This window comes from Zea mays, chromosome 2, assembly GCF_902167145.1.
Source record: "Zea mays cultivar B73 chromosome 2, Zm-B73-REFERENCE-NAM-5.0, whole genome shotgun sequence".
NCBI lineage: Eukaryota > Viridiplantae > Streptophyta > Magnoliopsida > Poales > Poaceae > Zea > Zea mays.
In genome coordinates this window covers 221,254,213-221,325,451 of record NC_050097.1, presented here as the reverse complement: position 1 = coordinate 221,325,451, position 71,239 = coordinate 221,254,213, and the positions used below count along the sequence as shown (strand labels likewise).

Here is a 71,239-nt window from a genome sequence, read left to right as displayed (position 1 = left end):
CACTCAGAATGTCGAACAAGTGCGCAAGAATGAAGTGTGAGTGATCAACAATGCTCAAGGAATGCTTGGTGTTCTCCTCCATGCGCCTAGGGGTCCCTTTTATAGCCCCAAGGCAGCTAGGAGCCGTTGAGAGCATTCTAGGAAGGCAATTCTTGCCTTCTGACGCCTGGCGCACTGGACAGTCCGGTGCACCACCGGACACTGTCCGGTGCGGATCTCTTTCCTTATTTAGCGAAGCCGACCGTTGCGTATCCGAGTCGTTGGCGCACCGGACACTGTCCGGTGCACACTGGACAATCCGGTGCCCCCTTCTGATCGTTGGCTCTGCCACGCGTCGCGCACGGATTCCGCGGCCGACCGTTGGCCCGGTCGACTGTTGGCTCACCGGACAGTCCGGTGCACCACCGAACAGTCCGGTGATTTATAGACGTACGCCATCAATTGCTTCCCGAGAGCAGCCAGTTGACAGACACCGGCCTGGCGCACCGGTGCACCCAGACCGAGCTGTCTTTGGCTGAACAAAACCATCTCTTTTCCAACTTGATTTCTCCTGTTTCCAGCACTTAGACACAATACATTAGTCTCCAAAATAATGTACTAAGTCTTAGAAACATACCTTTTTACTTGATTTGCACTTTGTCCACCACTTTGCCTAGATTAACATAAGTCCACTTGTGTTGGCACTCAATCACCAAAATACTTAGAAATGGCCCAAGGGCACATTTCCCTTTCAATCTCCCCCTTTTTGGTGATTTATGCCAACATAATAAAAGGCAACTAAAGGAAGTGCAGCATCAATACAAATGAGAACTCAAAATTGTTTTGATTCAAATTTTGGCATATATGGATCATTCTTTGCCACCACTTGATTTGTTTTTGCAAATGAAACTCAATTTTCTAAGTCAAACACACTCGTTGAAACATAAATAGAGATATTTCAAGAGAAATTGATCAAAGATTTCAAAAACTCCCCCTATTTCCCATAATCAAATATTCTCCCCACAAGAGATCAACTTATGACAAAAAGAGACATTTAGAATTTTGACAAATCAAGTCCTAACTCTACTACTCAAGTGGTAGCTGATCCATTTCTTGCTTTGGCCTTATTTTCTCCCCCTTTGGCATCAAGCACCAAAACAGGATCAATTTTGGCCCTTTTAACCCCATTGCCTCACCAAAATCTTCAACTAAGAGTAAAAAGGCAATAAGAGTGCAAAGATGAACTTGGAATCAGTTACTCTTTCATCGGAGTGCAGTGGAAGTCTTGCATGGTCCAAGTCCACCTTTTCCCTTTCAAACCTCCTTTGAGACTAAATTAAGCAAACTCAAGCACACAGTTAGTCTCAAAGGGTCAAGTTGTAGCACATCTCCCCCTAAATATGTGCATTACTTGCAAATGGACTTGTAAGGTCCGGGGAGTGCTTGTACAACTTGAGCACCATAAATAAACAACAAAATGCATTAAGGAACATGATCAAGGCATAAAACGCATGTATGCTATAAATCAATCCAGGTTCCGCGAATCTAAGACATTTAGCTCACTACGTAGCTTGCAAAAGGTCGACTCATCTAGAGGCTTGGTAAAGATATCGGCTAGCTGGTTCTCGGTGCTAACATGAAACACTTCGATATCTCCCTTTTGTTGGTGGTCTCTCAAAAAGTGATGTCGGATGTCAATGTGCTTTGTGCGGCTGTGTCCAACAGGATTATCCGCCTTGCGGATAGCACTCTCATTATCACATAGGAGTGGGACTTTGCTCAGATTGTAGCCAAAGTCCCTGAGGGTTTGCCTCATCCAAAATAGTTGCGCGCAACACTGTCCTGCGGCAACATACTCGGCCTCAACGGTGGATAGGGCAACGAAAGTTTGTCTCTTAGAACTCCACGACACCAGGGACCTTCCTAAGAATTGGCACGTCCCCGATGTACTTTTCCTATGGACCTTACATCCAGCATAGTCGGAGTCTGAATATCCAATTAAGTCAAAGGTAGACCCCTTTGGATACCAGATCCCGAAGCAAGGCGTAGCGACTAAATATCTAAGAATTCGCTTCACTGCCACTAAGTGACACTCCCTTGGATCGGATTGAAATCTAGCACACATGCAAACACTAAGCATAATATCCGGTCTACTAGCACATAAATAAAGTAAAGACCCTATCATTGACCGGTATGCCTTTTGATCAACGGACTTACCTCCTTTGTTGAGGTCGGTGTGTCCGTCGGTTCCCATTGGAGTCTTTGCGGGCTTGGCGTCCTTCATTCCAAACCGCTTGATCAAGTCTTGTGTGTACTTCGTTTGGGAGATGAAGGTCCCATCCTTGAGTTGCTTCACTTGGAACCCAAGGAAATAGCTTAACTCGCCCATCATCGACATCTCGAATTTTTGAGTCATCACCCTGCTAAACTCTTCACAAGACTTTTGTTCAGTAGAACCAAATATTATGTCATCGACATAAATTTGGCACACAAAAAGATCACCATCACATGTCTTAGTGAAAAGAGTTGGATCGGCTTTCCCAACCTTGAAAGCATTAGCAATTAAAAAGTCTCTAAGGCATTCATACCATGCTCTTGGGGCTTGCTTAAGTCCATAGAGCGCCTTAGAGAGCTTACACACGTGGTCAGGGTACTGTTCATCCTCGAAGCCAGGGGTTGCTCCACGTACACCTCCTCCTTGATTGGCCCGTTGAGGAAAGCGCTCTTCACATCCATTTGGAACAACCTGAAAGAATGGTGAGTAGCATAGGCTAACAGTATGTGAATTGACTCTAGCCTAGCCACAGGAGCAAAGGTCTCCTCAAAGTCCAAACCTGCGACTTGGGCATAACCTTTTGCCACAAGTCATGCCTTGTTCCTTGTCACCACTCCGTGCTCGTCTTGTTTGTTGCGGAACACCCACTTGGTTCCCACAACATTTTGCTTGGGATGAGGCACCAGTGTCCAAACTTCATTTCTCTTGAAGTTGTTGAGCTCCTCTTGCATAGCCAACACCCAGTCCGGATCTAGCAAGGCCTCTTCTACCCTGAAAGGCTCAATAGAAGAGACAAGAGTAATGCTCACAAAAATTAACTAATCTAGAACGAGTAGTTACTCCCTTGCTTATGTCACCCAATATTTGGTCGACAGGATGATTCCTTTGAATCGTCGCTTGAACTTGGGTTGGAGGTGTCGGTTGTGCTTCTTCCTCCATTAAATGATCATCTTGTGCTCCCCCTTGATCACATGCCTCTTCTTGATGAACCTGTTCATCTTTTTGAGTCGGGGGATGCACCGTTGTTGAGGAGGAAGGTTGATCTTGTTCCAGTGGCCTCACATCTCCAATCGCCATTGTGCGCATTGTGGCCGTTGGTGAAAGGGAAATGTGCCCTTGGGCCATTTCTAAGTGTTTTGGTGATTTAGTGTTCAACAAGAGTGCCTAAGTGTAAAAAGATGGACAAAGTACAAATCAAGAATTAAGGTATGTTTCTCAGACTTAGTACATTGTTTTATGGACTAATGTATTGTGTCTAAGTGCTGGAAACAGGAAAAATCCAATTGGAAATGTCTTGGCTCGAGCAGCCAAGAATCTGCTGAGTCTGGGTGCACCGGACAGTGTCCGGTGGTGCACCGGACAGTGTCCGGTGCGCCAGGCTGGCTCGGGCGAAGTGGTCGCTCTCGGGAATTCACCGGCGACGTACGGCTAAAATTCACCGGACTGTCCGGTGTGCACCGGACTGTCCGGTGAGCCAACGGTCGGCCGGGCCAACGGTCGGGCGCGCAATCTGCGCGAGACACGTGGCTGAGCCAACGGCTAGAAGATGGCACCGGACATGTCCGGTGCGCCAACGGCTCCAAGTCTGCCAACGGTCGTCTTCGCTATTTAAGGAAGGAAATCGGGCACCGGACAGTGTCCGGTGTGCACCGGACTGTCCGGTGCCCCCGATGACAGAAGGCAAGAATGGCTTTCCAAATTTGTGTTCAACGGCTCCTAGCTGCCTTGGGGCTATAAAAGGGACCCCTAGGCGCATGGAGGAGAACACCAAGCATCCCTTGAGCATCATTGATCACTCAAACTTCATTCTTGCGCACCTGTTCAACATTCTAGTGATTTGAGCTCTGTTCTAGTGTGCTAGTCTCTTGAGCTCAAGTCTGGGTTTTTGCGTGTGCGTATTCGCTGTGATCTTTGTGTTGTGTGTGAGTTGCTAATTGATAGTCGCCTAGAGGGGGGTGAATAGGGCGAAACTGAAATTTACAAATATGAACACAACTACAAGCCGGGTTAGCGTTAGAAATGTAAACGAGTCCGCGAGAGAGGGCGCAAAACAAATCGCAAGCAAATGAAGAGTGTGACACGCGGATTTGTTTTACCGAGGTTCGGTTCTCGCAAACCTACTCCCCGTTGAGGAGGCCACAAAGGCCAAGTCTCTTTCAACCCTTCCCTCTCTCAAACGGTCCCTCGGACCGAGTGAGCTTCTCTTCTCAAATCAAAGCCGGGAATAAAACTTCCCCGCAAGGGCCACCACACAATTGGTGCCTCTTGCCTTGATTACAATTGAGTGTTAATCACAAGAGCAAGTGAGAAAGAAAAGAAGCAATCCAAGTGCAAGAGCTCAAAAGAACACGACAAATCTCTCTCGCTAATTACTAAAGCCTTTTGTGGAATTGGAGAGGATTTGATCTCTTTGGTGTGTCTAGAATTGAATGCCTAGCTCTTGTAAGTGGTTGAGAAGTGGAAAACTTGGATGCAATGAATGTGGGGGTGGTTGGGGTATTTATAGCCCCAACCACCAAACTTGACCGTTGGTGGAGGTTGTCTGTTCGATGGCGCACCGGACAGTCCGGTGCACATCGGACATGTCCGGTGCCCACGCCACGTCATCACTGCCGTTGGATTCTGACCGTTGGAGCTCCTGACTTGTGGGCCCGCCTGGATGTCCGGTGCACACCGTACATCTCCTGTTCATTGTCCGGTGCGCCAGTATGGGCGCCTGCCTTCTGCGCGCGCTGCGCGCGCATTTAATGCGTTGCAGGTAGCCGTTGGCGCCGAAATAGCCGTTGCTCCGCTGGTACACCGGACAGTCCGGTGCACACCGGACATGTCCGGTGAATTATAGCGGAGCGGCTGCTGCGCGTTCCCGAGGCTGGCGAGTTCCGGAGGCCGCGCTTCCTTGGAGCACCGGACACTGTCCGGTGTACACCGGACAGTCCGGTGAATTATAGCGCGCCGGCCTGAGAAATTCCCAAAGGTAGCGAGTTCGAGTTGGAGTCCTCTGGTGCACCGGACAGTCCGGTGCCCCCAGACCAGAGGTGCCTTCGGTTGCCTCTTTGCTCCTTTGTTGAATCCAAAACTTGATCTTTTTATTGGCTGAGTGTGAACCTTTTACACCTGTATAATCTATACACTTGAGCAAACTAGTTAGTCCAATTATTTGTGTTGGGCAATTCAACCACCAAAATTAATTAGGGACTAGGTGTAAGCCTAATTCCCTTTCAATCTCCCCCTTTTTGGTGATTGATGCCAACACAAACCAAAGCAAATATAGAAGTGCATAACTGAACTAGTTTGCATAATGTAAGTGTAAATGTTGCTTGGAATTGAGCCAATCTAAATACTTACAAGATATGCATGGATCGTTTCTTTCTTATTTAACATTTTGGACCACGCTTGCACCACATGTTTTGTTTCTGCAAACTCTTTTGTAAATCCTTTTCAAAGTTCTTTTGCAAATAGTCAAAGGCAAATGAATAAGATTTTGAGAAGCATTTTCAAGATTTGAAATTTTCTCCCCCTGTTTCAAATGCTTTTCCTTTGACTAAACAAAACTCCCCCTAAATGAGATCCTCCTCTTAGTGTTCAAGAGGGTTTTGATATATCATTTTTGAAATACTACTTTCTCCTCCTTTTGAACACAATAGGAAACCAATTGATAATATTTTTGGAAAACACGAAGTTTTTGAAATTGGTGGTGGTGCAGTCCTTTTGCTTTGGGCCCTTACTTTCTCCCCCTTTGGCATGAATCGCCAAAAGCGGAATCATTAGAGCCCACGAAGTGCTATCTTCCCCTTTGGTCATAAATAAATGAGTTAAGATTATACCAAAGACGAAGTCCTTTTGCTCTCTCTCCCCCAAAGATGGAGAGTCTCTTGGAGCGACGGCGAAGGATGAGTTACGGAGTGGAAGCCTTTGTCTTCGCCGAAGACTCCAATTCCCTTTCAATACACCTATGACTTGGTTTGAAATAGACTTGAAAAACACATTAGTCATAGCATATGAAAGAGACATGATCAAAGGTATATAGAAGAGCAATGTGTGCAATTTAACAAAAGAAGTTCCTAGAATCAAGAATATTGAGCTCATGCCTAAGTTTGTTAAAAGATTGTTCATCAAGAGGCTTGGTAAAGATATCGGCTAATTGATCTTTAGTATTAATGTATGAAATCTCGATATCTCCCTTTTGTTGGTGATCCCTAAGAAAATGATACCGAATGGCTATGTGTTTAGTGCGACTATGCTCGACGGGATTATCCGCCATCTTGATTGCACTCTCATTATCACATAGCAAAGGGACTTTGGTTAGTTTGTAACCGTAGTCCCGCAGGGTTTGCCTCATCCAAAGCAATTGCGCGCAACAATGGCCTGCGGCAATATACTCGGCTTCGGCGGTGGAAAGAGCGACCGAATTTTGCTTCTTTGAAGCCCAAGACACCAAGGATCTTCCCAAGACCTGGCAAGTCCCCGATGTGCTCTTTCTATTAATCTTGCACCCCGCCCAATCGGCATCCGAATAACCAATTAAATCAAAAGTGGATCCCCGAGGGTACCAAAGCCCAAACTTAGGAGTATAAGCTAAATATCTCAAGATTCGTTTTACGGCCGTAAGATGAGCTTCCTTAGGGTCGGCTTGGAATCTTGCACACATGCATACGGAAAGCATAATATCAGGTCGAGATGCACATAAATAGAGTAAAGAACCTATCATCGACCGGTATACCTTTTGATCCACGGACTTACCTCCCGTGTCGAGGTCGAGATGCCCATTGGTTCCCATGGGTGTCTTGATGGGCTTAGCATCTTTCATCCCAAACTTGTTTAGAATGTCTTGAGTGTACTTCGTTTGGCTAATGAAGGTGCCCTCTTGGAGTTGTTTCACTTGGAATCCTAAGAAATACTTCAACTCCCCCATCATAGACATCTCGAATTTCTGTGTCATAATCTTACTAAACTCTTCACATGTAGACTCGTTAGTAGATCCAAATATAATATCATCAACATAAATTTGGCATACAAACAAGTCATTTTCAAGAGTTTTAGTAAAGAGTGTAGGATCGGCCTTTCCGACTTTGAAGCCATTAGCAATAAGAAAATCTCTAAGGCATTCATACCATGCTCTTGGGGCTTGCTTGAGCCCATAAAGCGCCTTAGAGAGCCTATAAACATGGTTAGGATACTCACTGTCTTCAAAGCCGGGAGGTTGCTCAACGTAGACCTCTTCCTTGATTGGTCCATTGAGGAAGGCACTTTTCACGTCCATTTGATAAAGCTTAAAGCCATGGTAAGTAGCATAGGCTAATAATATGCGAATTGACTCAAGCCTAGCTACGGGTGCATAGGTTTCACCGAAATCCAAACCTTCGACTTGGGAGTATCCCTTGGCCACAAGTCGAGCTTTGTTCCTTGTCACCACACCATGCTCATCTTGCTTGTTGCGGAAGACCCATTTGGTTCCTACAACATTTTGATTAGGACGTGGAACCAAATGCCATACCTCATTCCTAGTGAAGTTGTTGAGCTCCTCTTGCATTGCCACTACCCAATCCGAATCTTGTAGTGCTTCCTCTACCCTGTGTGGCTCAATAGAGGAAACAAAAGAGTAATGTTCACAAAAATGTGCAATACGAGATCTAGTAGTTACCCCCTTATGAATGTCGCCGAGGATGGTGTCGACGGGGTGATCTCGTTGGATTGCTTGGTGGACTCTTGGGTGTGGCGGTCTTTGCTCTTCATCCTCCTTGTCTTGATCATTTGCATCTCCCCCTTGATTATTGCCGTCATCTTGAGGTGGCTCATTTGCTTGATCTTCTACTTCATCAACTTGAGCCTCATCCTCATTTTGAGTTGGTGGAGATGCTTGCATGGAGGAGGACGGTTGATCTTGTGCATTTGGAGGCTCTTCGGATTCCTTAGGACATACATCCCCAATGGACATGTTCCTTAGCGCGATGCACGGAGCCTCTTCAATACCTATCTCATCAAGATCAACTTGCTCTACTTGAGAGCCGTTAGTCTCATCAAACACAACGTCACAAGAAACTTCAACAAGTCCTGAGGACTTGTTAAAGACTCTATATGCCCTTGTGTTTGAGTCATATCCTAGTAAAAAGCCTTCTACAGTTTTAGGAGCAAATTTTGATTTTCTACCTCTTTTAACAAGAATAAAGCATTTGCTACCAAAAACTCTAAAATATGAAATATTTAGCTTTTTACCAGTTAGGAGTTCATAGGATGTCTTCTTGAGGATTCGGTGTAGATATAACCGGTTGATGGCGTAGCAGGCGGTGTTGACTGCCTCGGCCCAAAACCGATCCGGTGTCTTGTACTCATCAAGCAAGGTTCTTGCCATGTCCAATAGAGTTCGATTCTTCCTCTCCACTACACCATTTTGTTGTGGAGTGTAGGGAGAAGAGAACTCATGCTTGATGCCCTCCTCCTCAAGGAAACCTTCTATTTGTGAGTTCTTGAACTCCGTTCCGTTGTCGCTTCTAATTTTCTTGATTCTTAAGCCGAACTCATTTTGAGCCCGTCTCAAGAATCCCTTTAAGGTCTCTTGGGTATGAGATTTTTCCTGCAAAAAGAACACCCAAGTGAAGCGAGAATAATCATCCACAATAACTAGACAGTACTTACTCCCGCCGATGCTTATGTAAGCAATCGGGCCGAATAAATCCATGTGTAGGAGCTCCAGTGGCCTGTCACTAGTCATGATGTTCTTGTGTGGATGATGAGTGCCAACTTGCTTCCCGGCTTGGCATGCGCTACAAATCCTGTCTTTCTCAAAATGAACATTGGTTAGTCCTAAAATGTGTTCTCCCTTTAGAAGCTTGTGAAGATTTTTCATTCCAACATGGGCTAGTCGGCGGTGCCAGAGCCAACCCAAGTTAGTCTTAGCAACCAAGCAAGTGTCGAGTTCAGCTCTATCAAAATCTACCAAGTATAGCTGACCCTCTAACACTCCCTTAAATGCTATTGAATCATCACTTCTTCTAAAGACAGTAACACCTACATCAGTAAATAGACAGTTGTAGCCCATTTGACATAATTGGGATACGGAAAGCAAATTGTAATCTAATGAATCAACAAGAAAAACATTGGAAATAGTATGGTCAGGTGATATAGCAATTTTACCCAATCCTTTGACCAAACCTTGATTTCCATCCCCGAATGTGATTGCTCGTTGGGGATCTTGGTTTTTCTCATATGAGGAGAACATCTTCTTCTCCCCTGTCATGTGGTTTGTGCACCCGCTGTCGAGTATCCAACTTGAGCCCCCGGATGCATAAACCTACAAAACAATTTTAGTTCTTGACTTTAGGTACCCAAACGGTTTTGGGTCCTTTGGCATTAGAAACAAGAACTTTGGGTACCCAAACACAAGTCTTTGAGCCCTTGTGTTTGCCCCCAACAAACTTGGCAACTACTTTGCCGGATTTGTTAGTAAGCACATATGATGCATCAAAAGTTTTGAATGAAATAGCATGATCATTTGGTGCATTAGGAGTTTTCTTCTTAGGCAACTTAGCGCGGGTTGGTTGCCTAGAGCTAGATGTCTCACCCTTATACATGAAAGCATGATTAGGGCCAGAGTGAGACTTCCTAGAGTGAATTTTCCTAATTTTGCTCTCGGGATAATCGGCAGGGTACAAAATGTAACCCTCGTTATCCTGAGGCATGGGAGCCTTGCCCTTAACAAAGTTAGACAAATTTTTAGGAGGGGCATTAAGTTCGACATTGTCTCCCCTTTGGAAGCCAATGCCATCTTTGATGCCCGGGCGTCTCCCATTATAGAGCATACTTCTAGCAAATTTAAACTTTTCATTTTCCAAGTTATGCTCGGCAATTTTAGCATCTAGTTTTGCTATATGATCATTTTGTTGTTTAATTAAAGACATGTGATCATGAATAGCATTAACATCAATATCTCTACATCTAGTGCAAATAGAAGTGTGCTCAATAATAGATGTAGAGGGTTTGCAAGATTTCAATTCTACAACCTTAGCATGTAACAAATCATTTTTAGTTCTAAGGTCGGAAACAGTAGCTTTGCAAACATCAAAATCCTTAGCCTTAGCAAGCAATTTTTCATTCTCAATCTTAAGGCTAGCAACATAAATGTTTAATTCTTCAATCCTAGCAGGCAAATCATCATCATTATTTCTAGGATTGGGAATTGAAACATCACAAACATGAGAATCAACCTTAGCGATTAAATTAGCATTTTCATTTCTAAGGTTGGCAATAGTGTCATGGCAAGTGCTTAGCTCACTAGATAGTTTTTGACATTTCTCTACTTCTAGAGCATAAGCATTTTTAACCTTAACATGTTTCTTGTTTTCTTTAATTAGAAAATCTTCTTGGGAATCCAAAAGGTCATCCTTTTCATGAATAGCACTAATCAATTCATTTAATTTTTCCTTTTGTTCCATGTTAAGATTGGCAAAAAGGGTGAGCAAGTTATCCTCCTCATCACTAGCATTATCATCACTAGAGGATTCATACTTTGTGGAGGATTTAGATTTAACCTTCTTCCTTTTGCTGTCCTTAGCCATGAGGCACTTGTGGCCGACGTTGGGGAAGAGAAGTCCCTTGGTGACGGCGATGTTGGCGGCGTCCTCGTCGGAGGAGGACTCGGTGGAGCTCTCGTCGGAGTCCCACTCGCGGCACATGTGAGCATCGCCGCCCCTCTTCTTGTGGTACCTCTTCTTTTCTCTTCTCTTGCCTTTCTTGTCGTTGTCCCTGTCACTGTCACTTGATAATGGACATTTAGCTATAAAGTGACCGGGCTTACCACACTTGTAGCAAACCTTCTTGGAACGGGATTTGTAGTCTTTCCCCTTTCGTTGCTTGAGGATTTGGCGAAAGCTTTTGATGATTAAAGCCATCTCCTCATTGTCGAGCTTGGAGGCGTCAATTGGTTGTCTATTTGGTGTAGACTCCTCCTTCTTCTCCTCCGTCGCCTTAAATGCCACCGGTTGTGCTTCGGACGTGGAGGGATCATCAAGCTCGTTGATCTTCCTTGAGCCCTTGATCATACATTCAAAGCTCACAAAATTCCCGATAACTTCCTCGGGGGTCATTTGAGTATATCTAGGATTACCACGAATTAATTGAACTTGAGTGGGGTTAAGGAAAATAAGTGATCTCAAAATAACCTTAACCACCTCGTGGTCATCCCACTTCTTGCTCCCGAGGTTGCGCACTTGGTTCACCAAGGTTTTGAGCCGATTGTACATATCCTGTGGCTCCTCCCCTTGGCGAAGACGGAAGCGACCGAGCTCCCCCTCGATCGTTTCCCGCTTGGTGATCTTGGTGAGTTCATCACCCTCGTGCGCGGTCTTGAGTAGGTCCCAAATTTCCTTTGCATTCTTCAATCCTTGCACCTTGTTGTATTCCTCTCTATTTAGAGAGGCCAAGAGTATGGTTGTGGCTTGGGAGTTGAAGTGCTCGATTTGGGCCACCTCGTCCTCATCATAATCCTCATCCCCTACAGAAGGTACCTGTGCTCCAAACTCAACAACATTCCATATACTTTTGTGGAGTGAGGTTAGATGAAATTTCATTAAATCACTCCACCTAGCATAATCTTCACCGTCAAAGGTTGGTGGTTTGCCTAATGGAACGGAAAGTAATGGAGTATGTCTAGATGTACGAGGATAGTGTAAGGGGATCTTACTAAACTTCTTACGCCCTTGGCGTTTAGAAGTTATGGAGGGCGCATCGGAGCCGGAGGTCGATGTTGATGAGGTGTCGGTCTCGTAGTAGACCACTTTCCTCATCCTCTTGTGCTTGTCCCCACTCCGATGCGGCTTGTGAGAGGAAGATCTCTCCTTCTTCTCTTTGTGGTGAGAAGAAGATTTCTTCTCCTTCCCTTTGTTGGAGGAGCTCTTCTTCTTCTCCTTCCTCTTGGTGCGGGACTCTTCCGATGAAGTGCTCCCGTGGCTTGTAGTGGGCTTTTCGCCGGTCTCCATCTCCTTCTTGGCGTGATCTCCCGACATCACTTCGAGCGGTTAGGCTCTAATGAAGAACCTGGCTCTGATACCAATTGATAGTCGCCTAGAGGGGGGTGAATAGGGCGAAACTGAAATTTACAAATATGAACACAACTACAAGCCGGGTTAGCGTTAGAAATGTAAACGAGTCCGCGAGAGAGGGCGCAAAACAAATCGCAAGCAGATGAAGAGTGTGACACGCGGATTTGTTTTACCGAGGTTCGGTTCTCGCAAACCTACTCCCCGTTGAGGAGGCCACAAAGGCCGGGTCTCTTTCAACCCTTCCCTCTCTCAAACGGTCCCTCGGACCGAGTGAGCTTCTCTTCTCAAATCAAAGCCGGGAATAAAACTTCCCCGCAAGGGCCACCACACAATTGGTGCCTCTTGCCTTGATTACAATTGAGTGTTAATCACAAGAGCAAGTGAGAAAGAAAAGAAGCAATCCAAGTGCAAGAGCTCAAAAGAACACGGCAAATCTCTCTCGCTAATTACTAAAGCCTTTTGTGGAATTGGAGAGGATTTGATCTCTTTGGTGTGTCTAGAATTGAATGCCTAGCTCTTGTAAGTGGTTGAGAAGTGGAAAACTTGGATGCAATGAATGTGGGGGTGGTTGGGGTATTTATAGCCCCAACCACCAAACTTGACCGTTGGTGGAGGCTGTCTGTTCGATGGCGCACCGGACAGTCCGGTGCACACCGGACATGTCCGGTGCCCCCGCCACGTCATCACTGCCGTTGGATTCTGACCGTTGGAGCTCCTGACTTGTGGGCCCGCCTGGATGTCCGGTGCACACCGGACATCTCCTGTTCATTGTCCGGTGCGCCAGTATGGGCGCGCCTGCCTTCTGCGCGCGCTGCGCGCGCATTTAATGCGTTGCAGGTAGCCGTTGGCGCCGAAATAGCCGTTGCTCCGCTAGTACACCGGACAGTCCGGTGTACACCGGACATGTCCGGTGAATTATAGCGGAGCGGCTGCTGCGCGTTCCCGAGGCTGGCGAGTTCCGGAGGCCGCGCTTCCTTGGAGCACCGGACACTGTCCGGTGTACACCGGACAGTCCGGTGAATTATAGCGCGCCGGCCTGAGAAATTCCCGAAGGTAGCGAGTTCGAGTTGGAGTCCTCTGGTGCACCGGACACTGTCCGGTGGTGCACCGGACACTGTCCGGTGCCCCCAGACCAGAGGTGCCTTCGGTTGCCTCTTTGCTCCTTTGTTGAATCCAAAACTTGATCTTTTTATTGGTTGAGTGTGAACCTTTTACACCTGTATAATCTATACACTTGAGCAAACTAGTTAGTCCAATTATTTGTGTTGGGCAATTCAACCACCAAAATTAATTAGGGACTAGGTGTAAGCCTAATTCCCTTTCACTAATCCCTCCCTTGCTCTGTGATTCTTCGTGAACATCTTGTGTAAGGGCGAGAGGCTCCAAGCTGTGGAGATTCCTCGCAAACAGGATTAAGAGAAGCAAAGCAACACCGTGGTATTCAAGCTGGTCTTTGGACCGCTTGAGAGGGGTTGACTGCAACCCTCGTCCGTTGGGACGCCACAACGTGGAATAGGCAAGCGTTGATCTTGGCCGAACCACGGGATAACCACTGTGCCATCTCTGTGATTGATATCTCTTGGTTATTGTGTTGTGTTGAGATCCTTCTCTAGCCACTTGGCAAATTACTGTGCTAACAATTAACCAAGTTTTGTGGCTTAAGTTTTTGAAGTTCTACAGGATCACCTATTCACCCCCCCTCTAGGTGCTCTCAATTGGTATCAGAGCCGTTCTCTTCAAGAAAGGGACTAACCGCCCGAAGAGATGGATCCTAAGGGCAAGGGGATTGTGATCAACGACAAGAAGAAGGAGACCTTCATCAACGAGCCCAAAGATGACAGGCCCACCGACTCAGGCTCGGGCCACAAAAGAAAAGACGGGAGGAAGAAGAAGACAAGGCGCATCAAGGAAATTGTCTACTACGACAGCGACGAATCTTCCTCCTCCCAAAAGGACGACGACGACTACGATAGACGAAAGACGGTTAACTCAAACTTTTCTTTCGATTATTCGCGCATCCCGCATAGTTCAAATGCTCAATTGCTCCCCATTCCACTTGGCAAGGCCCCTCACTTTGATGGAGAGGACTACGGATTTTGGAGCCACAAAATGCGTACTCACCTGTTTTCTCTCCATCCAAGCATTTGGGAGATTGTGGAAAGTGGAATGAAATTTGATAGCTCGGATAGCCCTGTGTTTATTAATGAACAGATTCATAAAAATGCACAAGCTACTACTGTGTTGCTAGCCTCTTTGTGCAGGGACGAGTATCACAAGGTGAGCGGCTTGGACAATGCCAAGCAGATCTGGGACACCCTCAAGATCTCTCATGAGGGAAACAACGTCACCTTGCTCACCAAAATGGAGTTGGTGGAGGGCGAGCTTGGACGGTTCGCGATGATAAGGGGCGAGGAGCCGACACAAACATACAACAGGCTCAAGACCCTTATCAACAAAATAAGGAGCTACGGGAGCACGCGATGGACGGACCACGACGTCGTCCGCCTAATGCTAAGGTCATTTACCGTTCTTGATCCTCATTTGGTGAACAATATTCGTGAAAATCCCAGGTACACCAAGATGTCGCCCGAAGAAGTTCTTGGGAAATTCGTTAGCGGGCGAATGATGATCAAGGAGGCAAGGTACGTGGACGACGCCTTGAATGGCCCGATCAACGAGCCGCAACCCCTTGCTCTCAAGGCAACACGAAGCAAGGAGGCGCTACCTAGCAAGGTGGCACAGATTGAGGCGGCCGGACTTAATGATGAAGAGATGGCTCTCATCATCAAAAGATTCAAGACGGTGCTTAAAGGTCGCAAGGGACAGCCAAGCAAGACCAAAGCCAAGGGGAAGCGCTCATGCTTCAAATGCGGTAAGCTTGGTCATTTTATTGCTAACTGTCCCGACAATGATAGTGATCAGGATCAAGGGAACAAGAGGGAGAAAAAGAAGAACTATAAGAAGGCAAAGGGCGAGGCTCATCTTGGCAAGGAGTGGGATTCAGACTGCTCTTCGTCCGACTCCGACAATGAAGGACTCGCCGCCACTGCCTTCAACAAGTCATCCCTCTTCCCCAACGAACGTCACACTTGCCTCATGGCAAGGGAGAAGAAAGTAAGCACTCATAATACTAGTACTTATGCTTCTTCAAGTGAGGATGAGTCTAGTGATGATGATGAGATAGATTACTCATGCTTATTCAAGGGATTAGATAGAACCAAGGTAGACAAAATTAATGAATTAATTGATGCCTTGAATGATAGGAATATACTTCTAGAAAAGCAAGAGGATTTGTTGTATGAAGAGCATGATAAATTTGTAGAAGCTGAGAAATCTCTTGCTCTAGAAATTAAAAGGAATGAAATGCTCTCTAGTGAATTATCTTCTTGTCATGAAACTATTGCTAAGTTAAAAAGTTTTAATGATGATTTAAATGCTAAGTTAGAAATAGCTAGTAAATCAACATCTTGTGTAGAAATTGTTGAAACTTGTAATAGGTGTAAAGATTTTGACATTGATGCTTGCAGTGAACACCTAGTTTCAATTTCCAAACTTAATGATGAATTGGCTAGTCTTAATGCTCAACTTAAGACTAGCAAGAGTAATTTTGATAAGCTAAAATTTGCAAGGGATGCCTACACAATTGGTAGACACCCCTCAATTAAGGATGGACTTGGCTACAAGAGGGAAGCCAAGGACTTGACAAGCCATAAGGCTCCTATCTCCGCCAAGGAGAAAGGGAAGACTCCTATGGCTAGTAGTGCTAAAAAGAACCATGCTTTTATGTACCATGATAGGAGACAAACTAGAAATGCTTATAGGAGTTATAATGCTTATGATGATTTTGATACTCATGCCATGTTTGCTTCTAGTTCTTCCTATATGCATGGTAGAAATATGTCTAGGAGAAATGCTATTCATCAAGTGCCTAGAAAGAATATTATTCATGCTCCTAGGAAAGTAATGAATGAACCTTCTACAATTTATCGTGCGTTAAATGCTTCCTTTGCTATTTGTAGAAAGGATAGGAAAGTAGTTGCTAGGAAGTTAGGGGCAAAATGCAAGGGAGACAAAACTTGCATTTGGGTCCCTAAGGATATTTGCACTAACCTTGTAGGACCCAACATGAGTTGGGTACCTAAGACCCAAGCCTAAATTTGCCTTGCAGGTTTATGCATCCGGAGGTTCAAGCTGGATTATCGACAGCGGATGCACAAACCATATGACGGGGGAGAAGAAGATGTTCACCTCCTACGTCAAAAACAAAGATTCCCAAGATTCAATAATATTCGGTGATGGGAATCAAGGCAAGGTAAAAGGGTTAGGTAAAATTGCAATCTCAAATGAGCACTCTATCTCTAATGTGTTTTTAGTAGAGTCTCTTGGATATAATTTGCTATCTGTTAGTCAATTATGCAATATGGGATATAACTGTCTATTTACAAATGTAGATGTGACTGTCTTTAGAAGAAGTGATGGTTCACTAGCTTTTAAGGGTGTATTAGACGACAAACTTTACTTAGTTGATTTTGCAAAAGAGGAGGCCGGTCTAGATGCATGCTTAATAGCTAAGACCAGCATGGGCTGGCTGTGGCATCGCCGCTTAGCACATGTGGGGATGAAGAACCTCCACAAGCTTCTAAAGGGAGAACACGTGATAGGTCTAACCAATGTACATTTCGAAAAAGATAGACCTTGTGCAGCTTGTCAAGCAGGTAAACAGGTGGGAGGAGCTCATCACAGCAAGAATGTGATGACCACTTCAAGACCTCTGGAGCTGATGCATATGGACCTCTTCGGACCCGTCGCCTATCTGAGCATAGGAGGAAGTAAGTATGGTCTAGTTATTGTTGATGACTTTTCCCGCTTCACTTGGGTGTTCTTTATGCAGGATAAGTCTGAAACCCAAGGGACCCTCAAGCGCTTCCTCAGGAGAGCTCAAAATGAGTTTGAGCTCAAGGTGAAGAAGATAAGGAGCGACAACGGGTCCGAATTCAAGAACCTTCAAGTGGAGGAGTTTCTTGAGGAGGAGGGGATCAAGCACGAGTTCTCCGCTCCCTACACACCTCAGCAAAATGGTGTGGTAGAGAGGAAGAACAGGACGCTCATAGATATGGCGAGGACTATGCTTGGAGAATTCAAGACCCCCGAGTGCTTTTGGTCGGAAGCCGTGAACACGGCTTGCCACGCCATCAACAGGGTCTACCTTCACCGCCTCCTCAAGAAGACGTCGTATGAGCTGCTAACCGGTAACAAACCTAATGTATCGTATTTTCGTGTTTTTGGGAGTAAATGCTACATTCTAGTGAAGAAGGGTAGGAATTCCAAATTTGCTCCCAAAGCCGTAGAAGGGTTTTTATTAGGTTATGATTCAAATACAAAGGCGTATAGGGTCTTCAACAAATCATCTGGTTTGGTTGAAGTCTCTAGCGACGTTGTATTTGATGAGACTAATGGCTCTCCAAGAGAGCAAGCTGTTGATCTTGATGATGTAGATGAAGAAGACGTTCCAACGGCCGCGATACGCACCATGGCGATTGGAGATGTACGGCCTCAGGAACATTTGGAGCAAGATCAACCCTCTTCCTCAACAATGGTGCATCCCCCAACCCAAGGTGACGAACAGGTACCTCAAGTGGAGGCGAATGATCAAGGGGGAGCACAGGATGTTCAAGTTGAAGAGGAAGAAGCACCTCAGGCACCTCCAACCCAAGTTCGAGCGACGATTCAAAGGGATCATCCCGTCGACCAGATATTGGGTGATATTAGCAAGGGAGTAACTACTCGCTCGAGATTAGTTAATTTTTGTGAGCATTACTCTTTTGTCTCTTCTATTGAGCCTTTCAGGGTAGAAGAGGCCTTGCTAGATCCGGACTGGGTGTTGGCCATGCAGGAGGAACTTAACAACTTCAAGCGCAATGAAGTTTGGACACTGGTGCCTCGTCCCAAGCAAAATGTTGTGGGAACCAAGTGGGTGTTCCGCAACAAACAGGACGAGCACGGGGTGGTGACGAGGAACAAGGCTCGACTTGTGGCAAAAGGTTATGCCCAAGTCGCAGGTTTGGACTTTGAGGAGACTTTTGCTCATGTGGCTAGGCTAGAGTCAATTCGCATCTTGCTAGCATATGCCGCTCACCATTCTTTCAGGTTGTACCAAATGGATGTGAAGAGCGCTTTCCTCAACGGGCCGATCAAGGAGGAGGTGTACGTGGAGCAACCCCCTGGCTTCGAGGATGAACGGTACCCCGACCATGTGTGTAAGCTCTCTAAGGCGCTCTATGGACTTAAGCAAGCCCCAAGAGCATGGTATGAATGCCTTAGAGACTTTTTAATTGCTAATGCTTTCAAGGTTGGGAAAGCCGATCCAACTCTTTTTACTAAGACTTGCGATGGTGATCTTTTTGTGTGCCAAATTTATGTCGACGACATAATATTTGGTTCTACTAACCAAAAGTCTTGTGAAGAGTTTAGCAGGGTGATGACGCAGAAATTCGAGATGTCGATGATGGGCGAGTTGACTTACTTCCTTGGGTTCCAAGTGAAGCAACTCAAGGACGGCACCTTCATCTCCCAAATGAAGTACACACAAGATTTGCTAAAGAGGTTTGGGATGAAGGACGCCAAGCCCGCAAAGACTCCGATGGGAACCGACGGACACACCGACCTCAACAAAGGAGGTAAGTCCGTTGATCAAAAAGCATACCGGTCCATGATAGGTTCTTTGCTTTATTTATGTGCTAGTAGACCGGATATTATGCTTAGCGTATGCATGTGTGCTAGATTTCAATCCGATCCGAAGGAGTGTCACTTAGTGGCTGTGAAGCGAATTCTTCGATATTTAGTCGCTACGCCTTGCTTCGGGATCTGGTATCCAAAGGGGTCCAACTTTGACTTGATTGGGTACTCAGATTCCGACTATGCTGGATGTAAGGTCGATAGGAAGAGTACATCGGGGACGTGCCAATTCTTAGGAAGGTCCCTGGTGTCATGGAACTCTAAGAAACAAACCTCCGTTGCCCTATCCACCGCTGAGGCCGAGTACGTTGCCGCAGGACAGTGTTGCGCGCAACTACTTTGGATGAGGCAAACCCTCAGGGACTTTGGCTACAATCTGAGCAAAGTCCCACTCCTATGTGATAATGAGAGTGCTATCCGAATAGCGGAAAATCCTGTTGAGCACAGCCGCACAAAGCACATTGACATCCGGCATCACTTTTTGAGAGACCACCAGCAAAAGGGGGATATCGAAGTGTTTCATGTTAGCACCGAGAACCAGCTAGCCGATAACTTTACCAAGCCTCTAGATGAGAAGACCTTTTGCAGGCTGCGTAGTGAGCTCAATATCTTAGATTCGCGGAACTTGGATTGAAATGTAGCATACATGTGTTTATGCTTTTGGTCATGTTCATTCTGCATTTTGTTGCTTATTGTGGTGCTCAAGTTGTACAAACACTCCCTGGACCTCACAAGTCCTGTTTGCAAGTGATGCACATATTTAGGGGGAGCTGTGCTACAACTTGACCCTTTGAGACTAACCATGTACTTGAGTTTGGTTGTTTTAGTCTCCAAGGAGAATTGAAAGGGAAAAAGGTGGACTTGGACCATGCAAGACTTCCACTGCACTCCGATGAAAAGAGTAACTCTTCCAAGTTCATCTTTATACTCTCATTGCCTATTTGCTCTTAGTTGAAGATTTTGGTGAGGCAATGGGGTTAAAGGGCCAAGATAGATCCCGTTTTGGTGCTTGATGCCAAAGGGGGAGAAAATAAAGGCCAAAGCGATAAATGGATCAGCTACCACTTGAGAGATTTTGAAAACAGTAGAAGAGAGCTTTTGGTTTGTTAAAACTCTTTTGTTGTCTCTCTTGTCAAAAGTTGGCTTCTTGTGGGGAGAAGTATTGATTATGGAAAAAGGGGGAGTTTTCGAAATCTTGGATCAATTTCTCTTGGAATGACTCTCTTTATGTCTTAACATGTGTGTTTGACTTAGAGATAGAAATTTGAGTTGGATTTGCAAAAACAAACCAAGTGGTGGCATAGAGTGATCCATATATGTCAAATTGAAACAAAACAATATTGAGTTCTTATTTGATTTGATTTTGTACTTGTTCTACTTGCTTTATGTTGTGTTGGCATAAATCACCAAAAAGGGGGAGATTGAAAGGGAAATGTGCCCTTGGGCCATTTCTAAGTGTTTTGGTGATTTAGTGTTCAACAAGAGTGCCTAAGTGTAAAAAGATGGACAAAGTACAAATCAAGAATTAAGGAATGTTTCTCAGACTTAGTACACTGTTTTATGGACTAATGTATTGTGTCTAAGTGCTGGAAACAGGAAAAATCCAATTGGAAATGTCTTGGCTCGAGCAGCCAAGAATCTGCTGAGTCTGGGAGCACCGGACTGTCCGGTGGTGCACCGGACAGTGTCCGGTGGTGCACCGGACAGTGTCCGGTGCGCCAGGCTGGCTCGGGCGAAGTGGCCGCTCTCGGGAATTCACCGGCGACGTACGGCTAAAATTCACCGGACTGTCCGGTGTGCACCGGACTGTCCGGTGAGCCAACGGTCGGCCGGGCCAACGGTCGGGCGCGCAATCTGCGCGAGACACGTGGCTGAGCCAACGGCTAGAAGATGGCACCGGACTGTCTGGTGTGCACCGGACATGTCCGGTGCGCCAACGGCTCCAAGTCTGCCAACGGTCGTCTTCGCTATTTAAGGAAGGAAATCGGGCACCGGACAGTGTCCGGTGTGCACCGGACTGTCCCGTGCCCCCGATGACAGAAGGCAAGAATGGCTTTCCAGATTTGTGCTCAACGGCTCCTAGCTGCCTTGGGGCTATAAAAGGGACCCCTAGGCGCATGGAGGAGAACACCAAGCATCCCTTGAGCAACATTGATCACTCACACTTCATTCTTGCGCACCTGTTCAACATTCTAGTGATTTGAGCTCCGTTCTAGTGTGCTAGTCTCTTGAGCTCAAGTCTGGGTTTTTGCGTGTGCGTATTCGCTGTGATCTTTGTGTTGTGTGTGAGTTGCTAATCCCTCCCTTGCTCTGTGATTCTTCGTGAACATCTTGTGTAAGGGCGAGAGGCTCCAAGCTGTGGAGATTCCTCGCAAACAGGATTAAGAGAAGCAAAGCAACACCGTGGTATTCAAGCTGGTCTTTGGACCGCTTGAGAGGGGTTGACTGCAACCCTCGTCCGTTGGGACGCCACAACGTGGAATAGGCAAGCGTTGGTCTTGGCCGAACCATGGGATAACCACTGTGCCATCTCTGTGATTGATATCTCTTGGTTATTGTGTTGTGTTGAGATCCTTCTCTAGCCACTTGGCAAATTACTGTGCTAACAATTAACCAAGTTTTGTGGATTAAGTTTTTGAAGTTCTACAGGATCACCTATTCACCCCCCCTCTCTAGGTGCTCTCAGTTGGAACGTCTTCTTCATCTACATCATCAAGATCAACAACTTGCTCTCATGGAGAGCCATTAGTCTCATCAAATACAACGTCGCTAGAGACTTGAACCAAACCCGATGATTTGTTGAAGACCCTATACGCCTTTGTATTTGAGTCATAACCTAACAAAAACCCTTCTACAGCTTTGGGAGCAAACTTAGAATTCCTACCTTTCTTCACTAGAATGTAACATTTGCTCCCAAATACACGAAAGTAAGACACGTTGGGTTTGTTACCGGTTAGTAGCTCATATGAAGTCTTCTTGAGGAGGCGATGGAGGTAGACTCGGTTTATGGCGTGGCAAGCCGTGCTCACGGCTTCCGTCCAAAACCGTTCGGGTGTCTTGAATTCACCAAGCATCGTCCTCGCCATGTCTAGTAGCGTCCTGTTCTTCCTCTCTACCACACCATTTTGCTGTGGTGTGTAGGGAGCGGAGAACTCATGCTTGATTCCTTCCTCCTCAAGATACTCCTCCACTTGAAGGTTCTTGAACTCGGACCCATTGTCGCTCCTTATATTCTTCACTTTGAGCTCAAACTCGTTTTGGGCTCTCCTTAGGAAGCGCTTGAGGGTCCCTTGGGTTTCAGATTTATCCCGCAAAAAGAATACCCAAGTGAAGCGGGAAAAATCATCAACTATAACAAGACCATACTTACTTCCTCCTATGCTTAGATAGGCGACGGGTCCGAAGAGGTCCATATGAGGTAACTCCAGGGGTCTTGATGTTGTCATCACATTTTTGGCATGATGAGAGCTTCCCACCTGTTTACCTGCTTGACAAGCTGCACAAGGTATATCTTTTTCGAAAGTTACATTAGTTAGACCTATCACGTGTTCTCCCTTTAAAAGCTTGTGAAGGTTCTTCATCCCCACATGTGCTAAACGGCGATGCCATAGCCAGCCCATGCTAGTCTTAGCAATTAAGCATGCATCTAGACCGGCCTCCTCTTTTGCAAAATCAACTAAATAAAGTTTGCCATCTAGTACACCCTTAAAAGCTAATGAACCATCACTTCTTCTAAAGACAGACACATCTACATTTGTGAATAAACAGTTATATCCCATATTACAAAGTTGACTCACAGACAACAAGTTATATCCAAGCGACTCAACTAAGAACACATTAGAAATAGAGTGCTCGGATGAAATAGCAATTTTTCCTAACCCTTTCACCTTGCCTTGGTTCCCATCACCGAATATGATTGAATCTTGGGGATCCTTGTTCTTGACGTAGGAAGAGAACATCCTCTTTTCCCCCGTCATGTGGTTTGTGCATCCGCTGTCGATAATCCAGCTTGAGCCCCCGGATGCATAAACCTGCAAGGCAAATTTAGGCTTGGGTCTTAGGTACCCAACTCATGTTGGGTCCTACAAGGTTAGTTACAATAGTCTTAGGGACTCAAATGCAAGTCTTGTCTCCCTTACATTTGGCCCCTAATTTCCTAGCAATTACCTTCTTATCCTTTCTACAAATAGCAAAGGAAGCATTGCAAGCATAATAAATTGTAGAAGGTTCGTTCATTACTTTCCTAGGAACATGAACAATTCTTCTAGGCATATGATGAACAACATTTTTCCTAGCCAAATTTCTATCGTGCATAATAGAAGAACTAGAAGCAATCATGGCATGAGAATCAAAAGCATCATAATTTCTGTAAACGTTCCTAGAATGTCTCCTATCATGATACATGAAAGCATGGTTCTTTTGAGCACTACTAGCCATAGGGGCCTTCCCTTTCTCCTTGGCGGAGATGGAAGCCTTATGACTTGTTAAGTTCTTGACTTCCCTCTTGAAACCAAGACCATCCTTAATTGAGGGGTGTCTACCAATCGTGTAGGCATCCCTTGCAAAGTTTAGTTTGTCAAATTCACTCTTGCTAGTCTTAAGTTGAGCATTAAGACTAGTCACTTCATCATTCAATTTAGAAATTGAAACTAGATGTTCACTACAAGCATCAACATTAAAATCTTTACACCTATTGCAAATTGCAACATGTTCTACACAAGATGTTGATTTATTAGCTATTTCTAACTTAGCCTTCAAGTCATCATTTATGCTCTTTAAGCTAGAAATAGAGTCATGGCATGTAGACAATTCACAAGAAAGCATTTCATTTCTTTTACTTTCTAAAGCAAGGGATTTTTGTGTCTCTACAAACTTATCATGTTCTTCATACAAAAGATCCTCTTGCTTTTCTAGTAACCTATTCTTATCATTCAATGCATCGATTAATTCATTAATCTTGTCAACCTTAGTTCTATCTAGGCCTTTGAATAAACATGAATAGTCTATTTCATCATCGCTAGATTCTTCATCACTTGAGGAAGCGTAAGTACTGGTATTATGAGTGCTTACCTTCTTTTCCCTTGCCATGAGGCAGATGTGATGCTCGTTGGGGAAGAGGGCCGACTTGTTTAAGGCGGTGGCGGCGAGTCCTTCGTTGTCTGAGTCGGACGACGAACAATCCGAGTCCCACTCCTTTCCAAGGTGTGCCTCGCCCTTAGCCTTCTTGTAAGCCTTCTTCTTTTCCCTCTTGTTCCCTTGTTCCTAGTCAGTATCATTATCGGGACAATTAGCGATAAAATGACCAACCTTACCACATTTGAAGCATGAGCGCTTCCCCTTTGTCTTGGTCTTGTTGGGATGCTCCTTGCGACCCCTTAGCGCCGTCTTGAAACGCTTAATGATTAGGGCCATCTCTTCCTCATTGAGTCCCGCCGCCTCAACTTGTGCCACCTTGCTAGGTAGCGCCTCCTTGCTCCTCGTTGCTTTGAGAGACACAGTTTGAGGCTCATGGATTGGGCCATTCAATGCATCATCAACGTATCTAGCCTCCTTGATCATCATCCGCCCGCTTACGAACTTTCCAAGTATCTCTTCGGGCGTCATCTTGGTGTACCTAGGATTCTCACGAATATTGTTCACAAGATGTGGATCAAGGACAGTAAAAGACCTTAGCATTGGGCGAACGACGTCGTGGTCCGTCCATCGCGTGCTTCCATAGCTCCTTATTTTGTTGACGAGGGTCTTGAGCCGGTTGTACGTTTGGGTTGGCTCCTCGCCCCTGATCATTGCGAATCTCCCAAGTTCACCCTCTACCAACTCCATCTTGGTAAGCATGGTGACATCGTTCCCCTCATGTGAGATTTTGAGGGTGTCCCAAATCTGCTTGGCGTTATCCAAGCCGCTCACCTTATGGTATTCATCCCTGCACAATGATGTTAGAAGAACAGTAGTAGCTTGTGCATTTTTGTGAATTTGCTCATTGATAAACATGGGACTATCACTACTATCAGATTGCATTCCACTCTCTACTATCTCCCATATGCTTGGATGGAGAGAGAACAAGTGACTACACATTTTGTGACTCCAAAATCCGTAGTCCTCTCCATCAAAGTGAGGAGGTTTACCAAGTGGAATGGAGAGTAAATGAGCATTTGTACTTTGCGGAATACGAGAATAATCAAAAGAAAAGTTCGAATTGACCATTTTCTTTTTCTCGTAGTCGTTGTCGTCATCCTTTTGGGAATAGAAAGATTCGTCGTTGTCGTAGTAGACTATCTCCTTGATGCGCCTTGTTTTCTTCTTCCTCCCGTCTTTTCTTTTGTGGCCCGAGCCTGAGTCAGTAGGCTTGTCATCCTTTGGATCATTGACGAAGGACTCCTTCTCCTTCTCGTTGACCACCATCCCCTTGCCCTTAGGATCCATCTCTTCGGGCGATTAGTCCCTTCCTTGAAGAGAACGACTCTGATACCAATTGAGAGCACCTAGAGGGAGGGAGGGTGAATAGGTGATCCTGTAAAACTTAAAACTTAACACCACAAACTTGATTAAGAGTTAGAACAATGAAATCAAGTGAGTAGAGAGGAGAGCTCTTGTGAAGCACAATAGACACAATAAAGACAAGCACAAGAGACACGAGGATTTATCCCGTGGTTCGGCCAAGTACAAAACTTGCCTACTCCACGTTGTGGCGTCCCAACGGACGAGAGTTGCACTCAACTCCTCTCAAGTGATCCGATGATCAACTTGAATACCACGATGTTCTTCTTTACTTTACTCTTTTCCCGTTTGCGAGGAATCTCCACAACTTGGAGTCTCTCGCCCTTACAATAAGAATCAATATGAAGCACAAGAGTAAGGGAGGGAAGCAACACACTCAAAACCACAGCAAATACGCACACACAAGATCAAGACTTGAGCTCAACACAATATCTCAAGGTTCTCACTAGAACGGAGCTCAAATTACTAAGAATGTCGAACAAGTGCGCAAGAATGAAGTGTGAGTGATCAACAATGCTCAAGGAATGCTTGATGTTCTCCTCCATGCGCCTAGGGGTCCCTTTTATAGCCCCAAGGCAGCTAGGAGCCATTGAGAGCATTCAGGAAGGCAATTCTTGCCTTCTGACGCCTGGCGCACCGGACAGTCCGGTGCACCACCGGACACTGGCCGGTGCAGATCTCTTTCCTTATTTGGCGAAGCCGACCGTTGCGGATCCGAGCCGTTGGCGCGCCGGACACTGTCCGGTGCACACCGGACAGTCCGGTGCCCCCTTCTGACCGTTGGCTCTGCCACGCGTCGCGCACGGATTCCGCGACCGACCGTTGGCCCGGCCGACTGTTGGCCCACCGGACAGTCCGGTGCACCACCGGACAGTCCGGTGATTTATAGCCGTACGCCATTAATTGCTTCCCGAGAGCAGCCAGTTGACAGACACCGGCCTGGCGCACCAGACACTGTCCGGTGCACCACTGGACAGTCCGGTGCACCCAGACCGAGCTATCTTTGGCTGAACAAAACCATCTCTTTTCTAACTTGATTTCTCTTGTTTCCAGTACTTAGACACAATACATTAGTCTCCAAAATAATGTACTAAGTCTTAGAAATATACCTTTTTACTTGATTTGCACTTTATCCACCACTTTGCCTAGATTAACATAAGTCCACTTGTGTTGGCACTCAATCACCAAAATACTTAGAAATGGCCCAAGGGCACATTTCCCTTTCACCATCATCCTTCTAAATTCCACACGCAAGCAAAATTTTGCCATGGAAAATGACCCGCGAGCTATTGAATTGAATTGAATCAGTCACGGAACCCAACTGAAATGAGTGGCCTAGGAAACCTCAGCCGAAAGCTCCACAGTACCTTCTCTAGCTTCTCGAAGGAGTCGACCTTGAGTGGGATCCACCCCTGGATGGCCTCCCCGGCGACGGCGTTGAGCCACGGCGGCCACCCGGCAGCCACCTGCTCGCCCTCGTGGCTCTTCCGCAGGCTCCGCAGCCGGAAGCTCCAGGACGCGGCCGCCACGGCGACGACGGCCTTCCCTGCCTCCTCGGCTTCGTCCTTGACCTTCTCTAGCCTCCTCGCCGCGGACGATGAGCTGCACAGGGAAGGCACGACACCGGCAACGGGGCAACAGACCCCTGGGCGCGCGGCTGGCTCCGGTCCCTGAGCCCGCCGGACGAGTCGGCCGCCAGCGTCACCGAGACGGCGTTCTTGGACGCGACGCAGCCCATGGCGGTGGCGCACTATGAACACCACCGAGCGCCACCGACCATACGCCGAGTTCACACACGGACACGGACCAATAGTCGGCTCCTTCTCCGCTCCCAAGCCTGACCACATCCGCCCTCACACCAGCATTGTGCTGCGAGCCGGTGGTCGTCCGCGGGAGGTAGGGGATCCTCGGCGGCGGTTGTTTGTCGGGCAGCTGTATCCTCGGCGGGGGGTAGTTAGCCGTGCGCGCGCAGGGAGCGACATGACGGTGTGCGAGCGGCAACTGCGCGCGTAGGGAGCGGCAATCGCGGCGGGGAATCGCGGCGGGAGGCCCGGGCGGGCGCGACATGCGCGACCCGCGGGAGGTGGGCGGGGAATCGTGGTTGGGTGGGGGCGGGGTGGGCGCGGTCCGCGGGAGGTAGCGATAGGGAGGTAGGGGATCCGCGACGGCGGTTGTTTGCCGGACGGCTAGATCCTCGGAGGGGTAGTTAGCCGTGCGCGCGTAGGATCCGCGGGAGGCAGGGGCGAGCGGGGGCAGTCTACACATGGCTCTTAATATTTGTAGAGATTTACGATGTAGGAAGTATTTTTTTTTAAAAAATAGATGATATTTTTAGAAATAGTAAAAAAGTTGAAATAAAAAAAAAACTCCATTGACCGCGGTGCACGAGTCGGCGAGTCGAGGTGTGTGCAACCTTCTCTCGTATGCGGGTGAGTCGGCAAGTCCTCGACGGCGAGCCCTATATTACCCACCCAAACCAACTCGGACCAAGCAAAACCACACACACACACGCCACCTCCTTGAGTCCTTGTCGGCTCGCCATCGCCACCATCATTTCGTGTCGAGTCTCCGTTTCACCCTCCCCAAATTCCCCTCAAATCGATCTCCCCCGCACCCCGAATCCCCGCGCCCCCGCGTCTGAATCCGGCGCCCCCCGCCCCGATCCGTCCGATCCGCGCCGAATCGCCGTTGCTCGGGGCGGAACCCTAGCCCGATCTCCACCTGTTTCCTCGCGATGGGCGCCGGTCGTGTCTGCCGCGGCGGCCCTTTCTCCGCCTCCCCCGCCGCTGGCGCCGCCGCGGGGCGGCCGTTCCCGCCGCTCACCGCGTCCTCCTCCTCATCTCCTTCATCGGCCCCTTCCGAGACAGCGTCCACGTCGGTCACCAAGACGGTGAACGGCTCCCACCACTTCAAGATCGCGGGCTACTCCCTCTCCAAGGGGATCGGCGTGGGGAAGTTCATCGCCTCCGAGTCCTTCAACGTGGGGGGATTCGACTGGGCGATCTACTTCTACCCCGACGGGAAGAGCGGCGAGGATGGCGCTGCCTACGTCTCGCTCTTCATAGCCCTGGCCAGCGAAGGCACCGATGTGCGCGCGCTGTTCGAGCTCACGCTCGTCGACCAGAGCGGCAAGGGGCAAGACAAGGTGCATACCCACTTTGGGAGGTCTCTCGAGAGCGGCCCATACACCCTCAAGTACCGCGGCAGCATGTGGTGAGTCTGTGTACAGGTTGCATAGCTTTGTGGTGCCTGCCAAATTGAACTAACCTGCCCAATCGGAATTTGCTGTTTTGATCATTATCTTGAGTAGGAAGTAAGTGATGTATGTGCTCTAAGATACGTGGCTATGAAGCTGAAACTTTACTTTTGTATGTTAAAACTGAGAAACGTTGGCCCCTTCATTTTTTAGTCATTTTGTATTCACAAGTACTACTGGTTTGAAGTGAAGTACATTCAGGATGTGAAGTAAGTGTCATGTGGTTTAGATGCAGAACTTAATTGTCCTTTTGCCTTATTAGTTTGTGAATCGATGAGATGACAAGTGATATAGATTTATGCCGTGCCCTGTACATATTAACTGGTCATCGGATTGTTATTATTGATTGGGCCATATTATTTGGTTTTGATGACTCTGTATTGAGAAAAGAACTGAGTTTTCAGTTGTTTTTCAAATTGCCTTGCTGTAGATTGTATAGCTTTTAGCTAATTTGTTAATTTTGACACCAGTATTGCAATATTGTTTGCTGGTTGATCCCTGCATTTTTCAGTAGATCTGAAATTCGGGCAAACAAAGACATACATATGAGTTGGTAGTTGGCGAGTTCATAATCGGTGCTAGATGAGAACTAGTTTATTTTTTAATGTTATCATGCACTTTAAACTATTCTTAATTTTGCATTGTTGCAGCGCCGTAGCCCTGTCATCATTGGACTTTGAACAATATGTCTATATCAGTAACCTTTGTATCTTTCTAGTGTTGTGTGTTTTCCTGACTTTTAGTGCATTTCACACTAGAAAAAAAATATCTACTGGTCGACACAGCTTTCAAAATATTTGTGGGCCTATGGACTGTAATTAGATGCAGTGATGCTCCTCTCAAATCATTACTATTCTCATTGTAAGCTAACTTGTCCCAGAATTAAGGAGTTCTGTGTCAATTTTATGCATAATGTTTCTCTTTGAATTGTCAAAGGCGTGTTTTATTAGCATAGTCTGATGGATTTGTTTCTGTCATTAAACCATCATGTTCTCATTTCTAACTAGCAAATTTGATGTTTCTGGTGCTAACGTGCACCATTTGTGATGTCTTTATATGAGGACTACAGTGTGAACGGATTGTTGGATGATATTGCTTCGCCATTCTGGTTGTGTATTTGCGTATATTGCTTGCACCTTATGTATAAGATTGGAGATTTTAATTTTTTATGAAGTGCAAGTATGTTGCATATATCAGGGAATGATCAGTTAACAGATACTTCCAATTGATGTATGTGTTGATTCGTCTTTGTTCTCTTTGGGCTTCCTTTATTACACATGATTTAATCCATCCAGTACCCAGTTTGAGTGGCTGTTTAGTTGCTTCATGGATATAGCCGCATGCTTTCATCCTTGATTATTCTTTCTGTACCCAGTTATGGGGAGTAACTTATCTTTCTATGCATGCAGGGGCTATAAGCGTTTCTTCAAACGAGTTGCCCTGGAAACATCAGACTATCTTAAAGATGATTGCCTTTTAGTGAACTGCACCGTTGGTGTTGTTCAATCACATACTGAAGGACCAAAGATATACACAATTCCAGTACCACGGTCCAACATGGCTCTACATATTGGTCAGCTATTGACAAGTGGGAAGAGGACAGACATTGCATTTGAAGTTGATGGAGAGATGTTTCCTGCCCACAAGGTGATTCTTTCAGCCCGGTCTCCTGTTTTTAGGGCGCAACTTTTTGGTCCAATGAAGGATAAGGACATGAAGTGTATAAAGATTGAAGACATGGAGGCTCCAGTATTCAAGGTGACCCTAGCCCCTGGTGTTATTTGGTTATATGTCTGCTTTGGTTTTGTTACAGTCATATAATCTCTCCCATGCTACTATCTCTGTGCTATAATTAGTTAAAATACAGTTCATGCATCAACACTATATACTACCTCGCACCACTAAAATACGACATTTCAAACACTAAAGATAGGTAGAAGATGTGTCATTTATATTGTCTGAAACGTCATATCTAATTGACTGTAGGTAGTATCAACATCCAGAACATATGCATGGTTAAAGTATGCCCGAAGCCCCCAACTTGCAAAGATTCGAAAAATTTGTACTCAAGCAATTAAAATCTATACTTATATTCCATTTAGAATGTCTGAGGAAGCAAATAAAGCAGAATTATGCTGATTTTCTGTTTGATGGTTGCTACTAACTAATGTTGCATGGTGTGCACCATTTTTAGGACATTTCAGCGGCCCAATGTGCTGCTAGCAAGCATTTTCGAGTTTCACTTAGACCATCTCCAACAGATATGCTATCCAATCTCCTATACCTAAAAAGTATCATTTTTGGAGATATAGGTGCTTCAGTGGATCTCCTATTTTATCTCCTATACCTGTAATTTTTAAGAGTCTCCTAAAAGAAGCATCCTTTCTCCTAAATAAAGGAGACAACCCCCTCTCTCCTACTTCTAAAGAAATATAGGAGACATATTTTAGGTAATTTGCTACAACAATGTTCTCTTATATCCTAAATTGTTTTTGAGGCACTCCTGAAACAACTTATATCAGATGCATTATAAGAGATCTGGTCAAGACACTCTTAGTAACTATAGTTAAGCGGTCAAGTTCATCTAGTGGTACTTGTTCTATTGTATGGTACTCCCTCCATTTCTCTTCGTATAAGGTATGCACACATTTTAAGATTCAAACCTTGTATTTTTAACCAATAAGTAACATGACATGATGTAGATTTTATTATTGAAAAGTGATATCATTTGATTCATAATTTCATATTTGAAAGTACCATAGTATATGGTTATGCTTTGTTGCTACAGAGTTCATATTATAAGAGAAATTATAGGTCAAAGTTAAATTTTGAGTACATTGTTAGGCGGTGAGATGTATGTTCCCTAAGTTTTGCTTTTGCATTCCTTTTGCTGTCAGAAGCATGTCGCATTCAATTTTCTTGCTTGTAAACGTTTATCATTTATTTATTCATTCTGAGTTTATACTTATTGAATTTTTGCAGGCTTTGCTCCATTTCATGTACTGGGATGAGTTGCCGGATCTTGAAGAGCTTACTGGTGTAAATACAACTTGGGTATCCACCTTGATGGCTCAACATTTACTTGCTGCTGCAGACCGTTATGCATTGGAGAGATTAAAGTTGCTCTGTGAACTTAAGCTGTGTGAAGATGTTGCAATAAACACAGTGGCAAATACTTTGGCACTGGCTGAACAGCACCACTGCTATCAGCTAAAAACTGTTTGCTTAAAATTTGTGGCTCTGCCTGAGAATTTGAAAGGTAAGTGCAACATTTCTCTATGTTATCTTGATTTTTTTATTGATTACTAATATAAACGGTTGGCTCTAGAAGGTCAAATTGAGTATGTACCTGCTCTAGTTATTTAGTTTTATGATTAGCCAGACTTATCCATTTGCTGAAAAACTGCAACTATACTTATCTGCACTGGTCTTTGAACACTATTGTAAGGCTTAAAACTTGTATAGTTGAGAGGCCTACGAGACATAAATTTCCTGGTTCGATTCTGTGCATTTTAGCTTGAGTTATACTGGAACACTTCAATTTCTTCTTAATTTGATTCTGATAAATGCATAGATATGATGGTCATGCATCACAGTTGTAATGAGTAGTGAAGTTCTGTTTATAATTTGTTAGAGTTTAAATTCTGCTAACTGTTTCTTCTTAGTTTTAGAACTTTGTTCACCGGTTCGTAAATTTCATGGTGTTTTTTTAAACATGAAACATGTGGGTTCTTTTGAAAAATGCGTGAACAGTTTATCTTAAGACAATTTGAGGAACGAGCAAAAAGCTTGTCAAAAAACATTTCGTTAGTCATAACTCATAACTGTTTATTGCTTATTTTTGCTGGGTAGTAACTGATGTGGAATGCTAGCTGCAAAATATGATACTTATAGAACCGTTTATTCTGTATCTGTATCATGTGTTTCAGTATCATTATTATGTCTTGTGCTTTCAAATCACCTATATGCTGGTTTCATATATCAGCATCTTCTTAACCATGTTTTTTTTCTTTGCAGCTGTCATGCAAACCGATGGGTTTGATTATTTGCAGCAAAGCTGTCCATCCCTCCTGACCGAGCTTCTTGAATATGTGGCCAAGATAGGAGAGCACTCCGTGAGCCCCTGCCTGTATTCAACTGAAGTCCTTGATGGTGGAGATGCCAATGGACGACGCGTGAAACCAAGGATCTAACGGCTGCCCAGATGAGCCTAGAAGAGGGAGTTCCTTGTCTTTTTTTTTTGTTGTTGTTGTAAAGTGATTCCAATGACGGGCGCCTTCTGTGGTGCCATAATCATGCATGTTGTAGCGTTGGTTTGTGTGTGTTGTGATTTCCCCAGCCCCATTGCTGCTACTGTAGAGGGACTGATATACATCCTACTGACTAGACTGCGTTGCTGCTGCAAAGCAGCTTTTCATCATATGCCAAGGATGGTCTGGTGCAAAGGTTTGATCAATATGTTCTGCAGAAGTTTTACCTTTCGCTAGGCCAGATTTGTCGATTCATGGTCATCTGTATTGACTGTATTCAATTGAAATGAAATGTATCCGTTGAACATTCACTTTCATACTGATCCGTTCATCTGTCCTACCCTTAAATCTCAAATACCTTTTACCTGTGTGAAGTAACCGTTTGATTATTGCCTTTTAACTTTGTGAAATGCCCGTTTGATTCGTGACAGGAAATTATTTGTTACTTATTATATTGATTAAACGGCTGGTGGCAGAAGGACCGGCACTTTAGCTACTTCGTTATAGAATAGTTGATGTTATAGGTATTCTGTTCTAAAATTGTTCTAAATAGTTAAGGTTGTAGTTCTAAAATGGTGATATATGATTTAAATATCATATGTTCTTATTTTACAATATATTTTTCTCTTATATCTTTTTTTCTTTTACCAATGCATCTCTATTTTCTATATACTATATTTTTTTTACTTTTATTTTAAAATTTTATGTTCAAATGAAAAAACATCAACTATATTAGAGAGGATGGATTATACATTCATAAATCTCTTATTCACTTCGACATTGCATATCAAACCTTCGTGGTTTCTTCTCTTTGAACTAGTTATTCTAGACTAGAAGAGATTGCCGCTGGAACTAAGCAAGACTGTGAGGGTATGTTCGGTTACCTGATTAAAGTTTAGTTCATATTATATAGGATGTTTAAATGTCACTTACGTGTATTAAATATAATCTAACTATAAAACTAAATACATATATAAAGATTAAATGACGAAATAAATTTATTAAACTTAATTAATCCATAACTAACAAATGTTTGTTGTAGCATCATATCATGATATGCTGATATGCGCGAATCATGAACTAATTATGTTAACGACGAGATAAATTTATTAAACTTAATTAATCCATAACTAACAAATGTTTGTTTTAGCATCATATCATGATATGCGTGAACTAATTATGTTTATAGACTCGTTTGACCATTTAATTTCTATCTACATAATTGGTTCTATAATTAAATTATACTAAATACTTTTAACTAGCATTTAAAACAGAATTAAAAGTTAGTCCTTATCATGCTTTAAGCTAAGTTATACAAGGAGATAGAAGAAACCTATTTAGAATATGTTTGGTTCACCTATAGATTCTTAAAAATCTAATTTTATCTATATAAAAAAGCTATTGAGAGTTGATGATTTTGGAAAAGCTAAAATATATTTAGTTAAACAACTGTCAACTGTAAGAGTATGATAGCTTGCGGCAAGGATGGCATAAATCTAAAAAAATCTGGTGAGAGGTGATTAATCAAACTATAGAAATATATGTAGATTTTTAAGAATCTATTACGATGTTTTTTGCACTGAATCTGGTTGTGAACCAAACACACCTCAGCTGCTCTGTCCAAACGCACCCTGACTTCCGAGTTCCGACCCCCACTGCTTTGCTTGCTCTGCACTCCGCTAATTCCTTCCGCGGCGATCCCGAGCAAGAAACCCAGCAGCGCGGCGGATCTCGCCGGGCGGCGGCCGCCACTATGATGAGCGGTAGCTCGCCTCCGCCGCCCTCGCTTCCTGCCGGGGTACACCTCTCTCCATCTCTTCCTTCCCGCCGGGGTACACCTCTCTCATCTCTCTCGTCCCTCTGGGTACACCTCTCCCATCTCTATCTAGATCTGGGAGTAGCCTGTTTGTTTAGGGCGGGCGCCATGAATCAGGACACCTCGTGATCTGATACTATCTGCCATATCTAAGATTGAATCGGCCCCAACGTGTTCGCGCGTGCTGCTATCCACAGACTAACCGATTTGTTGTTTGCTAGATGGATAGATATTGTCTGGCGACTGAATTTTGTTTGAAATTACTGTATGTCCCATTATGCCCTTTGCCACCGATTAGATAGATGCCATGTGTTTGAATGGAAAATAATCAGTTCTCTCCCTCTCATGACATATGGTCTCGCCAACGAATGCAGAGTGGAGGCTTCTTCAGGGGATACACAAAGCTGTGCAAGGGCCTCGCCGTCATATTGCTCATTGTGCACCTTGTAGTCCAGTTGTTTCCGTCCGCCGTCACCTATCTCGCGCTTATCCCTGGAAGGTAGAAGCTCAGATCTCCACTGTATTGGAATTCTGTATCCAGAGCAACATCTTTAGTTGCCTGTTTGGCTCCTAGCTTGCCTAGATCTGTTTCCTAGTTACCACGTTATGGGTTTCCACTGGATGCCCAGTTGTTTCTTAGTCACCCTCTGTGGTAAAATGCTTGTTCTTCTGGTACTACTGACTGTTATGTGGATCCAGAACATCCATTTGAAATGCAGGTTTAAGCTGCTGGGTTATTGCAATTACAATAATTAGTCAGCGTGCTAAATTAATAACATGTTGGTCAGTTGGTCTCATGGTTTCACACCACTAAATGTCTAGATCTAGACTGCATTCAGCATTGCATCTGGTTTGCTTTAGCCTATGCAATTAATTTACCAAATATTCTCTAAAGGAAAAAAAAACACCGAACCAAATGTGTGTCTCGAATATTCAGCTATCTGTTTTTTATCTGCAGAACGATCCCTTTTGCTTGGAACCTGATAACTGCAGGCTATGTCGAGCAAACAATTCCAGGGGTAAATTTTCCCATCCCATCATTGAATTTATTATCCGCACCTTCGTCAATTCGTCATGTATGCATGTTTACTCTTTGATTTTTATGTGAAAGAAAAATCCTTCCAAATCAAGTCAAAAGCCTAGTAATGCTTATATTATATCTAGTTAGTTATTGAAAGAAGCTGCTAACAACAAAAAAAGTAGTGAACTCGGTGAAGTTCAGGTAGGGGTAGAGTATATTACAGTTTGCTGTTATCTGCTTGTTTGGATGTAATTTATGTCATGGAGTCAATCGCATCAGAAAATCTGATCTAATTTAGCTTCTAGCTTTCTCTTATTACAGTATTGGAAACATAGCACGGTTCTTGTTAATTATTACCTAGAATTCTTCTAGTTGTTTGTTGTACACTTGAATGCCACCTTAGGCAATGGAAAATACTTTCCGTTCTGTTTTGTAGATGTTTTGCCCTCGAATGGTTGATCTGCTGCTTGCTGTTTTTGTTCTAAATAAAGTATGGCATCACATTTGTTAATGCATCTGCTTACTGGCCCTTCTGAGTATCACAAACATTTTGACAAATATGTCATCTTCATTAACATATTGGAGCTCCTTCAACTCACATGACCAATATTTCTGCAGATGGTTGTCAGCATCATTGGCCTTCTTTTATTTGGGAAGTTGTTAGAACCTCTATGGGGTTCAAAAGAGTTATCAAAGTTCATTTTTATCGTCAACCTTTCAACTTCTGCTTGTGTTTTCATGACTGCTATTGTGCTGTACTATATAACTCAGCAAGAGATCTACCTGTACGTACCATATTTCTCTTATGTGCCGTTTGGTTCACGAAATGTAACGTAAATGGTAATGGTAACGATTCACACTCGAATACCGGCGGTAACAAATTTGAATAAGGAGGTATCCATTTGTAGTGTGGTATCAATTACGGTTGGACTTAAACAAACATGATCTAACGTTATTGGTTACCCATTACGTTACCAATATGTGAACCAAACGGCACCTTATATCTACAAAATAAGTAGTTTGGCATTTCATATTAGGTCCAGCTTTGGTGTTCTTACAATCTGCTTTTTTCCAGCTATACTCCTTTTTCTGGATTTTATGGGGTTCTATCAGGATTGTTGGTGGGCATTAAACAGCTTTTACCTGATCAAGAGCTTAATCTTTTTGTGCTAAAAATTAAGGCAAAGGTCGGTCTCTTCGAATATCAATGAAAGTAATCTTGTTTTTCGTCCTACCATTAATGTTCGCTAATGATCTTGTTTTTTCTGGGTATACAGTGGATTCCATCTCTTGTTGCATTGATATCCATTCTTGGAAGCATCTTCATATACGACTTTATGTCTTACCTCCCAGTTCTGTTGTTTGGCATGTATATGAGTTGGATCTACCTCCGTTACTTTCAAAAGAGACTTGAGACCAGCCTGAAAGGGGATCCAAGTGAGGAGTTCTCTTTCTCAAGCTTCTTCCCTGAATTTGTAAGGTAGTTCATTTTCCCTACATAGAGCTCTAGACTATTATGCTGCTCGCTGAAGTAGATTCTGACAAATTTGTCAAAACATGCAGACCATTTCTCGACCCAATAGCATCTGTATTCCATAGGTTACTTTGTGGAAGATCTGATGCCAGGGGAGAAACATTAGACACCTCACCATTACCTGGTTCAGATTCGTTTGAGGCAAACAGGAGGAGGTTGGCTTTCATGGCTCGGTCTTCAGTTTTACCAGTGCATGACTTTTTCCTGCTAGTAACATTTTGTTCGTAATAAGCAATATTACTTCTATTGTCCTGCCTTTTCACAAACAAATGATACTGTGTTCTACCTCATGGTTTCTTCACCGTCATGTTTTCTGTTGTCAGGTCCTTGAGCTAGTGGAGTCACCAATTGTTCCTGTGACTGTCATGTTTTCTGTGTTTGTTCGACTATTGCAGATCTGCAGTAGCTTGTAGCTCCATTTGGTTGTTTCATATCACATGACTCTGTTGACACTTGCCACTTGCTAGTTGCGTGCAACCGTGGTTCTATTCTGTCTGGCATAATGCTTTTTATCTCATTGTAGAGAGAGGGGTCAACGGGCACTGGAGCAAAGATTAGCTGAGAAGCTGGCTGCAGTCAGGAGTTCAGAGGGCGGCACATCACTGGATGCCGCTGACAAAGTTTGAGTCTTCTATGCAACGAACAACGAGCTGTGCGGTGCAGTTTGTGATTTCCTGGCAATTCGTTTCTATGTGATTTCACCAGCCCCAGCCTCACCGCCGAGTGCTTCATTTTTTTTATGGTTTCTCATCCTAATCATCATCGGGAACCAACTAATGAAGCACTGCGCGCCCATTTTCCCCATGGTTTCTCTGTAATCAACTAGAAGTGATCAAGTACCAAGCAGTGTACAATGCGATGCTCCCTAGGACAAGAACTCATCTATGTTCGGTTTCCTGTTTTTTTTCTTCCAAATGGTGCGGTTGATACTTGATAGTAGTTGACACTTGACAGGAACAAAATTATTTTTGTAACCTTTTAGAGCTCTGTGTTGGATGGCAAATTGACGGTGCTAACGGTCCGGCCCCGAGTCTAGACGGTCCGCGCGCGTAGTCAGTTAGGGTTCTGAGTTTCTTGCTACAGTTGTTGGCTAGATTCGCGGAATTAACTTGGGAGATTTGTATGTAATGGGTTCAGCCCCCTCCTCTATAAATATAGAGGAATACGACCGATTAAACATTATCAATCGAATTAATAATCAGTTTATCTCTTGTTTTTACCTTAGAAGGAGTACTTCTAGTTTAGTCTCTTAATCCTTAAATTTTTCGCTTCTCTTCGGCTCTATGTTGATTAGAGGTGTCTAGAGTGGCTTGTCGATCCTAGACAACATATAGGATCTCTCCTCCCCGACGGGGTCCCTCCTGAGAGCAAGATTCAGGCGCTGTCGGCGAATTCTGTCGTCCCCGCGCACGCTCAGATCGTTCGACCTATAGGCGCAGACCGTCCGACCCGTCAGGCAGGAAACCCGAGCCTTGCGTCAGGTTGCGGACCGTCCGGCCCTTGGCCGCGGACCATCCGCGCCTGTGCAGAGAGCATCGCCGCCGATTCTCAACGCAGTGATTAGCGTCCGAATCGACGCCAACACTCCGTATCCGTCATTTCCTCTTCGACAGCCAAGAAAGACGAACCCAGCACACTGTCTGTCCATTGAGCTTATCCGCTTGCCATACTTATAGCGGATCATGCATATTTTACACTGTACATTGTACTATTTAAAAAAGAGGATGCGTATGTAAAGTTGTCCATAACTTTCCCATCCTATCTCTTATACCATTTGCTATTTTAAACTCATTTTATGAATAATGTGGTCAATAGTGCTTAATGTGACATTGTTTTACTCTTATCTTTATCAAATTGTGTATATAACTGTGTGTTTATGCAAAACACTATTTTGTCCTGTAGATTATACTGTTTATATAGGGTTTGATGATAAGTGTGTAGATAGCCTAAGACACGATAAATTGCAGAACTACCAAAAAAGGGATCTACCATAAGTCAGAGTAGGGAGGCTAAAATAACATCACAGGCTCACAGCTAGGAATCAGACAGATAGCTCCTTGTAACCACGAGATTACCAAACTACCTTTAGAAAAAGATATGATATCATTGGGAGGAGACATGTCAGATCGAATTCTACATATTCTATATTTTAAATTTCACTCCATAAACAGTATTGTATAAAGTGCAAAACAGTTTTTTACTCGACCATATGTACGATCTACTGGTCATAGCCTAAGAACTATAATCCTCATATGGGTGGACTTGGTTACAATGGAAAATAGAAAATAAAATAAATAGATAAAAGAAAAGAAAGAGGATTCTATTGTCCATTTGTCCTTCATTATCCACCTAAAATGTCTTCTTGGGCCAAAGTCGCGCTTATGTTTAGGTTATATTTGAAACATTTTAGATTCCGTTGCTCACGCTCGTGTTGATGTTGAAAGGGAATTAGGCTTACACCTAGTTCCTAAGTTAATTTTGGTGGTTGAATTGCCCAACACAAACAATTGGACTAACTAGTTTGCTCTAGTGCATAAGTTATACAGGTGCTAAAGGTTCACTCTCAGCCAATAAAAAGATCAAGTTTTGGATTCAACCAAGGAGCAAAGGGCCAACCGAAGGCGCCTCTGGTCTGGCGCACCGGACTGTCCGGTGTGCCACCGGACAGTGTCCGGTGCACCACCGGACATGTCCGGTGCACCAGGGGACTCCAACTAAAACTCGCCACCTTCGGGAATTTTCAGAGGCACTCGCGCTATAATTCACCGGACTGTCCGGTGTACACCGGACAGTGTCCGGTGCGCCAAGGAGGAGCAGCCTCAGGAACTCGCCAGCTTCGGGAATCTCCAACGGCTAGTCCGCTATAATTCGCCGGACATGTCCGGTGTGCACCGGACTGTCCAGTGCAACTCCGGAGCAACGACTACCTCCGCGCCAACGGCTACCTACGGCGCATTAAATGCGCGCGCAGCGCGCGCAGAAGTCAGGCGCGCCCATACTGGCGCACCGGACAAGGAATAGTAGATGTCCGGTGGCGGGCCCACAAGTCAGAAGCTTCAACGGTCAGAATCCAACGGCAGTGATGACGTGGCGGGGGCACCAGACATGTCCGGTGTGCACCGGACTGTCCGGTGCGCCATCGAACAGACAGCCTCCCAACGACCACTTTTGGTGGTTGGGGCTATAAATACCCCAACCACCCCACCATTCATTGCATCCAAGTTTTCCACTTCTCAACCACTATAAGAGCTCTAGCATTCAATTCTAGACACACCAAAAGAGATTAAATCCTCTCCAATTCCACAAAAGGCTTTAGTGATTAGAGAGAGAGATTTGCCGTGTTCTTTTTGAGCTCTTGCGCTTGGATTGCTTCTTTTCTTTCTCACTTGTTCTTGTGATCAAAACTCCATTGTAATCAAGGCAAGAGGCACCAATTGTGTGGTGGCCCTTGCGGGGAAGTTTTGTTCCCGGCTTTGATTTGAGAAGAGAAGCTCACTCGGTCCGAGGGACCGTTTGAGAGAGGGAAGGGTTGAAAGAGACCCGGCCTTTGTGGCCTCCTCAACGGGGAGTAGGTTTGCGAGAACCGAACCTCGGTAAAACAAATCCACGTGTCACACTCTTCATTTGCTTGCGATTTGTTTTGCGCCCTCTCTCGCGGACTCGTTTTTATTTCTAACGCTAACCCGGCTTGTAGTTGTGTTTATATCTGAAAATTTCAGTTTCGCCCTATTCACCCCCCCTCTAGGCGACTATCAATTGGTATCAGAGCCCGGTGCTTCATTAGAGCCTAACCGCTCGAAGTGATGTCGGGAGATCACGCCAAGAAGGAGATGGAGACCGGCGAAAAGCCCACTACAAGCCACGGGAGCACTTCATCGGAAGAGTCCCGCACCAAAAGAAGGGAGAAGAAGAAGAGCTCCTCCAACAAAGGGAAGGAGAAGAAATCTTCTTCTCACCACAAAGAGAAGAAAGAAAAATCTTCTTCCCACAAGCCGCATCGGAGTGGGGACAAGCAAAAGAGGATGAGGAAAGTGGTCTACTACGAGACCGACACTTCATCAACATCGACCTCCGGCTCCGATGCGCCCTCCGTAACTTCTAAACGCCAAGAGCGTAAGAAGTTTAGTAAGATCCCCCTACACTATCCTCGCATTTCTAAACATGCACCTCTACTTTCCGTCCCATTAGGCAAACCACCAACTTTTGATGGTGAAGATTATGCTAGGTGGAGTGATTTAATGCGATTTCATCTAACCTCACTCCACAAAAGTATATGGGATGTTGTTGAGTTTGGTGCACAGGTACCATCCATAGGGGATAAGGATTATGATGAGGAAGAGGTGGCCCAAATCGAGCACTTCAACTCTCAAGCGACAACGATACTCCTCGCCTCTCTAAGTAGAGAGGAGTATAACAAAGTGCAAGGGTTGAAGAGCACCAAGGAGGTTTGGGATGTGCTCAAAACCGCGCACGAGGGAGATGAGCTCACCAAGATCACCAAGCGGGAAACAATCGAGGGGGAGCTCGGTCGGTTCCGGCTTCGCAAAGGGGAGGAGCCACAACACATGTACAACCGGCTCAAGACCTTGGTGAATCAAGTGCGAACCTCGGGAGTGTAAAGTGGGATGACCATGAAGTGGTTAAGGTTATTCTAAGGTCTCTTATTTTCCTTAACCCTACTCAAGTTCAATTAATTCGTGGTAATCCTAGATATACTAAAATGACCCCCGAGGAAGTTATCGGGCATTTTGTAAGTTTTGAGTGCATGATCGAAGGCTCGAGGAAGATCAACGAGCTTGATGATCCATCTACATCCGAAGCTCAACCCGTCGCATTCAAGGCGACGGAAGAAAAGGAGGAATCTACCCCAAGTCGACAACCAATAGACGCCTCCAAGCTTGACAATGAGGAAATGACGCTCGTCATCAAGAGCTTCCGCCAAATCCTCAAGCAAAGGAGAGGGAAAGACTACAAGTCCCGCTCTAAGAAAGTTTGCTACAAGTGTGGTAAGCCCGGTCACTTTATTGCAAAATGTCCATTATCAAGTGACAGTGACAGGGATAACGACAAGAAGGGCAAGAGGAGAGAAAAGAAGAGGTACTACAAAAGGAAGGGCGGCGATGCCCATGTTTGTCGGGAATGGGATTCCGACGAAAGCTCAAGCGACTCCTCCGACGACGAGGACGCCGCCAACATCGCTGTCACCAAAGGACTCCTCTTCCCCAACGTCGGCCACAAATGCCTCATGGCAAAGGACGGCAAAAAGAAGAAGGTTAAATCTAACTCCTCCACCAAATATGAATCTTCTAGTGATGATAATGCTAGTGATGAGGAGGATAATTTGCGTACCTTTTTTGTCAACCTCAACATGCAACAAAAGGAGAAACTTAATGAATTGATTAGTGCTATTCATGAAAAGGATGACCTTTTGGATACTCAAGAGGACTTCCTCATTAAAGAAAATAAGAAGCATGTTAAGATTAAGAATGCTTATGCTCTAGAAATTGAGAAGTGTCAAAAATTATCTAGTGAGCTAAGCACTTGCCATGAAACAATAGACAACCTTAGAAATGAAAATGCTAATTTGTTAGCTAAGGTTGATTCTCATGTTTGCAATGTTTCAATTCCCAACCCTAGAGATAATAATGATGATTTGCTTGCTAGGATTGAAGAATTGAACATTTCTCTTGCTAGTCTTAGATTAGAAAATGAAAATTTGATTGCTAAGGCTAAAGATTTTGATGTTTGCAAAGTAACAATTTCCGATCTTAGAGATAAAAATGATATTCTACATGCTAAGATTGTTGAACTTAATTCTTGCAAACCCTCTACATCTACCGTTGAGCACACTTCTATTTGTACTAGATGTAGAGATGTTAACATTGATGCTATACATGATCACATGACTTTAATTAAACAACAAAATGATCATATAGCTAAATTAGATGCTAAAATTGCCGAGCATAACTTAGAAAATGAAAAATTTAAATTTGCTAGAAGTATGCTCTATAATGGGAGACGCCCGGGCATCAAGGATGGCATTGGCTTCCAAAGGGGAGACAACGTCAAATTTAGTGCCCCTCCTAAAAGATTGTCAAATTTTGTTAAAGGCAAGGCTCCCATGCCTCAGGATAACGAGGGTTACATTTTATACCCTGTCGGTTATCCCGAGAGCAAAATTAGAAGAATTCATTCTAGGAAGTCTCACTCTGGCCCTAATCATGCTTTCATGTATAAGGGTGAGACATCTAGCTCTAGGCAACCAACCCGTGCTAAGTTGCCTAGAAAGAAAATTCCTACTGCATCAAATGAACATAGTCTCGCATTTAAAACTTTTGATGCATCTTATGTGTTGACTAACAAATCCGGCAAAGTAGTTGCCAAATATGTTGGGGGCAAGCACAAGGGGTCAAAGACTTGTGTTTGGGTACCCAAAGTTCTTGTGTCTAATGCCAAAGGACCCAAAACCATTTGGGTACCTAAAGTCAAGAACTAAACTTGTTTTGTAGGTTTATGCATCCGGGGGCTCAAGTTGGATCATCGACAGCGGGTGCACAAACCATATGACAGGGGAGAAAAGGATGTTCTCCTCCTACGAGAAAAACCAAGATCCCCAACGAGCGATCACATTCGGGGATGGAAATCAAGGTTTGGTCAAAGGTCTTGGTAAAATCGCTATATCTTCTGACCATTCTATTTCCAACGTTTTTCTTGTAGATTCTTTAGATTACAATTTGCTTTCCGTATCTCAATTATGTCAAATGGGCTACAACTGTCTTTTCACTGATGTAGGTGTCACTGTCTTTAGAAGAAGTGATGATTCAATAGCATTTAAGGGAGTATTAGAGGGTCAGCTATACTTGGTAGATTTTGATAGAGCTGAACTCGACACTTGCTTAATTGCTAAGACTAACATGGGCTGGCTCTGGCATCGCCGACTAGCACATGTTGGGATGAAGAATCTTCATAAGCTTCTAAAGGGAGAACATATTTTAGGACTAACAAATGTTCATTTTGAGAAAGACAGGATTTGTAGCGCATGCCAAGCAGGGAAGCAAGTTGGTGCCCATCATCCACACAAGAACATCATGACGACCGACAGGCCGCTTGAGCTACTCCACATGGATCTATTCGGCCCGATTGCTTACATAAGCATCGGCGGGAGTAAGTATTGTCTTGTAATAGTGGATGATTATTCTCGCTTCACTTGGGTATTCTTTTTACAGGAAAAATCTCAAACCCAAGAGACCTTAAAGGGATTCTTGAGACGGGCTCAGAATGAGTTCGGCTTAAGGATCAAGAAAATAAGAAGCGACAACGGAACAGAGTTCAAGAATTCTCAAATTGAAGGCTTCCTTGAGGAGGAGGGCATCAAGCATGAGTTCTCTTCTCCCTACACGCCTCAACAAAATGGTGTAGTGGAGAGGAAGAATAGAACTCTATTGGACATGGCAAGGACGATGCTTGATGAGTACAAAACTTCGGATCGGTTTTGGGCCGAGGCGGTCAACACCGCCTGCTACGCCATCAACCGGTTGTATCTACACTGAATCCTCAAGAAGACATCATATGAACTCCTCACCGGTAAAAAGCCCAACATTTCATATTTTAGAGTTTTTGGTAGCAAATGCTTTATTCTTGTTAAAAGAGGTAGAAAATCTAAATTTGCTCCTAAAACTGTAGAAGGTTTTTTACTTGGTTATGACTCAAACACAAGGGCATATAGGGTCTTTAACAAGTCCACTGGACTAGTTGAAGTCTCATGTGACGTTGTGTTTGATGAAACTAACGGCTCTCAAGTAGAGCAAGTTGATCTTGATGAGATAGGTGATGAAGAGGCTCCATGCATCGCATTAAGGAACATGTCCATTGGGGATGTGTGTCCTAAGGAATCCGAAGAGCCTCCAAATGCACAAGATTAACCATCCTCCTCCATGCAAGCATCTCCACCTACTCAAAATGAGGATAAGGCTCAAGTTGATGAAGAAGAAGATCAATCAAATGAGCCACCTCAAGATGACGACATAGATCAAGGGGGAGATGCAAATGTTCAAGAAAAGGAGGATGAGCAAGAGCAAAGGCCGCCACACCCAAGAGTCCACCAAGCAATCCAACGAGATCACCCCGTCGACACCATCCTCGGCGATATTCATAAGGGGGTAACTACTAGATCTCGGGTTGCACATTTTTGTGAACATTACTCGTTTGTTTCCTCTATTGAGCCACACAGGATAGAGGAAGCACTCCAAGATTCGGATTGGGTGGTGGCGATGCAAGAGGAGCTCAACAACTTCACGAGGAATAAGGTATGGCATTTAGTTCCACGTCCTAACCAAAATGTTGTAGGAACCAAATGGGTCTTCCGCAACAAACAAGATGAGCATGGTGTGGTGACAAGGAACAAAGCTCGACTTGTGGCCAAAGGATACTCTCAAGTCGAAGGTTTGGATTTCGGTGAAACCTATGCACCCGTAGCTAGGCTTGAGTCGATTCGCATATTATTGGCCTATGCTACTTACCATGGCTTTAAGCTTTATCAAATGGACGTGAAAAGTGTCTTCCTCAATGGACCAATCAAGGAAGAGGTCTATGTTGAGCAACCTCCCGGCTTTGAAGACAGTGAGTATCCTAACCATGTCTATAAGCTCTCTAAGGCGCTTTATGGGCTCAAGCAAGCCCCAAGAGCATGGTATGAATGCCTTAGAGATTTTCTTATTGCAAATGGATTCAAAGTCGGAAAAGCCGATCCTACACTCTTTACCAAAACACTTGAGAATGATTTGTTTGTATGCCAAATTTACGTTGATGATATTATATTTGGGTCTACTAACGAATCTACATGTGAAGAGTTTAGTAGGATCATGACACAAAAATTCGAGATGTCTATGATGGGGGAGTTGAAGTATTTTCTAGGATTCCAAGTCAAGTGTTGGTGACTTGTTCTCAAATGCTATGAGTTAAGAACAAGGCAACATAGAAAAATGTTAATCGTTAAAGTCCTTCGTCCTTCAAAACATTATTTCCCTTAGGGTATAATGGCTTTCGGACGAAGGTTATGAAGGGTGTACCTTCATAAGTTCATTATATGTTGACGGAGGATGAAATGTAAGGAATATAAATGACGACATGAACTATTATATATTATTATTAAGCATAAACAGAAATATCGTTAAATTACAAGTGTACCTTCAACTGGAAGGAGATGATAGTACGAGCGTGACGCAAAAAGCGAATGCCAAGTCAGCGTGTCCAGTACGGGGGTACTGTTCACCTATTTATAGGCGCGGGACACAACCCATACAAAATTACATTCATGCCCTTTACACTTGTTAATAATTCTATAGTAATCTGTCGAGGTCTAAATAGCCTTTTCATCTTTAAGTCGGTTCCACCTTCTGCTACCGCGCCGAAGCTTTCCTGCTCACACCTTCGGCTCTGTATCAACCTTCGTATTACTCTGGTCTACTGCGATGCTGACTTGAATCCGAAGATACCTGTTCACACATTATACTCCAGAAATACTGTTAAATCCTGTTTTTGAGGACCTTCGGATGCCGAAGGTCCCCAACATCAAGCAACTCCAAGAGGGCACCTTCCTAAGCCAAACGAAGTACACTCAAGATATTCTTAGCAAGTTTGGAATGAAGGATGCCAAACCCATCAAGACACCCATGGGAACTAATGGGCATCTCGACCTCGACACGGGAGGTAAGTCCGTGGATCAAAAGGTATACCGGTCGATGATAGGTTCATTACTCTATTTATGTGCATCTCGACCGGACATTATGCTTTCCGTTTGCATGTGTGCAAGATTCCAATCCTACCCTAAGGAATCCCACCTTACGGCCGTAAAACGAATCTTGAGATATTTGGCTTATACTCCTAAGTTTGGGCTTTGGTACCCTCGGGGATCCACATTTGATTTGATTGGTTATTCGGATGCCGATTGGGCGGGGTGCAAAATCAATAGGAAGAGCACATCGGGGACTTGCCAGTTCTTGGGAAGATCCTTGGTGTCTTGGGCTTCAAAGAAGCAAAATTCGGTCGCTCTTTCCACCACCGAAGCCGAGTATATTGCCGCACGCCACTGTTGCGCGCAATTGCTTTGGATGAGGCAAACCCTGCGGGACTACAGTTACAAACTAACCAAGGTCCCTTTGCTATGTGATAATGAGAGTGCAATCAAAATGGCCGACAATCCCGTCGAGCATAGCCGCACTAAGCACATAGCCATTCGGTATCACTTTCTTAGGGATCACCAACAAAAGGGAGATATCGAGATTTCTCACATTAACACTAAAGATCAATTAGCCGATATCTTTACCAAGCCTCTTGATGAACAAACTTTTACCAAACTTAGGCATGAGCTCAATATTCTTGATTCCCGCAATTTCTTTTGCTAGATTACACACATAGCTCATTTATATACCTTTGATCATATCTCTTTCATATGCTATGACTAATGTGTTTTCAAGTCTATTTCAAACCAAGTCATAGGTATATTGAAAGGGAATTGGAGTCTTCGGCGAAGACAAAGGCTTCCACTACGTAACTCATCCTTCACCGTCACTCCAAGCAACTCTCCATTCTTGGAAGAAAAGCTGAGCATCAAAGAAAAGGACCTTGTCTTTGGGGGAGAGAGTAAGAGCCCAAAGCAAAAGGACCGGACTTCGTCTTTGGTATAATCTTAACTCATTTACTTATGACCAAAGGAGAAGATAGTACTTCGAGGGCTCTAATGATTCCATTTTTGGTGATTCATGCCAAAGGGGGAGAAAGTAAGAGCCCAAAGCAAAAGGACCGCACCACCACCAATTTCAAAAACTTCGTGTTCTCAAAGAATTTTATCAATTGGTATTCTATTGTGTTCAAAAGGGGAGAAAGTAGTATCTCAAAAAATGATATATCAAAACCCTCTTGAACACTAAGAGGAGGATCTCATTTAGGGGGAGTTTTGTTTAGTCAAAAGAGAAGCATTTGAAACTAGGGGAGAAGAATTTCAAATCTTGAAAATGCTTTGCAAAATATTATTCATTTACCTTTGACTATTTGCAAAAGAACTTTGAAAAGTATTTACAAAATAGTTTGCAAAAACAAAACATGTGGTGCAAGTGTGGTCCAAAATGTTAAATAAGAAAGAAACAATCCATGCATATCCTGTAAGTAGTTATAATTGGCTCAATTCCAAGCAACCTTTGCACTTACATTATGCAAACTAGTTCAATTATGCACTTCTATATTTGCTTTGGTTTGTGTTGGCATCAATCACCAAAAAGGGGGAGATTGAAAGGGAATTAGGCTTACACCTAGTTCCTAAGTTAATTTTGGTGGTTGAATTGCCCAACACAAACAATTGGACTAACTAGTTTGCTCTAGTGCATAAGTTATACAGGTGCTAAAGGTTCACTCTCAGCCAATAAAAAGATCAAGTTTTGGATTCAACCAAGGAGCAAAGGGCCAACCGAAGGCGCCTCTGGTCTGGCGCACCGGACTGTCCGGTGTGCCACCGGACAGTGTCCGGTGCACCAGGGGACTCCAACTAAAACTCGCCACCTTCGGGAATTTCCAGAGGCACTCGCGCTATAATTTACCGGACTGTCCGGTGTACACCGGACAGTGTCCGGTGCGCCAAGGAGGAGCAGCCTCAGGAACTCGCCAGCTTCGGGAATCTCCAACGGCTAGTCCGCTATAATTCACCGGACATGTCCGGTGTGCACCGGACTGTCCGGTGCAACTCCGGAGCAACGGCTACCTCCGCGCCAACGGCTACCTGCGGCGCATTAAATGCGCGCGCAGCGCGCGCAGAAGTCAGGCGCGCCCATACTGGCGCACCGGACAAGGAACAGTAGATGTCCGGTGTGCACCGGACATCCAGGCGGGCCCACAAGTCAGAAGCTTCAACGGTCAGAATCCAACGGCAGTGATGACGTGGCGGGGGCACCGGACATGTCCGGTGTGCACCGGACTGTCCGGTGCGCCATCGAACAGACAGCCTCCCAACGGCCACTTTTGGTGGTTGGGGCTATAAATACCCCAACCACCCCACCATTCATTGCATCCAAGTTTTCCACTTCTCAACCACTATAAGAGCTCTAGCATTCAATTCTAGACACACCAAAAGAGATCAAATCCTCTCCAATTCCACAAAAGGCTTTAGTGATTAGAGAGAGAGATTTGTCGTGTTCTTTTTGAGCTCTTGCGCTTGGATTGCTTCTTTTCTTTCTCACTTGTTCTTGTGATCAAAACTCCATTGTAATCAAGGCAAGAGGCACCAATTGTGTGGTGGCCCTTGCGGGGAAGTTTTGTTCCCGGCTTTGATTTGAGAAGAGAAGCTCACTCGGTCCGAGGGACCGTTTGAGAGAGGGAAGGGTTGAAAGAGACCCGGCCTTTGTGGCCTCCTCAACGGGGAGTAGGTTTGCGAGAACCGAACCTCGGTAAAACAAATCCACGTGTCACACTCTTCATTTGCTTGCGATTTGTTTTGCGCCCTCTCTCGCGGACTCGTTTTTATTTCTAACGCTAACCCGGCTTGTAGTTGTGTTTATATCTGAAAATTTCAGTTTCGCCCTATTCACCCCCCCTCTAGGCGACTATCAGATGTTATGCTTGAACTATTTAAAATACTAGAACAGACGGCACCCTTACGGGCGCCCTATCCAGGGTTATGTCGTGGCGGCGAAGATGTAGATTTAACAATGCACCAGATAACGATCGGAAACTTACATAACATAGACAATAATAGTATGATACATACCCCTTCTATCTTTTCTGCTAAACAATACTCTTGTTCAAAATCCTTCAGATGATCCTCTTTGATACAATTAAGGAGTTCTGTGATATATATACATCCTTCCAAGGCCGTTCCTCTGTGAAAAAGCCTTCGGGCAATGAAGAATCTTTTAGTTTGTCGTATATTTCCTAGAGTGATGGAAAATAGATTAATAACAATGATTACGGGTTCTCAAGTTGATGCACACGAACACAACAATACACACAAAAAGTTATTGTCAAGGCAATCCTTCAATATATTCACAAGAAATATCTCATTTGTAGACACAAATGATCAGGAACACACCTGAATATCCCCTCCCATTGCAGTCGCTTTGTTGTTTTCATCAGAGATTGTAGATCCCTTCTGTGCTCCCAGAATGCCACAAGACAATGTGTAATAAAATATAAAGCCACAAGACAATGTGTTCAGCATAAGAAAACAGACAAAGCCGCCTCTTTGCCATAAAATGAATCTCATCCACAAATAATTCAATCTTCCCCGAAACATAAGCCCAACCAGAACCAAGGCATATCATTCCTTTCAGCAGCACACGCTCTGATCCCACTGGCACCCTCAAATCCACGGGAACATCATACACGTACTCATAAACGCAAAAATCACACATCCCTAAGCCACAACACACTCGTACACTAATTCCAGAACGAAGTTCCAACGGGAATACACATTACGACCCAATCCAGAACAAGCAAACAAACCACCCCGCAGCTCAGTCACAGCGCCCGCACGCTCACGCTCTTAACCTGAGAGAGGCAGCAAAGGTGTGATGAGGAGCAGACGAAGGGGAACTCACGGGCGAGGCCGCAGAGAGGCCGGTCATGCGCCAGAACATGGCGGCGGCGGTGGGACGACCAGCGGCGGATCTAGGGTTTGGGGCGCCGGGGAGAGCGAATCTGAGGGCGAGCCCACGCGAATCCGAGCAGCAGCGGCCGAATTGCCCGGCCGCGGAGGGCGGGTCGGATCGGTAGAGCGGGCGAGCGGATCGAACTGGGATCGCGAGATGGGGAGGGAGGCGCACGCTCGCTCGCACACACGAGACACGAGAGGATGAAAAAACAGCACACTTTCACCTGCGGGACCACGTCGGCAGTGTGGGGCGGTTGAGATCCGTAGAGGCCAGCTATGAGGTCCTTCAGATCCGCGGGGCGCGACCCGTTGGATGGGACAGACAGAGCGCACTGGGGCGCCGTGACCATCGGCGGCGGCCCGGCCAGCCCTTCCTCCTCCTGGCCGTCGTCGTCGGCATCGGCGCCGAACAGGGAGACGGGCAGCGGGCCCCACGGCTTCTCCCAAGGCGAGGAGGAGGGAGCGGCGGCTGGCGCGGCCGTTGGGGCAGATGTGCCCGCGTCGGATCCAAGCCCGCTTGCCACAAAGTCGCCCCAGTCGTCGTCGAAGGCCGTGAAGGCGGCGGTGGCCGGCTACGGCGCGGAGGCGAAGTCCCCGAAATCGAGGTCGTCGTTAAGGAACGGTGCGGGCGACAGCGGGAACGCGACGGCGTCCATTGGCACACGTGGCGAGACGCGGTGGGCGGAAGCCCCGCCGAATGCGGAGGAGCCTCCAATTTCTAGTGGCTGTTAACAAGAAGTAATTACGTTGCTCAGTGAACTATTTTGAGTTCTTCAGGTGTGAACAATGAACTACCAAATGTAAAACTTGGTCTCTTGGTTAAAATTACATGACTGTCTAAAAGAATATGCTCATATAAAAAAATATAAAGTTATATGAGCTCCTACGGTATACAGTTATGATCATTTTATGGTATAAGAAAAAAATACCAGTACACCTAGAATATAAAGTTACGATCATTTTATATACTATTATATATAATTATTTTCTCTCCATACATAGCATATATCTAAGTGCATAAAGTAATATTCATGTATTTAAAAAACTAAGTCTTATTATACTTAGAATATAGTATAATAATAATAATACATAACAGTAGCAGGTAGCACGCCCTCCTGTTGCGGTAGTTTCTACTGCTGCTCCTGTTTTCAGCAGCAGAGCAGTGCAATTTGCAAGCATTTTAACAGCAGCAACATTGTACAGAAGCAGCACAACAGATCCAAGCATGGTAATTGACAAGAGCGTAAAGCGTTGTTCCATCAGAACAAACAAACTACTTAACTCCCCAGGATTTCACCAAAGCCCGTAGGCGCTGAAGTGCTTCACCCTGAACTTCCACTCTCCCTTGACAGCGTCGAAGGACACAAACTCTGCGCCCTGCTCCTCCGCCTTCTTCACCAGCATCTCCCTGTACCTCTCCACTCTTGCCCCCTGGCACGGCTCCCCGGTCTTCTTGTTTACGCACTTGATGTTCAGTAGAGTCACCTCTGCAGCCTTGTTCAGCCCCTCGCCCACAGGGGGCTTCTTGCTATCGTCCTTGTACACAATAACCTCCCGGTCGTTAAACTCCACAATTGACTCCAGATCGAGGCACCTCACGTCCGTCTCCCCGAAAAATTTGATGCTGCCGTAGTCATGTCGACCCACAACGAAGTCCCTCACTCGACCGCAGTAGCCTGGCTCCGCACGTTCTTTGGCCGCAAGCTCCTCTATACTAGGCTCTGTGAAGTAATCTGCACGTGGAAGCTTAGGCAACAGCCTCTCAACTGAAGTACCATTTCCATTCGCATGTTGAGCCATGGCCCTGGCCTCATGCTGTTTGTCATTTTCCACTGCAGGTGGCCTGCTGCTTGGTGACATGGCAGACTTACCACGCTCACTTTCAATGGAAGCATCTGCACAACTTAATGAGATCAGTAATTGCCATTTGGCCCTTGCTAGGGACAATATTTATATGAAAATTCCAGTACTGCCATGAAAAGATTTACCTTCATATTTGTTCGAATCAGTAACATTCTTTGCAGTATATTGCCGGCCAGTTTCTCTCCGTGAAGACCACTGCTCAATTGGACGAATTACCAGGTTCCTTGGGTTCTCTCTAGGGATGAAAAAAGCATCTGCCTTTGGTGTTGCTGGAGATTCTTCATCATCAGCAAAGAATGGAACCTATAGGAATAACAGAAGAAACTGAGCAACATCTTCAATGCTTTATCAATGGCTACCAAAAGCTCCATAAACAAAATTTTGCACACAAAACTATTATATCGTTACAGGCCAGGTCATTCATTACCTTGCCATCAGATATTGGATTATATTTTCTTGGCAGCAGTTTTATCCTTCTCTGTGACAAATGCCTAGGAACCGCCATGGACAATGATCTACTTGGAAGAGGCTTCTCCGCAACCTGCAAGACAGTAAGAAGTTACAATCAAACAAACCCCCCTTCACATGTGGTACCTGCTAATGGCACCCTTAGTACTACACCTTCCTAATCAACAACCACCATATTGCTACTATCTCTACTGTCCACCTGCTCTACATAAGGAGAAACAAAACTAACCGGCAAACTTGATATTCCATATTGAACTGAAGGTGAAGATCCACCATTCCCGATGGACATCTGAGGCATTGCTGGAAGCATCCCAAATGGATTTGAAACAAGAGCAGACTGCATGACCATACTGGACAGGCTAGAAGTTCTGTGTAAAAAATGCAACAGGATATACCATGTTAACAGGGGGGGGACCATTGCCAAAATTCACTCGTGAATTATGATCTATGCCAAAACCATGCTCTACAGATATAAAATTACAATCCAGCAGTCTCATGTCATCAAATATAAAGTAGTCTCCATGAACCATCAAGTTTTTCCCTTCTGTGCCTACACCATTCTACACATTAGACTGATCATAATATTTTTCCTTCACCTTGTTATAACTAATCGGTGTTTTAATCCATCAAAAGGAAATTGCTAAATAGGAAAGGAATAATGATGTGTATTTGAAAAGTAGCAGCAGATCATACGGCTGTCCCGTCAAGGCCTGATTTGTGTTGGGGAAAAAAGGGAGTCCACCGGTAGAAGCTGCTGTATCCATGCATGCATGCATGCATTCGAACACAAGTTAAGGCCAAATTAGTCTTTGAAGATAAATTGTAAAACGAAGAGGTTTAAATATAAAATACTGACCTGGTTGAATTGGGGGTTGGAAGGAGAACATGTTCGAACTCTGAGCAGGGGCAGATGGTTGAAATGTTGGCTGAATCATTAGCAGCAAAATAAATTGTACTAATAAATAAGAAATGATAACAAGAATCTAGTAACAAAATATAAGGGGCAAAGACAAAATGACAAACACAAAGCATGCTTACTGTTGAAAAAAGTGAAGGACCGCTGCTGGTAAACAGACTGCCAGGATTAGTTGAGCCAAATAGGCTCCCAGAGGAGAAAGCCGGTGTACTTGATGTCGGTTGAGCAAATGCTGAGGAAAATAGTGGGGCTGATTGAGTGTTAGCCAATGATGTGCCAGTGCCGAATGGACTTGGATTATTCGTCACTGACGTGGCAAATATTGACGATGTAGCAGGAGCAGGATTGATATTTCCAAATAATGATGGTGAATTACTTGCTGGAGCTGGAAGTGTAGAAACACCTGGTTGCCCAAACATTGTGGTACCAGGGGATGATGTGAATAGACTCGAACTTGCAACTGATGCATTGTTAAATGAGGTGTTGAATGGTGAACTAGTAGTTGTAGTGGGCTTAGGAGCAAACGGGTTGTTTGTTGAAAATGGGTTCGTTGAGAACGGATTACTTGTCGAAGCAAAAGTGTTATGTTGTATTGGTGATGGAAAGCTAGGTGCCAATGTTTGAGTTCCAGAAGTGTTCGGTCCACCTGCAAGGCCAAATATTAAGAATGATGCAAATGTTCCACAAGAAAAAAGTACATCGACCAAAGAAACCTAGCAATGATATAATAAACAATTAATAAAGGGAATATCAGTTATTTCTCAATTCTATTCAGGGTTAAAGCTGTATCATAAGCCAGGGAATAACATAATGAATACTACAGTACATACAAAACAAGGAGGGCAAAAGAATAAATGGAACTAAAGACATGGTTTAAAGAGTGTTTGCAAATCAAGCAAAACCCTTGATCTCCAAACATTTTTTTCCTCACCCTTGTCTCCACGCTGGTAGTCTTCCCACCTCAATTCTTCATGACTCTTCTCTTTGTACTCAGGCATTGCTGATATGGAATCAAGTTTTGCAGCAGGCTGAGTACCACTAGTAGCACTGTCAACATCTGGTGTTTGAGAATAAGGTTTTATTCTGGTTCCTCCAGCTTGATTAGCAAATTGTGGTTGTCCAAAAGTTGGTGCTGCTGTCTGTGAGCCTGAAACCCAAAGGAAACAAGCAATTGGTGAAACAGGTAAAAAAAGATGACCTCGCCAGTGTAAAAACGGTTAAAAAGAATATATGCAATAAAGTAGGCCTGCTGAAGTTAGAAAGAACAAAAGAATCAGTAAATATCAACTGCTACACCATATGTACTCAGTAATTCAGTGAGCATTATATCATAGCTAGCTAAAAATAATGTATACGTCCAAAGAGAAAACCTACCAAACGCAGGAGCTGGTGCACCAAAAGGTGAGGGAGTTGTTCCAAAGGGAGTGCTACCAGAGGAAACTGCTGTTTGTCCAAAAGATGGTGACGAACCAAAACTGAACGCACTAGCTGATGTGCCAAATGAAGGTGTGCTTGATGATCCAAAACCCGGAGTAGTACTACTCACACCAAATGCTGTAGTCCCTGAAGTTCCAAAACCAGTAGCAGATGTGCCAAAGGCTGAAGAACCAAACATTGGGGCGCTAGAAGCACCAAATAAAGATGTTGAAGTTGAACCAAATGCTGGGCTAGTCGTGGCACCGAAGGCTGGTGCAGTTGTGGTGCCAAAGGCTGGTGTAGTTGTGCCAAATGCAGGAGCCGTGGCACCAAACGCCGGCGGAGTTGATGAACCAAAAGTGCTGCTGCCAAATGTTGGTTGTGTTTGCTGGAACGTGTTACCAAAAGGACTTGACTGGCTAGAAGATGATCCAAAACCCCCAAAACTTGGCTTCTGTCCGAACAAAGATCCTATAACATGTGCAGAGCAGAATATGACATCACAAATAATACAGCAGATCTTGTTAGGCCAACCTAGTAAAAAATGAACTAGCATAATTCTGCATCAGTAGCTACTTAGAACAATCAGTAGCTACTAAGAACAAATGTAGCATGCAGATTGCAGACAAACCCAAAGATAAATAAAACTTGCAAGATATGGGCAAAACTGCCAATGGCTCATGCTGTTTCCAGTGCATAATAAGTTAATTGTTCCCTAACAAAAAAAACGAATTACACATAAAACTGGCATCATTAATTAGACAATCTAGAATATGGCTTCCTCTGACAACCTAGTATGATCAGCATGCTGAACCAGCAAGAGAGGGAAGCAATAGAGAGCTAGTACATACCAGAGGATGTGGCACCAAAGGCAGGAGTGGGGGATGCACCGAAGGCTGGTGTAGAGCTCCCAAACTGAGATGAGGATGTTGTGCCAAATGTGGGAGTGGATTGCTGCTGGCCAAAGGCACCAGTGGATGTTGTGCCAAATGCGGGAGTGGATTGCTGCTGGCCAAAGGCACCAGTGGATGTAGTTGCAAAGAGCGAGCTTCCGGTCTGTGCCCCAAAAGCTGTGGTCGGGCTGCCAAATGGTTTTGGGGCAAAAGGATTGTTGGCAGCAGTGGAAGACTGGCCAAATCCCTGTGGAGTTCCAAACGAGGTCTGGCCAAATGGGCTTGTGGACGACTGCCCAAATGCTGCAATTGAGATAGCACACACAAGAGGTGAGATGATAATCAACATTGTGAAAAAAGGAAACATAAAAAAAATATACTCTGTATGCAACCATGTAAGGGTTTGCAGCGAAGAAAACTTACAATCATAATCAGGCATTGATTGTATGAGCTAGCGTATATATAAATAAAAACGATGAGCACTGAAGTGTTGTTCTGTTTTGTTTGCAAGTAGATAAAAGAGACAGTGAGGTCTGGGCCCTATTGGGTCGTCTATATGCACATGGAAGCTTAGGTTAGGTGTTCCATGGATCCTGGAAGTTGAGACTGCAAACGGCCTATTTGATTGAAATAGAGAAATGAAACCCTAGTGTGCGGAGGCATATGGACAATCCATCGAAATATATGTAATCGATTAGTCAAACGAAAGGGAAGGAAGCGCAACAGTAGCAACCCATAAATACATACGAGAACGAGATCGAGGATTTAAAAGTAAGGCTATGGAATCAAATGCGATGGAATCGACGAGAATAGGAGGGTATTAGGGGGTGAGCTCTTACGGTTGGTGGAGCCGAACATGTCTGCCGATGCTTATTGTCTTCTAGCTTGAAGGTAGCGCCGACGCGACTCGATCACCGGCGGAAGTGGCGGCGGAGGTGGCGGCGGCGTGGTCTGGGTCTGCGATGCGACTCTTGCCTCTCCCTCTATCTTTTCTCTCTCGGCGTGGCGTGAGGAAAGGGATCTACCTGGCGATGGGAGACACGAATGTATCAGGAAGGATGGGCTCCTATTGCGCCGCGGGCCCGCGGCCTTTATAAACTACGACGAAACAGCGTCGCTTACATCCGACGCTTTTCCCCAATATTTTTATATTTTAGCCTTTTTAAAAACTTTATATACACGACGATTGACGAAACAGCGTCGCTTGCATCCGACGCTTTTCTCGAATTTTTCATTTTGATTTTTTTATTTAACCTTTTAGAGCATCTTCAATTATCTCGTTGTCCCAAGTTAAATTATAGAGTTCAAGCTAAAAAAACTATTCCAACTATGACTTATTTTATAAAAAAACTTTTCAAAAAATATAGATCGTCTCCTTAAGTACCACAAATACACTATACTTTATATTATCTCAAAAGTGACTTATCTCAGCGCCCTAAATTAAATTATAAGGCTTAAACTAAAAAAATATCTTCAACAATGTCTTATTCTATATTTAGATCTAAATGAACGGACGCTTAACAAACCTTTTCTTTCCAAACTAACGGAGTAGATTAACGTATTTCGATTAATCACTTGATTTGGAGCTTTACTCTTGAAGCTTATTTTTTTGTTGGTGTCCTAAATTCTATAAAATATATCTACTTTAAAATTTTATGACATTTTTAGGACACATTGTTGAAGATGCTTTTATTGGGTTGCCCTATATCTAGACGAACGAACGCTTCACAAAATTTTTCTTTCCAAACGAATAGAGTAGATTAACAGATTTCAGCTATCCACTTGATTTGGGGTTTTATTGTTAGAGCTTAATTTTTTAGTGCCCTAAAATATATTCATTTTTAATTTTTAGAGTATTTTATAGGGCACATTGATGGAAATGCTCTTAAAACACCTTTTAGTCCTGTCAAAGAAAGTCTGTTTTTACGGTGTAACGATTTTTTTTGTTTCAGCCTTTTAAAAGAGGGGCAATTATGATTATACCCTTCTCTCGCCTTGCAATTGTTATTTTACCCTTCGTTTTTAACTTTGTGATTTTACTCTATGTTTTGAAAACAAAACCGTCATTTACCCCTCCCCTTAATACTGTTAGAGAAAATCAGAATCGGTGATTAAAAATAAAAAAATGAAGGGTAAAATCACAATTGCAAGGTGAGAGAAGGGTATAATTAGAATTAAACCTAAAAAAATTTCAACCTTTTTAGGGTTAATTGTGATTATACCCTTCTCTCGTATTGCAATTGATTTTATCCCTCGTTTTTTGTTTTTTTAATCACTAATTCTGATTTTAGGAGGCGAGGGTTGAAGGGAGCAGGTGGATACTAAGGAGTTGCGTTTACCTTTAGGACCTACGGTCGGGTCTTGTCTGTTTTTAGGAGGCGAGAACTGAAGGGAGCAGGAAGACACCCAACGGGGGAGGGAAGCGACGATGAGGAATAGAAGAAGAAACAGAGGTAGTAGATACACCAGGCAAGCCAATGGAATGAAGGAATAAAGGCTAGGTCAGGAGGTGGCGGGTGAGGTGGAGCAAAAAGGAGGCCTCTGGTGGCCAGCCGGCCTCGCTCCCTCTCAAGATACGACGGCTGGGGGTGCGGTGGCGAGGACCCTAGCGCACATGACAACCATCTTGTGCTCCCCTTCTTATTCCGCGAGCGCGAGCTTCAACATGATGGGTCGGGTGTAGTGGTTGCCAATCTCCGTGAGCGCAAACGCCACCCCGCCCTCTCCCTTGTCTGTGCGTGCTCGGTTATCGCGAGTAGGGTGGGGGCGGTTGCGACGTGGAGCATGACTCGGACGATGCACGGGAGGCGGTTGCTAGAAATGTCGCGAGTTTGGTTGGGATGCAAGGAGGGCGGGGCGCTTGAGTAGTAGATGCAGAGTTCAACGCCGCGAGATGATTGGAGTCGGGCGAGGGTTGGGCGGCGTGCTAGCGGCTGAGAGCAGAGGGAGTGCATGGCGGGGGAGGGGGCACACAGGCGTGGCGGGGCTAGGCAGGAGGGGTCGCTAGCAGTGAAGGAGGATTGGATGCGGTTCCTTATCGCGCGCGTCGGGGGCTGCTGGCAGTGAAGGGATGGCAGATCACGCAGAGGCAGACTACTCTGTCGGTGTTTTGGGTCCGACCGCGCACCCAGGGTTGCCCCTCGAGGTGCCTTTTGGAGTAGGACGGTGTTACCGAATGTAGCCCGATGGTTCGTGCCAGATACCATGAGAGACAGTAGACAATCTTGTTCAGGTTCGGGCCGCTTTGAGATGCGTAACACCCTACGTCCTGGTGTGGATCTGTTATGTGGTGGGTTATAGGGGAATTCTCTAGTACGAGAGATGCTAGAGAACTGAGTAGATGGCTAATGAGTGAGTTCTATTGGAGGGGTGCTCCCTAGGCCTTATATACTCGACCGTGGGGCGTTACATGCGGATATGATAACAATGTGCGCCTAAGTAATAGTGAACCGACTGAGCTTATCTTCCTATAATTCTGCCGACTTATCATCATTCAGCTCCGACGGCTGAGGCCGCAGCGCGGGAGAATCGGATCACTGCTGTGGATAATGCTTGAATTCATTGGGTCGCCTGGGCTCGAGTTGATCAATCTTGCGCCGATCCATTTTGCCAGACTTTCCTCCCCAGGCCCACGAAGGGACAACCTTGCGAAATAATGGGCCCAAGGCCTTTCGCAAGGTCTTCTAGCCTTCTAGTGGATCCGGGGGATATCTGTCCCCCACAAGCCCCCAATCTTTGAGATGATTTTGAAATAATCGGCCCAAAGATTCTAGGTCCAGCTTGTAGTTTTTGATATTGGTAAGGAATGCTTTGAAAATAGACCTGTCGAGTTATTGCTTCTGAACTCTAAGTAACTCGGTAAAAATGATCTTCTGTTATCCTCTCATGTCATTATTCATCGGTCTTCGCTTTATTCTTCAGAAATCGGTGTTCTGTCTTGGGCTTGTGCTTTGGAGATCAGCATTCTGCTCTCTGGGGTTCAGGATTTGCACCCAATGGGTGTAGCCCCCGAGCTTTGAGTGGATTACTGAAAATAATCCACTCAAAGGTCTTCGCCTCATGCTTTTTAGGAATCATTTTTATCTTCATCTCATGCTTTAGAAATCAGCATTGTTTTATCTTCATCTCATGCTTTGGAAATCAGCATTGTTTTATCTTCATCTCATGCTTTGGAAATCAGCATTTTATCGTTAGTTCGTGCTTTAGAGATCAGCATTCTGTCTTTTGGGGTTAATGGTTCATTGGGTGCACCGGAGGTGCACCCAATGGGTGTAGCCCCCGAGCTTTGAGTGGATTACTGAAAATAATCCACTCAAAGGTCTTCATCACATGCTTTTAGAAATCATCCTTTTATCTTCGTCGAATGCCTTAGAATTCAGCATTATATCATTAACTTCATGCTTTAGAGATCAGCATATGGTTTTGCCTTTGAGATCACCAACGTGATCTACCCATGTCCTGTTAGGTTTGAAATTTATTTAATCTGCGATAGATTGGACGTCCGGTAGATGGCTCTTGGCTGGTCTTCATTTCGCTTCGTGCTTCAATGCTTCTATTGATTAGACTTGTACTTCAGCAACTATTTTTGGCTTTCCTCCGATCTCTATTGATATCTTCCTTCTGTCTTGATACATTCATTGCGTATACTGTATGGATGTGACTGCTTGGGAGAATCTATTGAAAATTCCTAGGCGTCCCCCCAATGGGTGTAGCCAAGGGACGACTTGGTGCGCTGAGCGTTAAGCAATCTGCCCCTGAGTAGTAACTTGACATGATCGCGGGGTGTAATCATGTCGTCCAAGCAGTTGACTTGAGTCCCAATGGGTGTCGTGTTACGTGAAACGGCGTCAGCCGCCTGACTTGTTTCCAGACGATTTGAATTGCTTATTGAATATTTGCGACTGTTCAGTGACTGTGGTAGGAGATGAGCGGTTGTCTTCTTCCTCTATAAATAGAGCACTTGCTTCACTGGCGTCTTCACGCATCTTTCTGCCGTTTGTTGCTTATTCTCCTCTTTTCTCTTCTCTTCTACTCCACCATGGGCAAGAGCAAGAAAGGCAGAAGTTCGTCGCACCATTCCGGCGACAAGCGGAAGCGCGAGCCGACCCCTCCCTTGGAGGACTTCGGCGGTTCCGAGTACTCGGAGGAGGAGTTTTCCTCTGAGTCCGAGGGGTCGTCGGTCTACACCTCTCCCCCGGCATCGTCCGATGACTCGATCGATTCCCAGGGGATCGCCACCGAGGTGTGGACATACATCCGGGTCGTCGAGCGCTCCGGGCTTGAGGGCTCGGATGAGTCGGAAGTCTCCTCGGGCGAGGAGAACTCCTCTGACTCGTTCGAGGAGGAGAGCGGTGGTGATGGCGACGACGAGGGCGACGACGGAGGCGACAGTGACGGCGACGGCGACAAGGGTGACGGCAAGGGCGACGGTGACGGCGACGGCAAGAGCGGCAGCAGCAAGGCCAGTGGCAAAGTGCCACTGGCTTAGATATTAGTATAGATAAATAGTAGTAGAAGTAGTATTAGTGGAATAATGTAGTAGTAGTTAGTAGTATAGCGTAGTGTAGGTAGTAATGTAATGTATCGAAAAATGGGGAGAAGACCGACTCATAATGGGTCGGTCTTTTAAGTTTGTGGAAGGACTTCCCCTTTTATATAATGAAGAAAACTTTGGCTTGTTCTGTGCATATCTTTTGCCTTTCCATCGTTCCTTTATAGTCGATCGACATCTTGTATTTGTGCCCAATGCGGCCGTTGTTCTCAGAGATAACGCTCGAGTAACGACTTGTAATTGATCTGTCGTATTTAATTCTGTCTGCATTTACGTTGAGAAAAAATGACTGAGTTACTGCTGGTGTCTTCAGAGGTAACAGCCGAATTATGCTAGATTGCATTGGTGTTTTGGGGGCAACAGCCGAGCTATGGTTGGCGACGTTGGCGTTTTAGAGGTAACAATCGAGTCATGCTGAGCCACGTTGGCGTTTTAGAAATAGCAGTCGAGTGGTGCTTGGCGATGTCGGCGTTTTAGAGGTAACATCCGAGTCATGTTGAGCCATGTCGGCGTTTTAGAAATAACAGTCGAGTGGTGTTTGCCGACGTCAGCGTTTTAGAGGTAACGACCTAGTCATGTTGAGCCACGTCGGCATTTTAGAAATAACGGTCGAGTGGTGACCTAGCGCTTTGTAGAAACAGTGTCTGACCCGGGAAAACCCCATTTATATCACATCGTCACATGCCTCTGCGTTTTGAGCCCTAGCCTCGCTTTTTTGCCTCCAAACATCCTCTACTTCCCTTTGATTTCGCTTCCGCTCAATCCTCCGACGAGATTGCGATGGCACCCAAGCGGAAGGACCAGAATTCTGCTGCTGCGATCATTCCTCCTATCGATTTCAACAGTCAGTTGCCTTTCATGGGTAATCATATGTCTGTTGTTTCCGAGTCGGATCTTCTCCACCTTGTCGATGTTGGAGTTCTTCCTCCGAAGGAGCTTTGCTCTTGGCGGATTTGTCGTGGGGTTACTGTCCCGACAGAGGATACTCACGAGTCCGTTGTTTACATCCCTTTTCTTATCTGCGGCCTTGCTCTTCCCATTTCTCCCTTATTTCGCGGTCTCCTTGACTTTTACAATCTGAATCTGACTCACCTGAATCCCAACTCTATTATGCAAATTTCTGTCTTTGTTCATCTGTGCGAGGCTGTCGGCGTTTCGACCCCGGGGGTCCCTGGACCGACGAGTAAATTGTCGCTGCGTGCCCCAACCCAGATGGGTTGGCGCGAGATGGAACACAAAGAGGGGAAAATCGCGGCTTCGTGTTGTCCTGCGCCAGAGTGGATGCGCTTGCAGTAGGGGGGTTACAAGCGTTCGCGAGGGGGAGAGAGAGAGAGAGAGAGTCCCGTGCGACCACCCTCCTCGTACGAAGGCCCTGGACCTTCCTTTTATAGATGTAAGGAGAGGGTCAAGGTGTACAATGGGGGGTGTAGCAATATGCTAACGTGTCCGGCAGAGAGGAGCTAGAGCCCTATGTACATGCCAACGTGGATGTCGGAGAGGTGCTAGAGCCCTGTGCATGCGATGTCATGGCCGTCGGAGGAGCGCTTGAGCCCTATAGAAGCACAGCTGTCGGGGCTGTCGGGACCTTGCTGACGTCTCCTTGCTTCCGTAAGGGGCTGAGAGCCGTCGTCGTCATGGGCGCACGCGGGGAGCCATCATTACTTGTCACCGAGGCGAGCCTGGATGGGACGCCGGTCTTGTTCCCCCGTAGCCTGAGCTAGCTAGGGGTAGGGCAATGATGTACCCCCTGCGGCGTGGTCGGTCCGAGCCCAAGGTCGGGCGAGGTGGAGACTCCTCCTGAGGTCGAGGCCGAGGCCGGGGTCGGGGTCGGGTAAGGACGTGATTCCTCCCGAGGTCGAGGTTGTGTCCGAGCCCTGGGGTCGGGCAAGGCGGAGACTGCCTTCCGAGGTCGAGGTTGAGGCCGAGCCTTGGGGTCGGGCGAGGCGGAGACCACCTTCCGAGGCCGAGGCGGGGGCCGATCCCTAGGGTCAGGCGAGGCGGAGCTTCCTGTGGCGCCTGAGGCTGGACTCGGCTGCTGTCAGCCTCACCCTAGCATGTGGCACAGCAGTCAGAGCAAGGCAGGCGACGCTGTTTTCCTGTCAGGTCAGTCAGTGGAGGGGCGAAGTGACTGCGGTCACTTCGGCCCTATCGACTGAGGAACGCGCGTCAGGATAAGGTGTTAGGCGATCCTTGCATTGAATGTTTCTGCGATACGGTCGGTTGGCGAGGCGATCTGGCCAAGGTTGCTTCACTGCGAAGCCTGCCCGAGCTGGGCCTCGGGCGAGTCGAGGGTGTGCCCGTTGCTTGAGGAGGCCCTCGGGCGAGGCGTGAATCCGCCTGGGTCTACTGTTCCTGCCTGAGGCTGGGCTCGAGTGAGGCGAGATCGCGTCCCTTGAGTGGATGGAGCCTTGACCTGAATTGCGCCTATCAGGCTCTGCAGCTTGTGCTCATGGTGATTACCAACCGAGTTTAAGAGTGTTGGGGGTACCCCTAATTATGGTCCCCGACAGTAGCCCCCGAGCCTCAAAGGGAGTGTTGGTACTCGCTTGGAGGCTTTGTCGCACTTTTTTGCAAGGGGACCGGCCTTTCTCGGTTACATTTTGTTCCGGTGGGTGTGCGCGAGCGCACCCGCCAGGTGTAGCCCTCGAGGCCTCGGAGGAGTGGTTTGACTCCTCTGAGGTCTTAATGCCTTTCGTGATGCCTCGACCGGTCTGGTTGTTCCCTCATGCGATCTGATCGTAGCCCGGGTGCATGGTCAGGTTCCAAGTTCTTGGGCTGGTTTGTTGACACTGTCAACGGTTTGGCCGGAGCCGGGTTTGCGAGAGTAGCCCCTGAGCCTCTACACAGAGCGAGAGGACGATCAAGGACTGACTCGACTTTTATCATACGCCCCTTCGTCGCCTTTTCGCAAGGAGGAGGGGGGAAAGCGCCATGTTGCCCTCAGAGGGCGCCGAACATGGTGTCTCCAGTGAGTTGCTAACGAGTGATCCGAGTGGACGCCCGTGCCCCGTTCGATAAGGGTCGGCTAGTGGCCCAGAGGCGCGCTCCAAAAGTACCTGCAGGTGATTTGCCGGACCCAGTCCCGTTCGATAGGGTCCGAGGGCTCGATGCCTCCCTCTAATGGGATTCCATTACAGAATCGCTCCTGCTGGTCTCGGAAATGTCCTAGGGTACCTCGGGAGCGTAGCCCGAGCCTCGGCCATGTATCAGACGTACCCAGAGTCATCCCTCGCTCTGCGTGTTCTGGGGCGGCTGTCGAACCCTTCGAGGGGCCAACCTTCGAACCCCTGATCAGTAGTGGGCGCGGAGCCCGAGTGGTCTGAAGCGGCTGTCGAACCCTTCCGAGGGGCCAGCCTTCGAACCTCTGATCAGTAATGAGCCTGAAGCCCGAGTGTTCTAGGGCGGCTGTCGAACCCTTCCGAGGGGCCAGCCTTCGAACCCCTAATCCGTAGGAGGGCTTGGGGCCCGCTTCCTTCGTGGAGAAGGATCCCTTTCGAAATATCCCCTTTCCGGTCCCTGTAGCAAGAGAGAGAGAAAGGGGAAGAGGAAAAGGATACGAAATTAAACGATGTGGCGCACCTTTTTTGACGCGGTCATCATGGCAAGGGTGAAACGTCGCCCGCTTCGCTTGCCAAAGGTGTCGCTTGCCCTGCCGCGAAGTTAATGCGACGGGACGGGTGGTTCGCGGGGCAGCTGTTGTGCGTGCGCGAGCCGTTCGAGGGACGGAACACGGGTGTGTCGTCTTCATGCCGTGGGAGAGGGCTCCCCTGCTGCTCCAGGAGGGGACGTGAGCCTGCAGACGATTTGACTGCTGCTTCTGCCCGCCTGCTGCCGCCATTACTGCCGGCCCACTTTTGGCCATTTCGACCGTCGCGCCTTCTCCCGCGGCTGACTGACCCGTGACCGATGTGCTTGGTTGGCACTGTTGGGCCATGCACAGGGTTGCCTCGAGTCGCGGCACCGATTCCGCAGTCGAGAAGGCACGGTACTGGCGTAAGTGGCGGTGCAGTTTTTCGCACGTAGTAACCGGCGCGCCGGTTATATGACGTGTGGGCCTGGGCCTCCACGCTGGATGCGTCGAAGTCGAAAGGGTGCGTCCCCGTGGTGCAGTTGCATGCCACCTGCATGGCGGTCCGCCCTTTCACCCGCTGGTTTAGGCGAAGGTGGAGGAGTGCTTGTAACCGCGGGGCGGTTACACGCTCCACGCGCGGCGGTTTGGCTTCTTCTGTCCTGGGCCAGCTTGCATGACGCGTGGGACCCAGCCCTGTGTCGTAGGGGGAGGACCCTAGAGCACGTCGGTGAAGACTTAGTCGGTGACGCCTGAGGACGCGAGTGGGGAGAGTCGCCTTTAAGAAGGGACCGTCCCCCTGGGTGGTAGCCACGCCTTCGCACTCCCCTCATGCATTGCGCCCTTCCTCCTTCTGAGCCCCCGGATGGGGAGCACCCGCGTTGCTTTCGTCTTGCTGCCGTTGGAGGAGCGCGACTTCGCGGAGGTTGGCACCCTTCAGCCGTCGCTTGGCTTCAAGGATTTTCATCAGGCAGCCCGGCTGCATTCCCTCACCAATGGTCACGCAGGATGGTGACCACCGGTTCGATGGTGGGGATAAGCAAGCCAGGCTGCGGCCTCTGCCCCGCCCTCAGCTTCAAGGATCTTCATCATCCTTGCTAGGGCAGGGGGCAAGCTGAGCTGGAGCTCTACCTCCCGTACGGGCCGGCGGGCCACCTCTTCCTTCAGCATTCAGGGGAGAGGGCGCTCACCGGCCTAGCGGAGGGGCGGACTTCGACAACGCGGGGCCGATCGGCCGCGAGCGTCGTCAGCTCCAGCATGCCTGGCTCACTGCTCAGCTGGTTCTGGCGCAGCTTCTGGTGCCACCTCCCACCGCTGGGGCGGAGTGTGGCTATCTGCCCGCCGTACGGGCGGCTATTGCGCCGTGCGCACCGGGGGACCGCCCAAGACGTCGCACGCCGCTAGGGCGGCGTTCATGTTCTTGGGTTGTCCTGCCCTCACTCTAGCGCGACGCCTCCGCGCGGAGGTCGGTGCTCGCTCGTCCGGGAGGACTTGAGTGGGGATCTGCCGGTGGACAGGTGGCTGCCGTCGTCGGTGCTGAGGTGGTGGCAGCCGGAGAAGGTTTCTCCGCCGACGAGACCGTCAGCGCCACCCGCGGACCGACCTCCGGCTCTTTGGCTTTGATAGCTTGTCCTCACCCCTCGAGTGGGGACGCGGGTGAGGGCCTTGTCGCAGCAGCGTCTGCCCTGAGGTCATCGCTGCTGCTATTTAGCCGCCCGGAGCGGAGGTCGTTGTCGCTGCTGATGGAGCGGCCGGCGGCGAGCCAACTGGAGTTTGTCGTCCCGCAGGCCCTCCGATGTGGAGGTTGTTCATACCCGCGGGAGTGGGACCGGAGTTCCGTTTGTAATGGCGCCTTGAGTGTCGGTGTCTGTTCATTGTGGCTGTCGGGGCCTGAACATCTAGGTATTTGAGTGCAATACCGTGTTTCTTCCTCATTTCGAGCACCAGGACTCGCCTGTTGGCTAGCTGAACCGCTTAACCAAGTGTGAGTTGCCCTGTGCGGAAGGTGACGAGTGAGGTATCCGTATCCCAGAGGCGTAGGAGTCCCTCGGCTCGGTCGGCCTTGCCACCCAAGGCTTCTCTTGCTCAGTTAAAGAAACCCTCGGCTGCTCTGCGATGAGCCGGAGGCAGCGGTGTTAGCGTGGACAGAGGCTGAGTCGGCTCGAGAAGAAGCTTCGTCGACCCAGGAGCAGGTGACTTCCCAGGCCGAGGAGGCATAGCAGCGGCGGCTGGAACCTGGCCAGGTCGTCCACTGGCGGGACCAACCCCAGAGTCGGGTTGCCGAGGCCATGAGCTGGGCTGATGTCCTCGGGGGACAGCTGGCTGAGGCTACGGAGCAGCCGGTCAAGCCGTCTGCTCGGGCCGGGTTCCTGGAGGAGACCCTAGCGATGATGGCCCAGGCGCGGTGCTGACATCTTCCTTCGAGGTGGAGATCCTCCGCCCGTGTCGCCGTCCGAGGCCGGGCCAGATTCCGCCGAAGGTGGAGACGACGCCGAGGGTGCTGCTGCTCCCTCTGTTGATGTCTGAACCTGCAGGGAGAGTTTGTCTGTAGTGTGCGTATGTTTTTTGCGGCCGTCGAGGCCCAAACATATCATTGTCGTACTATAAAGTTGTGTTTCCTTTCCTCTTGTTTCGAGTATCAGGACTTGTTCATCGGTAACAGAATCATTTATCCGAGCGAGAGTTACTTTTCACGGAAGGTGATGAGTGAGGTATCCGTATCCCGGGGGCGTAGGAGTCCCTCGGCTCGGTCGGCCTTACCGCTTACATGTACTCTTACTCGTTCGCAAGATTCTGTTATCGATATAGTCGAGAAGGCACGAAAAATCGTTCCGCCAGAAAGGTTTTTGAGTGTTAAGACTTGCTCGGCAGCAGAGTCGCTTATCCGATCGAGAGTTACTTATCGCGGAAGGTGATGAGTGAGGTATCCGTATCCCGGAAGAGTAGGAGTCCCTCGGCTCGGTCGGCCTCGCCGCTTACGTGTACTCCGTCGTTTTCAGGACCCCGCTATCGAAGCAATCGAAAAGCGCAAAAGACGTTTTGGCAGAAAGACTTTTTTCGAGGAAAATTTTTGACGCAGAGGGGGTTCCCCCCTTCTAGCCCTTGAGGGAGGGTCGGGCTTTGCCGAGGCAAGGCTGATCCTTCCTTGACGGTTATACTTTATTTGTGTATGTAAAGAGAACGAGGTATATGAACGACTTGAAAACATCTTAAGGGTAAAAGCGACGTAGCTGTCGGATGTTCCAAGCGTTGCTGTAGACTTTGCCTTGACTGTTGGCTAGCTTGTATGTTCCGGGCTTCAAAATCTTGGCGATGATGAACGGCCCTTGCCAGGGAGGAGTGAGCTTGTGGTGCCCTCGGGCGTCTTGTCATAACCGAAGTACCAAGTCCCCCACCTGGAGGTCTCGGGACCGAACCCCTCGGGCGTGGTAGCGTCGCAGAGACTGCTGATACCGTGTCGAGTGTAGTAAGGCCATGTCCCGAGCCTCTTCCAGCTGGTCCAGTGAGTATTCTCGGCTGGTCTGGTTGCTTCGGTCATCGTACGCCTTCGTCCTCGGGGAACCGTATTCTAAGTCTGTGGGCAAGATAGCCTCGGCCCCATAGACTAGAAAGAACGGCGAGAAGCTCGTGGCTCGGCTTGGCATCGTCCTCAGACTCCAGACCACCGAGGGTAGTTCCTTCATCCATCGCTTGCCGAACTTGTTGAGGTCGTTGTAGATCCTCGGCTTTAGTCCTTGCAGGAGCATACCGTTGGCACGCTCTACCTGCCCATTCGTCATGGGGTGAGCTACGGCGGCCCAGTCCACACGGATGTGGTGATCCTCGTAGAAGTCCAGGAACTTCCTGCTAGTGAACTGGGTGCCATTGTCGGTGATGATGGAGTTTGGGACCCCAAAGCGATGGATGATGTTGGTGAAGAACGCCACCGCCTGCTCGGACCTGATGCTGTTTAGGGGTCGGACCTCAATCCACTTGGAGAATTTGTTGATAGCGACCAGCAGGTGCGTGAAGCCCCCGGGTGCCTTCTGCAAGGGACCGACGAGGTCCAGACCCCACACAGCAAACGACCAGGTGATGGGTATTGTTTGCAGGGCCTGAGCGGGTAGGTGTGTCTGCCTTGCGTAGAATTGACACCCTTGGCAGGTGCGTACAATCCTAGTGGCGTCAGCCACCGCGGTTGGCCAGTAGAAACCTTGCCGGAAGGCGTTTCCAACGAGGGCTCGAGGTGCTGCGTGGTGACCGCAAGCCCCCGAGTGTATTTCTTGCAATAACTCCTGACCTTCGGTGATGGATATGCATCGTTGGAGGCTGCCTGAGGGGCTGCGGTGGTAGAGCTCCTTCTCGTCACCCAGTAAGACGAACGACTTGGCGCGCCGCGCCAGTTGCGGAGCTTTGGCTCTGTCGAGGGATAGCTCTCCTTGGTGGAGATATTGCAGGTACGGGGTCTGCCAGTTTCGATTAGGCGTGACCCCATTCCGCTCTTCCTCGACGCGCAGTGCCTCACCCTCGGCGGCCGAGGGTGCCTCGGGCTAGGCCGAGGCCTCCTTAGGCTCGGGCGTGTCGTCGGTCTTGACGGAGGGTTGATGTAGGTCTCGAGAGAAGACGTCCGGGGGAACCGTTGTCCGCCCTGAGGCTATTTTAGCCAGCTCATCCACAGTCTCGTTGTACCGTCGAGCGATGTGGTTGAGCTCGAGCCCGTAGAACTTGTCTTCCAGGCGCCGAACCTCGTCGCAGTAGGCCTCCATCTTTGGGTCGTGGCAGTGGGAGTTCTTCATGACTTGGTCGATGACAAGCTGCGAGTCGCCACGAGCATCGAGGCGCCGAACCCCTAGCTCGATGGCGATGCGCAACCCGTTAACCAGAGCCTCGTACTCGGCCACGTTGTTTGACGCCGGGAAATGGAGGCGTAGCACGTAGCGGAGGTGCTTCCCGAGGGGTGAGATGAAGAGCAGGCCCACACCTGCTCCTGTTTTCATCAGCGACCCATCGAAATACATGGTCTAGAGTTCCGACTGGATCGGAGCTGTCGGAAGCTGGGTGTCGACCCATTCAGCCACAAAGTCCGCCAAGACTTGGGACTTGATGGTCTTCCGAGGAGCAAACGAGATTGTCTCGCCCATGATCTCCACCGCCCACTTTGCAATCCTACCTGAGGCCTCTCGGCACTAGATGATCTCCCCCAGGGGGAAGGATGACACCACAGTCACCGGATGAGACTCGAAGTAGTGTCGCAACTTTCGGCGCGTCAGAATTACCGCGTACAGTAGCTTCTGAATTTGCGGGTAGCAGATTTTGGTCTCGGATAGTACTTCACTGATGAAGTAGACCGGCCTCTGGACGAGCAGTGCATGCCCTTCCTCTCGTATCTCAATCACGATCACGGCGCTGACCACCTGAGTGGTTGCGGCTACGTAGATCAAGAGGGCTTCTCCCGCAGCGGGGGGGGGGGGGGGGCACCAAGATGGGCGCGCTTGTAAGGAGCGCCTTTAAGTTCCCGAGGGCTTCCTCGGCCTCGGGGGTCCAAGTGAAG

At 46.6% G+C, this 71,239-nt stretch overlaps 3 protein-coding genes across 4 annotated transcripts; 2 read left to right on the top strand and 1 right to left on the bottom strand.

Moving 5' to 3' along the window:
• Positions 1-28,080: 28,080 nt before the first annotated feature.
• On the top strand, positions 28,081-33,333 carry LOC100272403 (BTB/POZ and MATH domain-containing protein 2). Its single transcript, NM_001146883.1, is given in 4 exon segments — positions 28,081-28,734; positions 30,187-30,535; positions 31,760-32,036; positions 32,795-33,333. Coding segments are annotated over 4 exon segments (1,281 nt in total). The 5' UTR covers positions 28,081-28,255; the 3' UTR covers positions 32,971-33,333.
• Positions 33,334-34,605: 1,272 nt separating this feature from the next.
• On the top strand, positions 34,606-38,419 carry LOC100283447 (uncharacterized). Its single transcript, NM_001156348.2, has 8 exons — positions 34,606-34,825; positions 35,218-35,342; positions 35,802-35,862; positions 36,483-36,649; positions 36,940-37,051; positions 37,142-37,344; positions 37,428-37,553; positions 37,922-38,419. Exons 1-8 carry the CDS (start codon positions 34,781-34,783, stop codon positions 38,022-38,024), a joined length of 942 nt encoding a protein of 313 aa, NP_001149820.1. The 5' UTR covers positions 34,606-34,780; the 3' UTR covers positions 38,025-38,419.
• A 13,629-nt stretch (positions 38,420-52,048) lies between these two features.
• LOC100279429 (uncharacterized) lies at positions 52,049-57,724 on the bottom strand. Of its 2 annotated transcripts, none has more exons than XM_008669563.4 (11): positions 57,430-57,724; positions 56,549-56,893; positions 55,656-56,168; positions 55,213-55,428; positions 54,404-54,927; positions 54,222-54,291; positions 54,059-54,116; positions 53,595-53,733; positions 53,325-53,438; positions 53,023-53,200; positions 52,049-52,929 (listed from the first exon to the last, which is right to left on the bottom strand). In XM_008669563.4, the coding sequence occupies exons 1-11, from the start codon at positions 57,446-57,448 to the stop codon at positions 52,328-52,330; spliced, it is 2,778 nt and encodes a 925-aa protein (XP_008667785.1). In that variant the 5' UTR covers positions 57,449-57,724; the 3' UTR covers positions 52,049-52,327. The 2 variants fall into 2 exon arrangements, with proteins under 2 accessions (XP_008667785.1, NP_001145910.2); NM_001152438.2 differs by having other exon boundaries at positions 52,074-52,929; positions 54,059-54,119; positions 57,430-57,643.
• Positions 57,725-71,239: the final 13,515 nt, after the last annotated feature.

Coding starts and splice junctions, on each gene's coding strand:
- LOC100283447 (NM_001156348.2), top strand. CDS start 34,781: ATGATGAGCGGTAGCTCGCCTCCGCCGCCCTCGCTTCCTGCCGGG. Junction 37,052..37,141: donor TGCTAAAAATTAAGGCAAAG/GTCGGTCTCTTC, acceptor CTGGGTATACAG/TGGATTCCATCTCTTGTTGC. Junction 37,345..37,427: donor TTCTTCCCTGAATTTGTAAG/GTAGTTCATTTT, acceptor CAAAACATGCAG/ACCATTTCTCGACCCAATAG.
- LOC100279429 (NM_001152438.2), bottom strand. Junction 54,928..55,212: donor CTACCAGCGTGGAGACAAGG/GTGAGGAAAAAA, acceptor TTGGCCTTGCAG/GTGGACCGAACACTTCTGGA. Junction 53,439..53,594: donor ATGGAATATCAAGTTTGCCG/GTTAGTTTTGTT, acceptor ACTGTCTTGCAG/GTTGCGGAGAAGCCTCTTCC.